The following is a 72089-nucleotide window of genomic DNA, read 5'->3' on the forward strand; positions in this document are numbered from 1 at the left end:
CACAACTAGTGAGCCCGCATGCCACAACTACCGAAGCCCGCGCACCTAGAGCCCGTGCTCCGCGACAAGAGAAGCCACCGCAGTGAGAAGCCCGCGCACGGCAACGAAGAGTAGCCCCGGCTCGCTGCAACTAGAGAAAAGCCCGCCTGCAGCAACAAGGACCCAACGCGCAGCAACGAAGACTCAGTGCAGCCATAAATAAATAAATAAAAAAAATAAGTTTACATTAAAAAAAAAAAACCCCATATTTCATACAGTGCTCCCAAACCCTACAAAAGCTAAACTCTAAACACATTTACACAAGACTCCAGGCAGACCTCGTTTTATTGTGCTTCACTTTATTGCACTTCACAGACACTGCATTTTTACAAATGGAAGGTTTGTGCCAACCCTGGGTGGAGCAAGTCTATGGGTGCCGTTTTTCCCAACAGCATTTGCTCACTTCGTGTCTCTGTGTCACACTTTGGTAATTCTTGCAATATTTCAAACCCTCCACCAGCAAAAAGATTACAACTCATGGAAAGCTCAGATGACGGTTAGCATTTTTCAGCAATAAAGTATTTTTAAATTAAGGTATGTACATTGTTGTTTTAGACAATGCTACTGCATACTTAATAGACTACAGTAGCATGTAAACATAGCTTTTATGTGTCCTGGGAAACCAAAAAAATTCATGTGATTTGCTTTATTGAGATAGTCCCTTTATTGCAGTGGTCTGGAACCCAACCCACAAAGTCTGTGAGGTATGCCTATACCTCTGTTTTCAAGGAGGAAGTATAAAGATAAATGAGTAAACTCAAGATTTCCATTTTATAAATAATGTTCATTTCTCTTTATTCTCGTCAAATAACAGAGCTCTAGAAGGGCAGTGATATTTGACTCACTACTCTCTTACAACCCTGCTGTGACCTAGGAACAAAGGACTTGTAAAATAACCAAAGACACATGCAAATTGTTCCTATAGCAAAAAGGACAGAAAATTATCAGCCAGCCAATCAACAGGGGGCACAGAGCCTTTTTTGCTCTCTCAAGTATGAAGAACCTTGAAGGGCCCATCAACACAAGGGACAGAGAGGATGAAAGCATCCGCCAGGGGATATCACAGGAAGGATGGCCTCTCTGCCCCATGACCTGATCTGTGCTTCCTTTATTGACTACAAGCACCTACCCCTGTAGATGCAACCAAACTCCAGTGCTGATTAAATTATACCCAAGGGGACACTTTGTTGGGGTTTGGTGTAACTGTCATTTTTATTCCCTCCTGTAGAAGAGGGTTTCTAAATTTAAATTACGCATAATATTTTGCATAAGTTTGGCCAAGTTAATCAAGTAATTCTCCCTTTTATCATCCTTTCCTTATCTACCATGTTGAAAAACAATGACCAATTGTAAGCTGCTCTGAAGATGCAAAAGTGCCTATGGAGGTAAGAAGACATGAATACTGCAGGCTCTTAGTGTTTTCAGGGATATGAGAATTCACATAGTTCTGAACAGCTGTGAAAGAACACCTGTGGGATATACAAGTATATTTTTCTCTGTAGTCACACGTCCCATTCAAAACCAGGAAAGATATGAAGCCATAGTTTCAGGTTTATCACTAAAATCTATAAGGAAATGTTTCTAAGGGTGTCTTTCACTTTGCTTTCTCTTTCCTGATAGCCCTGAACTCTGGGATTAAAAAACACATAAAACGAGCAGTTGGCCAAAAGCATTTAAGTAGACCACAGCTACTGCTGGAAACATATTTGCATGCTTTTTTAAACAGTTTTTTTAAAACAAAAAATCAGAATGTGATCAGAATCATAAACTAAATAAAACTGGAGTCAACAGTTCTCCAACAAACACTATACTTGAGATGACACAGATCATACTTTGTACACTGGAAAATACTAGAAATCAAAAGACCCCAGGCTCTACCCCTAACTCTGACACGCCAGCTCTTCCATCGTGCTATCTCCCTTTCTCAGCCCACCATCCCCAGCCAGCTCGGACCCTCATCAAGGCCCGGGGTAAACTACCAGTGGCTTAGGGTGGGCTGCTTCCTGCGCCCCTGACAGTCCATGCGCAGCTCTGAGCCCATCCCTCACAGGGCACAATTATCGATTGTGGCTAGTTTTTATAGCACAACCAATATTCAACTTCTGCTATTGTAAGTCAAACAGACTTTCAGAGACTGACCTGGGGATTCAGATACCATTTAAAACTTGGGAAAATATGTTTTGATTTCCAAAAAACAACCTTACACTTACATGTATATACACACACACAATTAATACAAAATATTTATTGTTTTAAGTACACGTCATAAACTTTCTGCTCTGTAACACAATATTAGGCACATATTAAGCAGTCAAAAATGCATGCTTCAAGTATGCAATGACATATGTACAAAGATTAATGCTTATTAATAAACAATAACCATTATGTGTTATAATGTAAACCTGGAAAAAATGTAAATTAACTTGAATAAGGAAGTGGTTAAATAAATTTTAGTACAGGTATACCACAAAATGTGATACGGCTGCTAGATAAAGAGGGTGAGGCTGAAGATCTTTGGTACTGACAACAAAGGATGTCTTAGCTATATTTCTGAATAAAAATAGTTATTAATTATAAATTTATATAATTAAATAGATTATATATAAATTGTAAAAAAATTTTAATTGTGTTTGTATGTGCACAGGGAAAGTTCTTCAAGGCCACATCCCAAACTTTCCCAAAGTGGAAGGACAAGGGAGAATTTTTACCTCTTACTTTACAAATTCTGTATTGTTTACATTTTTTTCATTAAAAAAATACATTATTTTGAATTTTTTTCACTTTTTTAAATTGTGGTAAAATACACAAAATACAAAATTTACCATTTTAGTCACTATTAAGAATACAGTACTGTGTCATTAAGTACATTCATATTGTTCTGGAACCATTACCACCATCCGTCTCCAGAACTTTTCATCTTCCCAAATTGAAACTCTATACCCATTAAACACTACCTCTCTATTCCCTGCTTCCCCAGCTCCTCGCAACCACCGTTCTACTTTCTGTGAACTTGACCACTCTAGGTATCTCATATAAGTGGAATAATACAATATTTGTCCTTCTGTGACTAGCTTATTTCACTTAGTATAATGTCTTCAAGGTTCATCCATGTTTACCATATGTCAGAATTTCTTTCTTTTGTAAGGCTGACTAATATTTCATTGTTTTTTTATATATATCACATTTTGTTTATCCATTCATCCGTTGATGGACACCGTGGTTGCTTCCACCTTTTAGCTACTGTAAATAATCCTATGAACATGGATGTACAAATATCTGTTCAAGTTTCCACTTTTAATTCTTTTGGATATATACCCAGAAGTGGAATCACTGGATCATATGGTAATTCTACGTTTAATTTTTTGAGAAGCCACCATACCATTTTCCACAGTGGCTGCACAATTTTACATTCGCAACAGTAATGCACGGGGTTCCGATTTCTCCACATCATCACCAACACTTGTTATTTTCTGGTTTTCTTTTAATAACACTTTGAAATTTTAAAACAACTTTAAAAAATTCTCTATTGCTTATCTGATTTACTACAAGAGTCTCAAGAGGTCATGAAATTCTCAGTACTTTCAGATTTCTTTGCCCTGGAAAGCAGCAGGGGCATAGCACAGAGGAGTTGGAGCCTTACAAAAACCTTGTGTATTTATGTTCAGATACTGAGAGTTAAATGAAGGTATGTTCTCAAAGATCTCAGTATATAAGTTGAAATAAATAAATTAATACTACCTCAAAGAATCATTACAGATATGGGGGTTTGTCCAGTTAGGCCTGAGAGAGAAGTAATGTGCATGTGACAAGTAAAAGTACTATTTTTGGGCTTCCCTGGTGGCGCAGTGGTTGAGAGTCCGCCTGCCGATGCAGGGGACACGGGTTCATGCCCCGGTTCGGGAAGATCCCACATGCCGCGGAGCAGCTGGGCCCGTGAGCCATGGCCGCTGAGCCTGCGCGTCCAGAGCCTGTGCTCCGCAACGGGAGAGGCCACAGCAGTGAGAGGCCGGCGTACCGCAAAAAAAAAAAAAAAAAGTACTATTTTTGCAAATCAATATTGTAGAAGAAAGAAGATGCTGAGGCATTTCGGCATGGACTATGTAGATTAAACAAAAGCTGACTGAACTTGCTAAGTCCACCTAAAGCACAAGCCACCTGCCAGCTAAGGATCCTTAGTGAACTTTAAAGGGAGAGAGGACATGAAAGATAACCACAAGGCCATGACTGCGAAACAACTGGACGGGTTACAGAGTTTAGACTCAGAAAGAGGAAACCCGGGAGAAGATGATCACAAGTCGAGGGCTGGAGCAGTCTGCCTGCTATAAAATGAGGTGGAGTGTGGATGTTAGAAATGATCATTCTAAACATGTATGTTTTTAAGAAAACAAAAAAATATACACCACAGAGAGGAGTTAAATTCTGAAATGACAGAGCAAGGACCTTCAAAAATTGGCTCCCGCGTGAAAGCAACAAGAACACTGGCACAAATTGTCAGAATCAACATTTTTGTAACTCTAGAAATTAACTAAAAGCTTGCAACAATCTAAGGAGCATATATAAGAAAAAAAATGACTGAACTCAGTAAGACCAGTGAGCTTTGTGGTGTTATAACTTAGGCTAATTTCATCCCTCTCTCCCCAGCTCTGTGATGGCCTTGAAAACCAACAGGCTCTCAACAATGGTAGTCGTGAAAACCAGTAGGTTAACAGCCAACGAAGAGGAGGCAAAATGAGTTTGAAGCTCCCGCAAAATCCTATCCCCAGAGAAGCGCCAATGTTTGGCCTGTCTGACAGCTCCCTGAAAATCCCCATCCTCAGGGCCTGTCTTTATTTGATCTGACTCAGAGCTTACACTCTGCCCTATTCCTGAGACATCTGTCAAAAAAAAAAAAAAAAAAGTCAGCTGCAACTGTCATTTAGAATTGCCTGTGCATGGTGATAATAAAATTTCACTGAAGATTAGTTAATTTTATTATTATATTTAAATTCCCTATAGACAAAAATACAAGGTTTTTGTAAGGCACAGACTCCACTATGTTATGTCCCTGCTGCTTCCTAGGGCCCTGCATCCCAGAGTGAGAGTGTTGTTCCCAGCACTCAGCCCCTCATATAGCATTGTTCTGTCCAGAATTCTGAATTGACCTCTTGTCTTAGTCTTAATTTCTGGATGGAAAGGCATCCTCTATGATCTAGATAAACCATTTTGTTCTATGGTTTCTCTAACTTATAGTTAAGTTGGTGAAGTTAATATAGTTGATCATAGAATGCTTTCTGAGGCTGGCAAAAACAGTCATTTCAGAGATATACAAATAACTCTGAGTAGCACTGCGCATCTGAAAAGCTACCAAACACAGCGATAAAACTCCAAACTTAAAGCTGAAAGATAAATGTGCTGCAACCAGCCTGTCACACTGCTTCAGAGTATATTCTAAAACTTCTTAGATACTAAATTATCTATAAACTTTAAATTCACATTTCACAGGAACAAAGTAACTTCAGTCCAATTATCAATTAGGGAAAAGGGGATCCCAAATTTTCCTGCTAACTTGTGGCAACATGTCAATAAGACAAGAATCTGCAAGAAAGGTAAACTGCAGAAGCATCAAGTGATGGTAACATATTCCAACAAACTCTCATTCACCAAAGTCTCTCTGTGCTCTGGTGACCCCATCACTGAAGTACCATGAGGGACATCTATCAAGGAACAAAAACTGGTAGAACCAGTAGATCATTTCTAGGGAAGAAAAGGATGTGGGCACACATGGGCAAGATAAATATCCAATACTATGGAGTATGAAATGTGATAAGAACACTGAACTACCACAAAAAGGATTATTACTTTTTTAATCTGAGCTATTTTACAGACTTGTAAGATTACTTGTCAATTTAAAAGATGGGGGAAGTGCCCCACAATGTAATGATGGCTATAATTAGGTTAATTATAAAGTGGATATATAATAAAAGACATCATGAACTTCAAAAGACTCCAAAATAGAGTCAAAAAAACATCCACAGAAAAGAGGTACTCACCCTTAAGCAGCAGCTCATAGAACTGGGGCTCTAATGCTCCAACAGCCATGAACCCCCTGTCCGCCGTCCTGTAGGTTGTGTAGAAAGGCGCTCCACCATCTAACATGTTCTGTCCACGAGGCTGTCCCCACAGTCCTGTTTGTTGGGTTTTCCACAGAAAAGAACCTAGATATGCTGTTCCTTCCACCTTTGAAGAAACAGAATACAGTAGGAATCCAGACAATTCAACTATAAAAAGCATGATCGATTTCTACTTGAGTTTTTGAAAAATATTTGTATAAAAATGTTTATCTTAGAATATAGGAAGATTATATCTAATTATACAACTTCTTTGATATTCCAAGAAAGTGAGTTAGAGCAGGCTTATGATAGAGTGAGTTTCTGCACTATTCAGATCAGGGAATACTGTTCAGAAAAGACTTAAAGGAACTACTTTTGTTCTTCCTTTCAAATAAGATTGGCAGAATGTTGATAATTTTTGAAGCTAAGTGAGGGTACATGGAAGTTCATTATACATTCTCTTTACTTTTATATATGTTAACAACTGTCAGGATAAAAAAGTTGAAAACAAAGCAAAAAGGTTTCTTTAAAAATCTATCATCTGATCTCAATACCTACAAACACATGCACACAGATATACGAAGCATATCACATTTTAAAGGTAAATCACATGACAGTTAAATTTAGTTTGTTCTAGTTTGACTCCAAGCCCAAGAAAACAAATTTGAGTATTTAATATATCTTAACTTTAATAATCACTAGAAAGTTACAAAATAAACATAACAGTATGGGTGGCAGGTATATGGGTTTTCAGAGTACAGACAAACTAGTTTGGCAATGCCAACTTCCCACTAGTCCTGAAGTAACGGGAATGGATTCACAAACTCAGGTAGGATTATCACAAGGCTGGATGCACCGGGCTATCTAAAGAAGACTACTTCCTTATCCTTATGGCTTTATGATCCTAATGACTCTGGCACCACAGGGAGAAGGCCATCAAAGCATCCTTGTCTCTGAGGTTACCAACGGAGGGGCCCCATTCCAACTGTGAGCATGGGACTTCTCACAGATTCTGGCTGTAAAACAAACACAAAATATATCTTTAGATACATCCCAGTTTTCCCGTTTAACTTGAGGAAGCTCATGCACACTTCAATTCATGGATCCGACATTTGTTGTCACCAAGTAGTGGAGTTTGTATAAGTGGCCTGTGGTGGTGCTTTTTTTTGAAATGGGGTTACAGAGATCTTAGAGTGTCCCCACATTTAGACATACACACACAAACACACATATAGACACACACACACATATATATACACATACATATATGATCTCTTTTACACACTGGATGTAGTGATGAGTCTATTGAAAAAAGATGTCCTAACAGTGTTATGGGTCTGGTTTGGCTCACTCAGGATACAAACAGGCTCTGATTTAATTCCACCTTTACTTGGTGTCATGGGAGGATATAGGACAAGAGACACAGCAGTTATAATCCTCATCTCATCACGAGGCTGCCCAGCACACACTTCTCTTCTCCCCTCACGCACATGTAGCGTGCGCTGCCACGGACCAGAGCCTTTGACACAGGGAAACCGCAGCCTCAATTTCCCAACCTTTTATATTGTTCTCATCACGTAGGCCAATGGCCTGCATGCCAACACACAGCCCCCCAGGTCAGATGAGCACCCCCGGATCAGGAGCAAACACAGTAAAACTGACTGCACGTTAACTTAACTAGAGTTACGTTACCTTAACTCTAGTTTCTAAGGCAACAGTCTGATGAAGAGACAACTCCAGGTCATCATAGGCAGGCCTGGATCAAGGATTCTGCTGCTAAAGTCATTTGGAAACTACTGGCCCAAAAGAATAAGGTATCTGGGGACTTCCCTGGTGGTCCAGTGGTTAAGACTCCATGCTTCCAATGCAAGGGGCGAGGGTTCGATCCCTGATCGGAGATCTAAGATCCCACATGCTGTGCGGCACAGCCAAGAAAATGAAAAAAAAAAAAAAAAAAATTAAAGAATAAGGTATCTATTTCCCCCAATCAGCCTCTTGCTTCAGCAATCCTCCCCAGGGTGACAGGGCCACCATCCACCGGGTCTTCCGAGCCAGAGATGGGGGAGCCATTCTTGATTCCTCCCTCTCCCTTCATTGCCAATATCTCATCAAATCCCAGCAATTTTACATCTCAAATGTAAATCCTTAAATCCAGACCCATTCTACCATTAACCATTTTAGTACTCGCCTTTCTCTCTCAGCGTCGTCTCCATCCAATCCATTCTCCACCCTACCGCCAAAGATCTGTCCAAACGCAAAGGTATAGTGACACTGGACTGGGCTCTCATCAACTAGCTGTGAGAACTCGGGCAAATTTCTGTGCTTTAGTTTCCTCTTCATTAAAATAACAATGTATTCCAAGTGAAATTGTTGTTTGGGGGAATTGGGAGAAATCACACAGGAAAAGTGCCTAGGATAACACGAGGCAAGTGTATGAGGGTAAAAACACCGAAGCATCATGACACTCGAGTCTCCCCTACACGATGCAGCAGGAAGGTCTAGACTGGTCCATTCTACTTGAGCATCATTAAGAATCTTCTCTACCTGCTAAGGGAGACTTCCTGAGCCCAGTTTTGAATGAAGATTTCTTGAAAACCATACTCTAAGCACAAGAGACAGCACGGGGAAAATTGTTGAAACACAACATAGAAATCAGGTGAGTCATGAAAAGTTTAGAAGATTGACTCCACAGAGGATCAAAATATGACATTCTGACACATGTTCAAGATATGAAGCTATTTTAAAGAAAAGGCCATCCTTGGTAACTTGGATTCCAATTTCAAATCTCAATTATCTCGTCTTGTTCAGAAGAGGATTTGAGGCAGCCATGTATCGACCTCAGGAACAACTAGCAGGCTTATCGTTTCCCCCAGTCACCACTTACCATGTTTGCATCAATGACCTGACCTTTGCCAGAGCGCGTGCGTTCAAATAGCGCCATCAGGATGCCCAGGGTGCACATGAGGCCACCACCACCAAAATCAGCCAGGAGATTCAGCGGGGCATACGGAGCCTCACCACTTCGGCCAATCCTTGATAGAACACCTATACCATTAAAAAAAATTGGGGAACACTAACTGTAAATTTAATGCCTCTTTTAAATAAATACATGAACATCTTAGGGGGGAAACCAATCTCTCTAGTTACTGTTGTAAGTGAAAACTAATACCTAACGCTTTTCTAAACCTAAACCTGTTCAGCATATTTATAAGAAGGCTTTCCCTCTAACAAGGTTCCTTGTTTGATTTTTTTGTTTTCTCTAAAACTTTATTCCAACTAACATTTTCAGAATTCTGTTGCTAAGTTTTTATTCACTGGGTTTTGGGGGGGAAATGGTTGCTATCCACTTAGCACTTTATGGCTTAACAACAGTATAACGCACTTCCATTCTTATTAGAAAGAGATGCAAGAAAATAAACACAAGAAAAAGAAAAGGAATTAAATTTTTAAGTAGATGAGAAAAGCCAACTCTACACTCACTCTTTTCCTCAACCTTTAAATGTGTACCCACAGAAAATCTGAGACTTCCTTGACTCAGCAATGCAGTTCTTAAAAATCTAGAATTAGGCCATTCTAAGATATGTTCCTTTTTTTTTTTTTTAATTTATTTTTGGCTGAGTTGGATCTTCGTTGCTGCATGTGGGCTTTCTCTAGTTGCAGTGAGCGGGGGCTACTCTTCGTTGCGGTGCAGGGGCTCTATGCGTGCGGGCTTCAGTAGTTGTGGCATGTGGGCTCAGTAGTTGTGGCACGTGGGCTCAGTAGTTGTGGCTCGTGGGCTCTAGAGCGCAGGCTCAGTAGTTGTGGTGCACGGGCTTAGTTGCTCTGCAGCACGTGGGATCTTCCCGGACCAGGGATCGAACCCTTGTCCCCTGCATTGGTAGGCGGATTCTTAACCACGGCGCCACCAGGGAAGCCCTAAGATATGTTCTTACAGGCAAAAACTCTAGTAAAGTTATATTATGACCTGAAAACCACGGGCTTTTTCTAGTATTCATAGAATTTCTAAAATCATGTCTCAGTCAATGATTGTCAATAAAGTGAGGGAGGAGGGGTATCAAAATCAAACTGTATCTTTGCAAAATATAGAGCAACCATTTCTACTACCAACAAGTCTCTTAATTCCTAGCAGGGGCTTGCTGGAGAATTAACTTCACAAATGTAGTCAGTAAATGTTATTAGTGAGCACATTACCCCTCCAATGTGTTAAGGCAGGGGAAGGCTGAGAATGACTGTTCCAAGACAAACCAACCCTTTTTAAACAACCACATGCTCTTTATTGATTCCAGTAAATATTTAAATCTTCACTTAAAAAAATTCTTTTTAATAAGTGTAACTGTAGATCTTGACTGGGAACAAAATAAAAAGTGTAGAGAAATTACTTTTTTCAACATACCTGACAAAGCCAAGTAGTTGATGTCATGTCCTGCTACCCTAGAGAATCTTCCTGATTGGCCGAATCCACTCAACCTGGCGTAGATAAGCTTTGGATTCTCCCTCTGCAGAATCTCTGGGCTGAGCTGGAGTTTTTCCATCACACCTTGAGAAAAGTTACAATTGTTTTTTTTAAGAGAGCGTGAATTGAGGATGGGTATAATCCCTTCTTTGCGGCAAACATAAAGCAGCACTTTTGCAAGGAAAACTAGTCACATTTGTTGCGGGTTTACAGGGTATTGCCAGTAATGAAGGACCCAGAGAGTGAAGCCCCCATTTCTGGAATGTGCGGCTTCCCCCAAACCCCCAGAATGCCATTTCCCTCCAGCACTGCCCTGCATCCCTTCAGGCATACCCAAGCATCTTCAATCCCCAGAGTGGACATTTCATACCTTTATTCAGGCCCTTTATAGTTCCCCAAATTCTCTCCTTAGTAATTTATTAGAAATGGTCTGTTCTTTTGGAAGTTACTCTGGGTCTTTGACCAAAAATTCACTTTTGGAAGCTGCTATTACTTTCAGGACCTTTTCTATGTCTACATCCGCATCAGTGCCTGCTATACTTATTTATGTATGTATATATTCCATCTTCCCTATCAGCTCAGAAGCTCCTCTGGCAGGATTCATGCCTCATCTCTTTCCACAGGCTTATAACGTGCCTCTCCCTCCATAAAGCTATGATAAGTTACAAAAGAACTCTATTCCTAGAGTGGTGGTTGCCATGGGGTAGGGGGTTGGGAGAGGGACGGATTGGGAGTTTCGGATTAGCAGATGCAAACTGGTATATACAGAATGGATAAACAACAAGGTCCTACGTATAGCACAGGCAACTATATTCAATACCCTGTGATAAACCTTAATGGAAAAGAATATGAAAAAGAATGTATAAATATGTATAACTGAGTCACTATGCTGTACAGCAGCAATTAACATTGTAAATCAAGTATACTTCAATAAAAAATTTTAAAAAATGAAAAGAACTTTATTCCTCTACCTAGATAAACATCAGCCACAATCCCCTCCCCTGGCAGCTATGTCTGTATTCAGAGCTCTACCCTTCTCCTAATTCCAAGATTGTAGACAAGTTATTTAACCATGCTGAACCTCCTTCAACTTCAAATACGGTATTATTAAATTATGACATAATCCTAATTACTAAATTATTATTGTTATAATCCTCAAATCTGAGGGTAAATGAATTGACACATTTAAATATGCCTGGTGCCCACAGACATTCAATTCATTCACCAAACATTTACTGCCTTCCTGCTATATACCAGGCAAAGCTCTGTATTTGTACTTGAGCAAGATGACGGTGGTGGCAGTTGTCTAAGAAAAGATCGGTGGCAGTCGTCTAAGAATAGATCGGAGTGGTGCTACACCCAAACATCAGCTTTAAAAAAGCTGTTAACGCTGCCAAGGAAGCTGCAGCAGGTGTGAAGAGAAAGAATCCTGAGTCACAGAAAGGAGGAAGAATGATTGGATTGGTGATAACTGAAAGCTGGTAGGGAGAAAGGAAGATTTGGAGTCCTGGTTGAAGTACAAGTTTCTGATTCAGGCAACTGGGTGGACATTGGTTCCATTCACTGAAATAAAACACAAAGAGGAGATGCCACTTTAGTAGGGAAGATGATGAGCTCAGTTTGGAAGACGTGGAAGCTGCAGTGCCCGGGGGAAGGCCAAGTAGAAATGGACAGGAGCTGGGTATTCTGGAAGTCTGTGGCTCTAAAAGGGGGTACAGTTATAGATTTGGCCAACATCTGCCTGTAAAAAGTAAAAATAATAGGAAATGTTTAAGGTGGCTCCAAGAAGCAGAGCATAAAGGAAATTGAGCAGAAGCTGGAACTTGGGAACACCAGCATTTAAGGCAGGGAGTTGTCCTGGTCCGTGGATGGCCTTATGAGGAACACCAAGTTCCAAACGGTAGCAAAATGACTATGTACCTATATGCAGCTTTCCGGGGAGAGAATCTATGGCTTTCTATCGTTTCTCATAGGGCTCACGCTCCTCGAGTAATTAAGAATGGCAACTATAATAGGGTGACTCAAAAAAAGAGAAACTGGGAAGGAGTCAGAGAGAGGTATGAGAAGAGTAAAGGCAACAGCAGTATCTCGCAGTCCAAGCAGGGAAGATCGTCTCAGGGGGCGATCGATCAGCAACAATAACAAATGCAACAAAAAGGTCTAGACCGACAGGGACGGAAAGGGTTCGGGTGGCAACAGGGCAAAGGTGTGCCGGGCCAACCCCAAATGTCCGGCGGCCTCCCTTCTTCGGGGACCATCCCTCGTCCGGTCTCGCGTCGCGTCGGGATCTGGGGCTCACCAGGGCGGAAGGACTCCAGCATCACATCCGCCCGGGCGCACAGCGACCGCAACACCGCCGCTCCCCGCGGCTGCTTCAGGTCCACGGCCAGCGAGCGTTTGCCCCTGGCCATCCGGCTCAGGTCGCCGCGGGCGCCCGGCCGGTCCACACGCACCACCTGCGCCCCGAAGTCCGCCAGGACCATACCGCAGAACGGGCCCGGGGCCAGGCCTGCCAGTTCCACGACCAAGATGCCCTGCAAAGCCATGGGCACCCGCATCTCCTTCCGAAGGCGTAAAAGACTAAGCTGCCCCAACCTCAGCCACTCGGGCCTGCGGCCCTCCTCTGTCGCACGCTCCCTCCCTCCCTCGTGGCCCCGCCCTCGTGGGCTCTCCCTTGTGCGCCTGCGTGCGGCCGCGGAGTCTGCGCATTGGTGCGTTTCCTGGACCCGCCTCCCCGGGTCCGGGGCCGCTAGTGGGCCGGCGGAGGGTTCGCTTTTTGTAACTCTGCGGAGTACTAAATCGTGAACAGACTTGACCTGGGGAGCCCGTGGCTGGTCACCGACTTCTCAGAACGCTTTTAGACTCGCTGTTGCGATCCCAGCTGTTGTGCGCTTTGGGTTCGTAAACCTCTCCGGCCCTGGAGAAATTAAAAGTACATAAATATTTTAGAACAATGCTAAAGTATTTTTTTCGGTGGGCTGCAGACTGTCTTCTTCACCGTCCTTACTTCTTTCTTAGCCACCCGATGATTCACCCACAGATGGCTTGCGTATAGTGGAATATCAAAAGAACATCTGAGCGGGCGGTGCTAATCAGAGCCAAATCAGAGAGGTTTAAAAATATTTTTTAATTTGTCACCTGCCATTTCTACAGACAATTACGGCTTGGAGTTTTAGATTTTAATGCACATTTTTTTAAGTAAAATAAAATAATTCTAAATAGGCCTACTCCTTTCAGTTAGGGGTGCTCCAGGAACTAAGGAGGGACTTTTGTAGAGTAAAGGCAAGGCAAGGAAATTATTCATTGGCTATACGTTAAAGCCTAGTTGGCTGTTTGGGTTTGGTTCTTACCTTTGATTGCCGAAATTTGAGGCATTTACAGGGTTAGATTCGGCCTGCTTACAGAGGCTGCCCAGGTCATTAGAGCCACATCAGTCTAATGATTTCCTCGTTTAATTAACACCTTTTTGTCCCCCTCTATCCCATGTTCCTACCTTTGCTCAAGCATAAGTTTCCTTATCCCCATCCTCTTGTTTTATTTTTATTTTGAGAAATTTAAAGAGAAAATTACAAAAAATGCTATAGCAGACATCAAGATGCAGGCACTAATATTTTTTCACAGTGGCTCCCAGTCTGTTTTTCTAAAAAAATAAACAGTACAGATACAGCTGGTGCTAACACCCAGGGTCAGATTCACATGAATCAGATATCTTACCAGCATCAAGCTTTACTAATAAGGTCAAAGATGCAGATCATGGAGATGATAAATGGAATATCTCCTGCCTTACCGGTAGACAAAGGATGTCACAGTCGTCAATGATTACAGCCACTGCCAGACCTGGTGGCCCTGAGGGAACTCGGGAAGAATACCTGCCATCTAGCAGCCATCAGGCTGCAGCCACTCTCTATGGTGAGCCCCAAGGAAACTCAGGGTGTAAAAAACACAGGATACTGGCCCCAGATAGCTGAGGTGCATTATCAAAGGAATGATTTCAGTGAGCCCAGACTCTTGCATCTTCCTATACATAGAAAAGCGCTAAATTCCTTAATTCTTAACTCCGGATATCTGGTTTTCTTTAATTAACAGTAAACTTTTGATGTTCCGACTACCTGCCCCTTGTTGCAAAACTCCTATATATCCTAGCTCTCCCCTCACCTCCTCAGAACTCCTGAGCAGTTCTCTCAGGGTTACTTGAGATGCTGCCTCCCAGGCTTGAAGTCCTAAAACTTCCTGCCAAATGAAACATAACTCTCAACTTTTAGGTTGTGAATACTTTTTTAGTCAGCAGAGACATGATCAGACAAAGCAGAGGTCTGGGAAATCTCACTTGACGCTACAGGCCCTTCCTTCCTTCATTGGACACATACCCCCTGTAACAAGCTGAATTGTGTCCCTTTAACAGTCATATATTCAAGTCCTAATCCCAGTACTCAGAATGTGACTGTGTTTGTGTTGCAGCAAAAATAGAAATGAAGTTTTCCTTTTCCTGAGAGCAAGGAAAACAAAGGGAACAGTGAACAAGCTAGAGAAGAAATGTAACCTGGCCTGAAAGTGTTAATCACTCGTAGTTTTATTTCAACTCACTCCTCTGTAGTATCTGTAACTAGATTTGTACTTCACAAAATTCACCTCACTCCCTGACACTATGTAAATTACATTCTGCACCCCTAACTCTGCATGAGTTACATCCTGTGCCTATCACTCCCTAACCTTATTACATCCAAGGGCTTACGTACCTTATGCCCCCTCGTAACAAATCACCCCCTGTAGCTTTTGCACTTCAGAGAGAAGGTTGCTGGCCAATAAACCAGAGACAAATGAACCCAATTACCAGAATGCCGGACCCCAATTACTGGGCTGCCTGACGTCAGCTATGACTGTTTTGAAATAATGCAAAGGAAAAAGAATGCAAGACCTTCACTACTTCGATCCTTATCACATACCCCCGGACCACGAGCCCCACGTATAAATAGCCAGGAGATGGAAGCAACCTAAGTGTCCATCATCGGATGAATGGATAAAGAAGATGTGGCACATATATACAATGGAATATTACTCAGCCATAAAAAGAAACGAAATTGAGTTATATGTAGTGAGGTGGATGGACCTAGAGTCTGTCATACGGAGTGAAGTAAGTCAGAAAGAGAAAGACAAATATCGTATGCTAACACATATATATGGAATCTAAGAAAAAAAATAAAAGGTCATGAAGAACCTAGGGGTAAGATGGGAATAAAGACACAGACCTACTAGAGAATGGACTTGAGGACACGGGGAGTGGGAAGGGTAAGCTGGGATGAGGTGAGAGAGTGGCATGGACATATGTATATGTATAACTGATTCACTTTGTTATAAAGCAGAAACTAACACACCATTGTAAAGTAATTATACTCCAATAAAGATGTTAAAAAGAAAAATCTCCGATTCCCCAAGGAGGGGGGGAACAGTTCTTGAGGCACTAGCCTGCTGTGTCTTCCCTTCTGCCTGACAGAAAAATAAAGCTATGTCTCTCATCCTTCAAAATCTCTGTCTCTGTATTTCTGTTTGGCATCGGTGCACAGAGAAGCCGAGATTTCGGCAACATTTGGAGATAGGGCCCGTAGAGGTAATTAAGATAAAATGAGGTCATATGGGTGGGTCCTAATCCAGTATGACTGGTGTCCTTATAAGAAAAGATTAGGACATGGAAAACACAGACCAAGGGACCATCTTGTGAGGACAGAGCAGAAGACAGCCATCTGCAAGCCAAAAAGAGAAGCTGCAAAAGAAACCACACCTGTTGACCCTATGATCTGGGACTTCCAGCCTCCAGAACTGTGAGAAAATCAATTTCTGTTGTTTAAACCATCCAGTCTGTGGTATTTTGTTATGGCAGCCCTAGCAAACTAATACACCCTCTGACCCATGATTATATATGAGGTCCCTAAAGAGGTTCTCAGGTCACCAAACAGACTATTTTATATCCCAGAGAGTTACTTAGCTATGGAACCATGCTTCCTAAATTCTCGATTTATTTAGCATAATTAATCCTGTGGCCAGGGATGATGCCGAAAGTTCAGCTTCTCTGTACACTAGTGCCAAATCAAATCTCAGAGACAGAGTTTTGGGTGAAGTAGAAAAGGATAGCTTTATTACTTTGCCAGGCAAAGGGGGACACAGTGGGCTCCTGCCCCGAAAAATTATGTGTCCCAACCCAGGAGGATTTGATGAGGAGTTTTATGACAATACTTCCCAAGGGTGGGGTTGCTGACAAGATTAGGGTGTGTGCAGGGTCTCAGGGTCTCCTAATCTTGAGGAGCTTGCCTCAGGTGGTTTCCTGGCTACTCCTCCCTTGATTAGCAACTGTTTGAATCTGCCCTGTGGAACTCAGGGAAGGTCATGGAGGCTGGAGTCTTTCCTACAAGAAATGGGGCACAAAAGGGCCTCCGTGCTCGGGAGCCCCACAGGGCCCCTCTCGGTTTCACTCCCCCCTTTTCTTTGATACTCCTCAATCTTGAGGAGAACAGATGTTGGATGAGAAAAGGGAACAATTGTTTTGGATAGAGATGTTAATCATAAACTCAGCAGAGGAACTCAGTTTTAGGGGGACTCAGTTTTAATCCCCACTTCGGTTTTATCTTTCCCCAAATCTTTCAGGGAATTGGGCTACCAGTGCTGTGACTTTTATTACTTTGCCAGGCAAAGGGGGACACAGTGGGCTCCTGCCCCGAAAAATTATGTGTCCCAACCCAGGAGGATTTGATGAGGAGTTTTATGACAATACTTCCCAAGGGTGGGGTTGCTGACAAGATTAGGGTGTGTGCAGGGTCTCAGGGTCTCCTAATCTTGAGGAGCTTGCCTCAGGTGGTTTCCTGGCTACTCCTCCCTTGATTAGCAACTGTTTGAATCTGCCCTGTGGAACTCAGGGAAGGTCATGGAGGCTGGAGTCTTTCCTACAAGAAATGGGGCACAAAAGGGCCTCCGTGCTCGGGAGCCCCACAGGGCCCCTCTCGGTTTCACTCCCCCCTTTTCTTTGATACTCCTCAATCTTGAGGAGAACAGATGTTGGATGAGAAAAGGGAACAATTGTTTCGGATAGAGATGTTAATCATAAACTCAGCAGAGGAACTCAGTTTTAGGGGGACTCAGTTTTAATCCCCACTTCGGTTTTATCTTTCCCCAAATCTTTCAGGGAATTGGGCTACCAGTGCTGTGACTACTTCCTGCTGAGATGGGGCGTAGTCCTGAAATAGGAGGGAAGGGGGCAGGACACAACCTTGGAAAGAATGACATAGCCCAAGGACATGACATAAACTAATTAGAACCAAATGGGTCCAAGATGGCAGACAAGTCGACTTCCACTGGACCTTGAGCCTCAGTATATGCTCACTGTAACACATCAGCAAGCTAAATAACACACCCACAGGCACCATGACAGTTCCAAGGCTGACCTTAAGGATCAAAAATTGGGTGGTGGCCCAATTCCTGGAAATGCCTGCCCCTCCCCCTCCCCTCCCAAATAGCTGGAATACTCCTCCCACTCATTAGCCTATGAAATGACCCACCCCTATAAAAACTGATAACCCCATACCCTGGTGCCTTTCTCACCTTCTGAGATGGCTCACACTCTGTGGAGTGTGTTTCTCTCTAAATAAATCCACTTCTTACCTATCACTTTGTCTCTCACTGAATTTTTTCTGCAGTGAGACATCAAGAGGCTGAGCTTCATTAAGTCCTGAAACCAGATGTGTGATCTCAGTTGGAAGACTGCAGGTTTTGGCTGGGTTCTAGACCCAGCTGCATGGGTTCAGATCCCAATCAGGGTTTTTGGCTAGGCCATGCCATGCGAGGAGATGTTTTGCAAGATAAATGGCCTTTTTACTTTACACCCTCACCTCCTCCCCCTTTCTGTTCTATAAAAGAAACTGGCATCCACACCCTGATAAGATGGTTTTTCCAGGACCCTAGTCTGCCATCTTCTTGGTCTGTTGGCTTTCCAAATAAAGTCTCTATTCCCTGCCTCAACACCTCATCTCTGATTTATTGGCCTGTCGTGTGGCGAGCAGAGAGCTTGGTAACACTGCCATTTTGGTGCAACAGACACAGTTAGAGGTAAGAGGAGTGACATCCAGAACTTTAGTAGACAGAATAGATCTCATTTCCTTAGGAAATCAGAGAATAAGTCTGAAGCCAGTTGTTTCCAAACCATTCCCTGTATGGGGAAAACCCTTCAAGGCAATCCCAAAGACCTGGACATAGGAAGCTGACCACATAGCTAGCAGTTAGAATTATCGAAAGGACCAGCATATGAATCTATAGGTAGAAGGTATGAGAAACGATAAGAAAACAGAATTTTCATTCAGTTTGTCAGAACAAATACTTAAAGTTTCCCAAAGGGTGAGATGTTGGGAGTCTGCTCACTGGCTCTAGGCAGGCTTGGCTGGTCAGGCTCTGGTAATCTTCTTGCTCTGGTGTGATGTACCCATGGTTTTGAACTTACTGTTTAATTTTTACCTCCTGTGTTAGAAATGTTTCTCTTTCTTCACTCTTAGGAGCTAAGAGTGAAACCGAGCGGGGCCCTATGGGGCTCCCAGGCATGGAGGCCTTTTTGTCCCACATTTCTTGTAGGCAAGACTCCAGCCTCCATGACCTTCCCTGAGTGCCAAAGGGCAGATTCGAACAGTTGCTAATCAAGGGAGGAGCAGCCAGGAAACCACCTGAGGCAAGAGTAAAGGGAGTAGAAAAGCTAATCTAGATTAGGAGACCCACCACCTGAGACCCTGCACACACCCTAATCTTGTCAGCAACCCCACCCTTTTGAAACTCTGCAGAAGAAAGAAGAATGCAAGACTGTTACTGTGTTGATCCTTATCACATACCCCTGACCAGGAGCCTGACTGTAAGACCTCTCCCTATTCCCAAGGGGGTGGGGCACAGATCTTGAGGCACTAGCCTACTGTGTTCCCTCTTTGTCTGGCAAAGAAACAAAGCCACTCTTTCTTTCTCCTCCATAACTCTGTCTCCATATTTCTGTTCGACATCGTTGCACAGAGAGCCAAGATTTGGGCATCAGGAGTAGTCCCCTGTATATAATTCCATAAGGGCTCAATCCTAGCCCGCTTCTAGGGGCCACCAGCATACAGAGAGCAATTGGCAAGACCTTGTCCCATTTTGATGTGTTTTCTGGCATAGCTTTTTTAGGGGAACCACTAACAAAGCTAACCGCCTGCCCTGGCCAGGCAAGATAGTAGCCACTTGCATGAGTTATCTTACAAAAGGAGGTCCTGGTAAGGAATGTGGAACTAATAAGCTACCACCAACCAGAAGAATTTGGGAAAGTTCAAAAGGAGAGAGGAGTCGCCAGTCCATATGTCCTACCAACCTCCCAGAATCCTTCTTGCTGGAATCCATCTTGGCCGAGTGATGTATGCGCCACCAGAAAGGACCCTGAATCAGAATGATTGGTCAGAGACAACCTGGAAACTAATCCCATCACCATAAAACCCGAGACAGAGAGCCATGTGGCAGAGCAGTTCTCCTGGGTTCCCGTACCCTGCTACTCTCTGCCCTTCCCAATAAAGTCTCTTGCTTTGTCAGCACATGTCTCCTCGGACAATTCATTTCTAAGTGTTAGACAAGAGCCCACTCCCGGGTCCTGGAAGGGGTCCCCCTTCCTGCAAAAAATGGCCACTCTGGCAGGATCTCTTCTTCTCTACGACTGACATACTGACCTCTCGGAGTACTCAGGGACCAGTTTGCCTGCTGACGGACCAGACTCAGAGGCCGCAACCAAGACCGTTTTATCCTTGGTCTCCTCCTGACTCAGACGACTGGCCAGAGAGCCCCGACAAGGAACTCTGGGTAAGGAACTTTATTGACCTCTTTCCCCTTCCCTCTCCCTTTCCTCTTTTCAACCCCTCCTATCCTACCCTTTTTTTCTTCTGTCCTGGTCCTGGACGCAGGAGTCTGGTTGAAGGGCCTCAGCCTGACCTGAGGGATGGAGCCTGATCACCTCTGGTGGGCAGAGAACTCGAATTCTGGTCTGGTATCTGGGTTCTAGTTTCTGATAGGGCTGAGTTCCCATCCTCCCTTCCTAGAAGACTGGGGAAAAGTCCTGTAACACCTGGGCATCTGCAGGTGACAGGTGCCCTTGATGTGCACCTTAGCTGTCTAGGGACAGGATCCTGTTTTTCTCCATCCTGAGTTCCCTCACAGCTGCAGTAGCTGATAGCCTGATGGCTGCAATATTCTTTGTTTACTGATGTGGCAAGTGATATTCTGATATTCTTCATCCACACATCCATGCACTTTCCCCTTTTTACTTATCTTCCTTCACTGAGTTGAAAACTCATGGAAGGTAAGACTTGTACTTTAAATGCTGAGTCACTCCTGGAATACCACAGTACCTTTGCACAGAGTAGATGTTTATCAATTCCAGCCAGGCCCTTTGTAGTTTACATTTGATCATTCTATCCTCTGTTTGAATATTATTGACTTTGGCTTTTACTCACAATATGCTCAATAAAATTCCTTCAGTATAAGTTATTCGTTGTCCAAGGTTCAAATGTAGCCTTTTCTACACTGGAGAATCACCCAACCTAATCATTATGTGAAGCTATTCTATCCTGTACTGCATTTCTGCAGCAAGCAGACACCCATGTGTTTCATTTGTAGAGTTAGCCTTCATTTGGGGTTTAGAATTTTAAAGTTGGTTGCTTAGATGATATATTTAAATTTCCCATGACACCTACCTACTATCTCCTTTTCAGAGCCTCAGTTTTAGGAAGACTCGTAGAATCAGTCTTCCAGATATAACTCTGGTCGTCGGTGAAATTATGAAACTACGAGAATTACCTTGGCCTTCTCCCACCATCCATACTACCCACTCCTCTTCACACCTGGGACTTATTTGCCAGCCCAAAGTGCTTTCTACCTGCCTGCAACCAGATCTTGGGTGTCTCTACCAAGGTGAAAACTGGAATTTAGGCATCAACATAGAAAGACTTCAAGTGTGTGATGAGGGTCTCTTCGCCTCAGGGATACTGATTTCATCACAGGACCCTCTAAACATCGGAGTCTTAAAGACCCAGAGGGGTGAAGTTAGAACAATAGAATAACTGAAAAGTAGAGTTTTTTGTAGATAGTGACCCTGCTCTGTGCCCACACCATCGATTGTATGGTTGTTTACATCATCTGCATGAAAATATTGTAACTTTGTGTTAACAAACCATAGTGACTTATAATTGTATGACTATTCAACTTTATTAAAAACATTCTAAAACAGTACATTTAACAAAAGTGGGTTTATTTCCATATAATGCTTATTACAGTTTTCTTGCTTCAGTTTTCTCTAAAGCCAGGCCAATATCTTACTCTAAGTCACTTTATTAGTAATGCATGCTCTTTAGATATGAAGTCCTTTTGGGCAACAAGCAATATTCAGTTATCTATTGGCAATGCACTTCTAGGAAAGTTATGACATTTGGTAAGAGTAAACTTCAACCCCATGACCCTATACCGAGGTGGGGTGGGGGAGGGAGAATATACACAAAACCACAAAAACATTACCAGTCAAGCACATTATAGCTAACATCCATTCACTTTAAAATAGCATTGCATATGGATTCAGGAAGAGTTTCAAAATATTTGTAGATCAAAAGGAAAGGGTCAAAGACTGGCATGAATGTGGAACACATTATTAGCTAAAAGGGCAGCTCTAATTCATTATCTCTGCTTCTAGCTATAAGGGGTAATCTATACAAGATACAAGTAAACTCATAGTTAAAAAGCCTTTGTAGAAATTCAAATTGTAACAGAAAATAAATTAAGGGCTCATTACTTCTAAGGGAATTCATTATGTAATATTTGTTAGATGGACATCTCTGTAGTGCATTTTAAATATGATTCAACATCAAGGTAAATGCATATTCCAATGATTCTTTGCTTAAAGTAAACCAATTTGGGGTACTGTCATCAGAACTTATGGCACATTCTCATGAGTATCTTTTTGGTGGCAAATTTAATCCTTTGAGAATTGATTTTTGGGGAGGCATAGGCAAAAGTCAAGTGGCACAGCTGCTCTGTGAATATTGATTAAATATGGTAATCAAAGAAGTCACATATTTTTTTTAATATACAGATTTTTTAATTTTTTGGCTGCACTATGCAGCTTGCGGGATCTTAGTTCCGTGACCAGGGATTGAATCTGGGCCATGGCAATGAAAGCACCGAGTCCTAACCACTGGACCACCAGGCAATTCCCATATAATTTTTTATTTTTAAAAACGATTAAGCAATTTTATTACATGTCTCCTAAGTGAAATACCTTTATATTTTGTATACACTAGTTTGGCTGTATATGTTTGGGTTTACAGCTCCTTAAGCATGCCATGTCAGTGTGTGTGAAGTATATTAGGGTAATTTCTAAGCTGATAGAAAAGTGGGTGATTATATCCATACTGTATGGACCTACACTCACCGCAGGCCAAAGTCAACAAAGCTCTGCTGTAATGTAAGAGATGCAAAGAAAAGAGTCAATCTGATAATCCAGATCTGGTAAGCCCAATTCTGGATCACAGGAAAATTCTATTTCCAAAAATATAAGCCATTAGAAGTCGAGATTTAATTGTAGCACTATCCTTATAAAAAAAGGAGGAGTCAATTATTTTTGAGCATTGTGAATACTTCTGCTATCTTAAAGCTATCTGGAATTACTAAAAAATATCTATACTTTATCCACGAATATTGACCCACTGGATCAAAGTGTTACTTCCCAGTCTAGACTTTACAAATATTTCTGGTACCTTGATCCAGGCAAGTGCCCCCTATTCTTTCCTTGGCCCCATCATAATCACTGCATCCTGTTCTCTGAAACGTTGTAAAGAATGAGGAACCCAGACCCTCAGGGGTTCCTGAATGTTGCTATTAGAGCCACCAATACTCTTTGCAAATGACTTCTCTGATGGGAACAATTATTTCCAACCTGTATCAAGAAGGGAACTCTCTTTTAGGTGCCTAGGAAAGAGTGATAAAGGTTGCTGGGTATATTAGTCAAGGTCACTTGGGAAGACTGTTTTGTGGTTTATTCTTCTGAGCTCCTGAGTCATCCCGCATTACTGATGTACTTTTAGTATGAGTAGCAATGTAACCAGTAAAAAATTTTTTTAATACAACATGTAGGACCATCAAATCTAAAGTCCCTCAGATCATGACAATACCAGCTCAGCTATAAGTCTTCACCAAAGTGGAGCTGGTCAATTCATACTTTTACTTAGTTTCAAAGAGCAGGAAGCCTGCAAAGGTGGAGAAGCGCTGGTGGTCCCCGTGAAGAGCGCCATTTCCCATTCTCAGCCAAACCTCATCCCCTTTGGCCAGCTTCAGCACTGCTTGGTTGCTGGATGTATCTGATTTCCCCTTTGTTTCATAACTAGAAAGAAAAGAAAGGCACCAACTACTTAGTCTTTGCAGTAAACAGCCAGCTCTTTACCAAAATCTGTCCTCCCTTCTCTTCCGGAGTCTCATACAATTACGTATAGTCCTGGGATTAAATTCTCTAAATGACATGTGCCACTTATATATAGGATTCACCAATACAGCTCTCACAAACAGCCCCCCTGCTCCTTCCTCATTATGACTGTGTGGAATGCTAATGACAATGACCAGCCTGACCTTGGAAGCCATCTGTTGAAGCCCGAGTGTTTGAAGACTGTGCCATGAGAAGAAAAGGAATTTCTATCATGTTCAAGCCCTTGGACCAATGTTACAGCAGTTCAGTCCACCTTAACTAATTTAGAATTTGGTTGTAAAGAAGGGTGCTGCCATAACGCAAACTAAAACATGTTGCATCGGCTCATGGTCAGGCAGAGAGCAGTGAGGAAACAGATATTGTGGGCTTGAAAGTTGGAGATCCCTGTCATGCTAGAGCAAAACATTTAGTTAAACGTGATGACTTGGAATAGAATGCCTGATGCATAAAAATGTCCACAAGCTTGTTGTTCTTTCCTCCTTCTGACTGTGGCAATGACAATGATGTGAGAATTTGGGAGTCAGTTTTATAGATGGCAGAAATGCTTTCACCAGCCCACATCCCTCAAAAACCTGGTGGAGGAACCCTCCTTCCAAACTCCACACAATTCCCTCCTCCACCCTTTCCACCCCATCCTTCCCCAACCTGAAACCGGCCAAGAAAAATTGAGTTCTAGTGTGTTCGAGCCACAATATTCTGGATCACTTTGTTGCAGCATTTCACCTACCTAACTCATCTTTATCTCTTTTGGCTTTTCAAAGCCTCTTACTAGAGGCCAGGGTCCAAAAGAAAAAAATATGGCAATCCCCACAAGTCATCAAAAATAACCGAGAAAAGATAACAACCCCGAAGTTTTTCACAGAGTTTCACAATACCCATTTATTTAATTACGGGAAAGGTGTTGGCCTCTCTTTCCTACATCTTAAGCTTATATCAGAGCAAATTGCAATATTTCTTTTTGAAATGAACTTTTTTCCAAGGTGCCTAAGGGCCAGGTTGCTAAAGTAAACATCAGAGCCACAGCACAGCCTAAAGAAGGAAACCATCTCCCAACTCTTAAACTGCCAGCTCCAGGGATGATAGAGAAGGCCATCAAAAGGGCTAAACTCTAGGCAAAGGGAGCGGAGAGTAGGAAAGGAGAAGAAAAGACTGAGAGGGAAGGAAAGAAAGAATGAGCTGAGAAAAGAATACAAATGATTAGTTATGGGGAGTGTTGCTAGTAATTAGTTCAAGACCTCTTATCAACCTGCTTATGCTCAAGTTTACCAGATTCACTGCTTCCCAAACAGTCATGATAATCTGGCTATATATTGTACATGGGAGCTCTCAACGACAACAAGGTTTATGCTAGTCTCTGTTGATTCCTATATACCTCTTCGCATTGGCCATCCTTTGAGTGAACAATAGCAGCATGGATACCTATGACAGAAAAGACCACTCACCTGTACATGCTGAAGACCGTGTTGCCATTGTGCATGAGGTACACATACACTTCCTCAACGTCCTCATGCTTCATCATGCTGAAGGTGAAGAAATACACACCTGAAAGAGGCCGATATTTATCCACATTTATATTAACTATTGTACTTTGAGGACTGGGAGATAGCAGGGAGATATGTCGCATGACTTCATACTTCTTTTGCTGCTATTCTACGTGGTATGTAGGTTCTTCTCGGCCTTTATTTCTATGAGTGTCCCTTTATCTGCTCTCGCCTTCAAACTGCTTTAAATTTTTTTGAGACTTTCTCAGTGTGTACACCATGTTTCCCTAACAAGAATACAAAGTCTTTAAAGGCAGGATTTGGCTGTATCTCTTGGCCTCTCCTTGCCCCTAACAAAGTGCAAAGTATATAAACCCATCCCTAGATTTAGATTAACCATCATTCACACCTTCCTCAGGACACATATGGACAAAGTAGAGAGCCCTGCCTGGAGGCACCCACGGTCTTCTGTGGCCTAACAAAATGACCCAAGTGCGACATTGTCATTAGCCAAAGATAAGAAAGTACTATAGCACAGTGAAATGTTCATCAGTTCTAATAGCTCCAGCAATTTCTCGTGTTATTCATTGTAACTAGGTGAAATTATGTACACTAAATAGAAAGATTCAACTTTGACTCAGCAGCATGATCTTGCTACTAAAAATATGAATCCTTTTCATTAAAATAAGACCAACATATTTTAAAATTTGTTAGTTTTCTTGTAAGAGTCTAGGGCTCCTAATTGAAAGTAACTTAATATACCTGATACACTTTAAATGCCAGTGTAGAAAATACCTTCACTGAAAGATTAAGAAGAATCCAATAGTAGAGAGATGAGCGAAAAGGAAAATCTTCCTAACTCTAAACGATCTTGGTTTGAAAGTGCATTTTGGAAAGATGAATGAATATAAATCATCAAACTCTTATTGATTTCCATGCTACATTTTTAAACTAATGGCCTTGTCTTAATCCATTTGAGCTGCTACCACAAAATACAACAGACTACGTAGCTCGTAAATAACAAAAATTTATTTCTCACAGCTCTGGAGACTGGAATTCCAAGAGCAGGTGAGGGCCCTCTTCCAGGTCACAGACTTCTGGTTGTGTCCTCACATGGCAGAATGGGCTAGGGAGCTCTGTGGGACCGCTTCCATGAAGGCACTAATCCCATTCATGGGAGTTCATGTGATCTAATCACGTAATTCTATCACCTTGGGCATCAGGTTTTCAACATGTGAGTTTTAGGGGGATACAGTCAGACCATAGTAGACTTTGTAAAAGAAAAACCCAGAAACATCTAAAACAAACAAACAAACAAAAAGCACTGCATAGTTCTATGCTGTTTTCCAAAGGTGCAATCAAGTAAAATAGAAGCTCTAAGGCTACCATGTTGATCCATCTGTCTCTGAGTCAAGTTGAACCAAATAAAGATGTATGATTATTCTTAATTTAGTGCCAGGCTTGCATATTCAATGTGCTGAGAATAAAAGATACGATATAAAAATAAGTCATGTCCATTCATATGCCTAAAGATTGGTCCACAGATGAAAAGTAAAGGCAGATAGAAATTAGAGACTCAAAGAAAGTAATTTATATGTGTGCAGTTTTTCACATTTTACAAAACTTCTTATTACATGCACACACAACAATTTTCAATGCCTCAAGAAGATAAAGTGGGAATCAAAATGGCAGAAAAAGGGACTTCCCTGGTGGCGCAGAGGTGAAGAATCAGCCTGCCAATGTAGGGGACACAGGTTCGAGCCCTGGTCTGGGAAGATGCCACATGCCACAGAGCAACTAAGCCACAACTACTGAAGCCCTCCCGCCTAGAGCCCGTGGTCCACAACAAGAGAAGCCACCGCAATGAGAAGCCCACATGCCGCAACTAGAGAAAGGCTGTGTACAGCAACGAAGACCCAATGCAGCCAAAAATAAAATATAATAATAATAATAACAAAATGACAGAAAAAGATATTACTTTTCCTGGAAAAAATGATGACTATTATAAAAAATAGATGCAGAAGCATTTTAGAAAGACTAAGAAACCAAATGGTGAATAAATGAAATGGCTATAGAGTTGGAAATATAATACAAAAGTGAATCTATATTATATCCACACATGGCTTTCCTCTGCAAGGGAAGGTACTAAAACCAGAGACAATACATTTGAACTCTGGTTTTCAGGTCTTTGTGCTACATAATTGTAAAATTCAACCTTCTCCGTCCCATCACTCCCAGAGTTAAAAAGTATGAAAAGGTCATTTTATAATCTATTGGATGAGGTTTAAACAGTAAAGTGGGAGTCAAATGATGGTTGTTATTGTCTGAATTATGTCTAGCCCAAGAGAATTCTAAAAAACAACTAAATCCTTGAGCTTCAATTATAAAGCCATTGAAATAAATGGAAGCATTCATTGGGCATATCTATGCACCTATGTAATTTGTGGCACAGTGTTTAACAAAATAGTTATAGGAAAATTATAACATAAGCCTTCAGAGCAGAAAATCACATAATAAGATTTAAAGCTGATTGAAGCATGATGAAAGATTGCTTCTATCACTTCATATGTCAGTTCATTTCTGACTTCAGATGGGTAGAAAAATAAATCAAGGCACACATTAAAAGCATTTGTGACAGGACTTCCCTGGTGGCACAGTGGTTAAGAATCTGCCTGCCAATGCAGGGGACACGGATTTGAGCCCTGGTCCAGGAAGATCCCACATGACGCGGAGCAACTAAGCCCGTGTGCCACAACTACTGAGCCTGCACTCTAGAGCCCACGAGCCACAACTACTGAGCCCACGTGCCACAGCCGCTGAAACCTGCACACCTAGAGCCTGTGATCTGCAACAAAGAGAAGCCACCGCAATGAGAAGCCCGTGCACTGCAATGAAGAGTAGCCCCCGCTCGCCGCAACTAGAGAAAGCCCGCACGCAGCAACAAAGACCCAACACAACCAATAAATTTGAAAAAAAAAAAAAGCATTTGTGACAAATCTAACATGGCCACTGCACCCATCAGAATTTTCTTTTTTTTCCTTCTCAATACCACATACAGAGACAAGGAAAATTGACAACAAACACCAAAAAAGCGTCTATTCTCTGCAAAACTAGGAAACTGAAAAAAAAATCAATAAACTTTAAATATCAGTTAAGTGCTGTCACATGTCACTGACAGCAGGCAGAGTCACGGGGAGTCAACATGGAGGGCAAGGAGTTTTGAGGAAGCCAAGGGGCAGCAGATCGCAAACAGTGCCCAGAAAAATGCACTCCCTGATGCAGAAGGGCCACTCTGAAATATAGATGCTGAAAAGAAGCTCCTGTGAGCAGGGCTGAGATAAAGCAAAAGTGATGTTTGGGGAGAGGGTTGCTAGATAAAGTACAGAAAGTGTGGAAAGCCATCCTGCAGTGGCGGATCTCAGAATCTGCCAGCAAATATAAGGCTCCTAAAGGCAAAGGAACTGGCAAGTGCAAGGCTGGTTTCAGAAGTTTTCCTAGACCCAGTGCAGTCTGGGGAGACAGCAAAGTGTGGCCACACAGAGAAAACACACAGAGCGGCTGTAGTTAAAAGAAGTGGCGGGGCTTCCCTGGCGGTCCAGTGGTTAGGACTCTGTGCTTCCACTGCAGGAGCGCAGGTTCGATCCCTGGTAGGGGAAGTAAGATCTGGCAAGCCCAGTGGGGCAGTCAAAAAAGAAGTATAGAGTGCGCGCTTTGGCAGCACATATACTAAAATTGTAACGATACAGAGATTAGCATGGCCCGTGTGCAAGGATGACATGCAAATTTGTGAAGCATTCCATATTTTTAAAAAAAGAAAAGAAAGAAAGAAAACAAAGAAATGGGGAGTCCCCTGGCAGCAAGGAAGGAACCACCAAGCCACCAAGCCTGCAAGTGTGCTGGGGTCCCTCCCCTTCCCCAAGAAACTACTGCATAGAGCTGATCTAGGAAAATTCTTCAACCATCAGTTAATTTTAGAAAGTAGAAAAGAACAAAAATTACTCACCAAGAAGAAATATTATCATGTGGTAGATGAAAAATGTAAGCAAAGATTCCATCATGGGTTTGAAATATATTAATGAAGCAAATCCCTCTATGAAAGAACATTGTAAAACAGAATGCAGAAACCCATGGTAGAAACTGACCAGACAAGAGGAGGAACTGAAAACCAGGACATCATGACTAACATAAAACACAGAAAACATAAAAAAAAAAAAAAAAAGTATCACAGAAACAAGACAGAAGAAATTGGAAGAAGCAAAAAGGAGAATTAACCCCTAGAAGATGCAATTTTTTTTTTTTTTTTTTTTTTTTTTGTGGTATGCGGGCCTCTCTCTGAGATGCAATTTTAAGCATATGCAGGATAGAAACAGAAAAAGCATACAACATGAAATGGAAGTAAAGAGCACCAAAAGATTAGAGAAAATAATACATACAGAAGACAGACTAAGAAAAGTTAAAAACAAAACAAAAAAAGTGTACTTGGAGTTCTTAAAAAAATTAACCAGTGGCGTACTAAGGTGCAAGGGGAGGGGGTAAGGGGGATGCTTGTGAGTGGTCCATCCCACAGGGGAGGAGTATTTTATCTCTGACATGTTTAGAACTGCTGGTCTATGATGCTAATAAAAAAATCTAGCTAACTTTAATTGGCTTTATTACAGTTTTTAAATATTCTATAGACAATATATCCTGTTTGCCTAATTTCCTAACACAAGTCAGACTGCCCCTAATACCACCTCACCTTAGTACAACAAGAAGAAAAAACTTTATGTTTTAAAATATAATTCAAAGAAGTTTCCCAGACAAAAAGAAGGCTTACACACACATATTGAAAGGACACAGCAGGAAAATTTGACCCAGAATGGTTAACACTTCTAGAAAACTCACTGGACTTTGAAGATAGAGAAAGAACTCTTTGGGAAGTCAAGCAGAAAGATTGTTACTTATAAGACGAAAAAACTCAGACTTATGTCAGAGTTCTCCAGACCAAATGCCAGGAAACAGGACCAAAAAAAAAAAAAAAAAAAGTAAGTCTAGGTTTTTATTTGCAGCCAAGGTTATAACAGTTTAGAGCATGTAAAGTCTCAGGGAATACTGATGGCATAAGCTTTCTTGAGAAAATTAAATGATAAAGTTTAGCTAATAAAGAGATGTCTGGGAGACTTTGGCAAAATGACTAGTGGTGAGCAATGAATATATTTAACTGCAAGATAAGTCCAAATCATAGGAGGGGATAATGTTGACAAACTAAAATGTAATTGTTTTATACCTTGACAGTGTATAAATGATTCAACCACCAAAAGTTAAAAATTAAGAAAGAGAGAAGGTGGGAGACAGAATAAGCTCATTGATTGGCTTATTTGTAATATTTGGGAGATATATATATATACAGAACACTATCCAAAAGAAAGCTGGGGAAGCTATAATATATTAAACATAGGAGACTTCAGAAATATTATCAAGGATAAAGAGAAACATTATATAATGATAAAGGGTCAATTCACCAATAGTCTAAATGTCTTTTAACTCATGAGTGGATAAACAAACTGATACATCCATTCAACGGAGTACTACATAGCAAGAAAAAGGAAAACACTATTGATTCATACATAGACATGGATAAACGTTAAATGAATTTTGCTAAGAGACATATTGTATATATTGTACAATTCCATTTATATGACCTTTTGGAATTCTAAGGATGGAAAACCGATCAGTCATTGTCAGGGGTTGGAGTACACAGGGGTTGACTACCAAGGTATATAGCACAAGGGAATTTGGGGGATGAAAGAACTGTTCCATTTGATACTATGGTGGTGGAGATATATCTCCATGCACTCGTCAAAACCCATAGAACTGTACACCACAAAGAATAAATTTTGCTCCTTGCAGAGTTTTAAAAACTCAACTAGAACATGAGAAGCTCAAGATGAGATTATGACAAATGAATCTAACTGTATTACAAATGAATGAAGTAACAGAACTGAAGGGCATGGGGGAAAAAGATAATCTAAGGGCTTTTAAAGACAGTGTTTTGACTGGGTGGTAAAAATAAAAACATTTGTTTCTCATGGCACACGGGTTTGCAATTTTTTAACTACTTTATTTGTATACTAAGGTTCAACAAATAAGTAAATATATTATAGATTAAGAGAGCCAGGGTTCACATTGTCAAAGAAAGAAGTTACAAATAAATAAAGAGGATGCTAGGATGAACTCAGTGGTGCTGGATTTGAGTCAGATGTATCAGAATGAACTCAAGTTTTTTTGTTTGTTTTTTAACACACAACATAGATAGATAGATAGATAGTAGGAAAATAAATACAGATATGTATGCATGCATGATTAGTATACATGTGTATTTCCTAACTCTGTCCATTGACAGGACGCAGAAGCAGTGACCTCCTAATAGCGATGAGTAAATTTAGCACCCAAGTCTTGGTTTCTAAATACTACTCTCCAATAAAAGGAACCAGGACTCCTTGGGAAAATGGGTATTTCCAGAGCTAGGACAGGGGAAAATGCAATATGAGCTTGAAGCAGCTTGTGGCACTAGAAAGTAAGAAAGTTGTTGGGGACTGAATAATGGCCCCCGTGTATGCTCATGTCCTAAAATTCCCAAGATCTGTGACTGTTACCTTATATGGCAAAAGAGATTTTGCAGGTGTGAGTAAATTCAAGGTTTTGAGATGGGGAGATTCTCCTGGATTATCCAGGTGGGCCCAGGGTAATCACTCTGTCCCTATAAAAGAGCCAAGGAGGTCAGAATCTCAGAAGACAAAGTGATGCGACAGTGGAAGCAGAGATTGAGGTGATGTGGCCAATAGGCAGGGAATAGTGACAGCCTCTAAAAGTTGGAAGAGGCAAGGCCCTAGAGCTCTCCAGAGGAACCAGCGCTGCCCAGACCTGGACTTTAGCCCGGTTGGACTGATTTTGAAGTACTGACCTCCAGAACTGTTACAGAATAATTTTGTGTTGTTTTAAGCTTAGTTTGTAGTAATTTGTTACAGCAGCAATAGGAAATGAATACAGAAGTACTCAAAAAAAAATTTTTTTTTTAATGCTTTTAAAAAAGGATACGGGTCTTCCCTGGTGGCACAGTGGTTGAGAGTCCGCCTGCCGATGCAGGAGACACGGGTTCGTGCCCCGGTCGGGGAAGATCCCACATGCTGCGGAGCGGCTGGGCCCATGAGCCATGGCCGCTGAGCCTGTGCATCCGGAGCCTGTGCTCCGCAATGGGAGAGGCCACAACAGTGAGAGGCCCGCGTACCGCAAAAAAACAAAAATAAAAACAAAAACAAAAAAAAAAGGATACGGCCTTCCTTGGGGTCGTGGCAAAGGAGAGGGGATGAACTCAGTTATGACACATTTAAACTGTGAGAATAAGGGCTTTTCAAGGCAGAGGTATATATATGTTTTAACCAGAATCACAAAGAACTCTTAATTCCCTTAGGGTCTTTCTTTCTTTGTTCCCTCCCCCTTCCTTCCCTCCCTCCCTCCCTCCCCCACTTCCTTCCTTCTTTCTCTTGGTTGCTTAATTGATTAAGCCAGTCATTTATTTTTACCTCTCACCTGATACTGGGGCCCCAAATCTACCGGTCATGACATCGAAGAAATTTCCGATGTTGGTTTCGACACTGCTGAAGATAATCCCACTGTTCTGATTGCTGAAGTGAGTTGCCAGAGAAGCCATGAATGCAATCTAAGCAAAGAGTTGGTGGTTAATTAAAAGGCAATTTATCTTAGAGAAATAAGGTTTTGATACAAGTAAGTTTATTTCACCATTATTTGTAACAGCAAGATTGGAAATCATTTAAACATTAATCTCTAGAGAAAAATTAAATAAGTCATGGTGATTTCTAACATTTTTATGCTATGCATCATTAAAAGTATATATCAACAGTTCTGAGCATGTGTTTCAATGAACATTAGACTTTAAAGTGCTTTCTGAGATATTAAAATTCTATTATCAAATAATACTGGAAAATTTGGATGAAATCTTCTACTTATAGCTATTAAGCCATTAGCATATACTAAAGGATCCGAAAAGTCCTGCAGCCGACTTTTTAACTTTGTTTGCCCTGTGTTATTTTTTTCCATAAAAGACACCTGTGATATTATGCTTTATAATAAATATATATTTAGTATTCGCCCCCAGTTCTGGCAGAGAACTCCTAAAATCCTCAGAATCTCCTAAGTGTTGAGGGCAGTCAATGTGTCTTTTGTTATGTTAATGAGGTAACTTTGGAAAAGCCCCTCAGGAGGCTCTGGTTGCCTGTGGAGCCAACCACGTGATTAGAGCGCTTTGAACTCTCAGTCCTGCCCCATCTCCCCCTTCCCAGCCCCTGCCCCCAAACCTCCGCAGAGGAGAGATAGGGGCTGGACAGAGAATCAGTCACCAATGGCTAGTGATTTAATTACTCTTGCCTAAGTAATGAAGCCTCCATAAAAACCCAAAGGACAAGTTTTGGAGTTTCCCAGTTGGTGAATGCATGGAGGTTTGGGGAGAGTGGCCCTCTCAGATAGGGAGTGGCAGCTCAGTCCCCTTTCCCCATACCTTGCCCTATGCATCTCTTCTTCAGTTACATCCTTTTATAATAAATTGGTGAGCAAGTAAGGAAAATGTTTCTCTGAGTGCTTCTGTGAGCCGTTTTAGTAAGTTACTCAAACCCAAGGAGGGGGTCATTGGAAGACAGAAGCACAGGTGATAACCTGGACTTGGATTTGGCGCCTAAAGTGGGGGAAGCGTGGGGCAGTCTCGAAGGACTGAGCTCCTAAGTGTCAGAAGTGAGCTGAGATGTAGGACATCCAGCTGGTATCTGAGAATTGCTTGGTGGTACGGGAATAGCCCACACTCGGAAATTGTACCACCATTGGAGAGTCACATTTGAAAGTCAATGCCAGTCCCCTGTCCAAATGAGTCATTGAAACTGAGCGCGAATTAGATCAATAAATTCTTTAACTTGCTGGGATTATCCATCTTGAATGAATGGAAGTTTTAAGGGAGAGGGGTGAGAGGGGAGAGAGCAAATAATTTGAAGTTCTGGAAGACTTGGGGTGTGGGCAGGGAGGCAGGCCTGGGAGAATCAACACAGAAAGGATTGGGGCAGTCCGAAGGACTGTGTGAGGGCACTGGACACAGAAGGATGAAGAAGGGGTGACACCGGAGGAAGAGATTTAGAAACGGAGATGAAGGGGCCGGAAGTCACCCTCCGTTACAATCTGCCCGGGACCAATCTTGTCTCCACTTTAATGCCTCCTTCAAAACATGTGAAAGTAGTTCTCCCTAATGACCGTAATGTGGTTTTAGGGTTAAAAAGCTGATGGAGCAAATGTAATAATTGCCCAGGTGTTCTCCATTAAACTGGCTACTACAAGGCCCCTTAACTAGGATATAACCATTCACAGATTTGGGTTAGTTTCTAGCTTTGAGAACCATCCATCTTATTAGGTACCTATAACCTGGGCGATGGCATCTGTTTCCTTTTCTTTGTAAATTTATACTGGCACACAGACCGCAGGTTGCTAAAATTATTAAACAGCAGTCATTAAAAAGTTACGAAAAAAAGGACGTTACGAAACCACAAAAGCAGGTTGAGTAACACACAGGATCTCTTAGTTTACCCTTAAAATAACTTGATTCCCCCCAAAATGATGGAATTTATCCAAGTCAAACAACTACCACATGTGCCCAAATAAAGGGTAAAGTTTTTCCCCACTGATATTTCAGATAGAGTTGCTGTACCTTATAGTTCTTTAAAAGTTTCTTGTGTTATAGTATTGTCCATGAAAATATTAATCAATAATCAAAGACAGAAATTGGAAAATTTTATTAGAGCCAACCTGAGGATTATAACCCAGCGGACAGTCTTTCAGAAATCTCTAAGGACTGTTCCGAAGAGGTATGGGGTTAGGGGGAGAAACCAGTATATATGTGATTTTGGTGAAGGGCTACAAGCAATCAAGCACACAGCTTGGTAGAAGGCTACTGCTATTCACAAGGAACAGATATCTTAGTTAATGGTTTCAGTGCTTTTCTAAGCAATGGTAAGATGCAAGAAACTGGGTTCATAAATTTCTCTCCTGAAAAAGTTTAACTGTCTGAGGGCCAGTTCTGTCAGTTTTCCCAGACCACACAATGCCTCATCTTGATCTTTGCCCTGAATTCTTTTCACAGTGTATTATATGTCAGTGACTGCAGTAGCGAATGACTTGGTTCTTATAGAACTGGATGGTGGACAACATTCTTTATTTTACAATCCTCTCCCTTTTGTTCTTAATTTCAACCAAGGTTTGGGAGGCAGCTTGTGACCAGTTGTCCCACTGCACTAGGAATGCTCATTCCCAGGTCAGGCGAGGTTTTCCTTGATAGGACACTCCATGTGCTATTACTGGACCAGACCCAGTTAACAGTAGCCAAAAGCCTCTGGACCACCTGTGTTACTAATCTGTTACGATTCAGGAAATGGCTCCCTCTCGTTGCTTCGTCCTATATCTAGAGTTACACTATTAGAATCATTGATCTTACAGAACTATATATATTTGGTCAATTGTTTCAAGTCCCCTAGTCAACATTATTTTTATTGGAAGCTCAGTCACACACTGGTAATGAAAGCAAAAATAATCTTATAAAATAGGCAGAATACAAGTAATATAGCTAGTAGCATTAATAAGGTTGTAAGTAAGCAATGTTATATTCTAAGGAGTTACATGTCTGGCGTCAAAAGAAGAGAAATTGATCTTTATGGTTGAACAGTTATTTCTGCCATTGGGGAGGTCTGGTTAATGCATAATGCAGATGCACAATGCACACTAGAGGGGAGGGAGGAGGCCCAAATGGGCAGAGAAAAAATTATGTTTAAATTTTTCTTGTCTTGCCTTAAAATATGAATTTTATTCCATCAGTATGTTCTCTCAGTTACTTAATTTTAATCACTAGTTACTGTTTCAGGAACACATACCAGCCAGAAACAAGCAATAAAAAATGCCAGTTTTCAATGTCGATAGGAGTCCCTTGGAAGAATCCATCTTCAAAATATTAGCCAAATAAATAAATAAATAACCCAGACTTAGTAATTTTCTTGGTGTGACCTAACCTCACATCTCACATTTGCAAGTTTTAGGTGTTACCAACAGACAACAAGAATTTTGAAGATCACTTAAAAGAGAAATAAAGAACAGATAAATGGGGGACTTCCCTGGTGGCTCAGTGGTTAAGAATCTGCATGCCAGTGCAGGGGACACAGCTTCAATCCCTGGTCCGGGAAGATCCCACATGCCACAGAGCAACTAAGCCCGTGCGCCACAACTACTGAGTCTGTGCTCTAGAGCTTGAGAGCCACGACTACTGAAGCCTGCACGCCTGGAGCCTGCGCTCCACAACAAGAGAAGCCCGCGCAGCGCAGCAAAGAGCAGCCCCCGCTCTCTGCAACTAGAGAAAGCCCATGCACAGCAATGAAGACCTAACACAGCCAAAAATAAATAAATAAATTTATATATTAAAAAAAAGAACAGATAAATGGGTGGTGGCCTTGAGATAAAATGTCCAATGATAGCCTCATAAATGAATTTAAAAAACTTTAAGCTGAAATGAATATGGTCTCATGACTCAAAATAAAATGCCTCCAGTAATAAAGAAGATACTGATGAGAAAAGCTTTAATAAAAATTAATGCCACGAAATCTGATTTGATAGAATTACTTGTATATTAATATCCATATATGTAATTTAAATATGCAAATGTAACAAAATTGATAAATAAAAGGAATGGTCAAATATCTACTTAATAATATTTTATGCATCTAAAAGTTTACATATTCGAGTCGCCCAAAACCTTTTTACTGAACATATCTCCTCATTTGGAAAATGGAGATTAGCTGATATTCAGGGTTGCATTGTATTTGGTCTAATGAGGGTGTTGAATTTCACCCTTCGTACATTCTCCCTAAGAATGATTTCAAAGCACTTTGACAGCATAGGTCTTCTGCAAACACCCTGTGGTGGAGATGAACAAACTGAGACAGGTTTACTCAACACTGAGGATGAAGAAGCACTCAAGCCTTCTGATTCCTGGACCCTGAGTGAGGGTCATCTGGAGACGTGCCCAGACGATTTACCTGCAGCTCTGGTGGGATCCCCGGGTGGCCCTTCTCTCCTTTGGGGCCATGCTGCCCACGCTCCCCTCGTGGCCCCAGATCACCTTTGTCTCCTTTCTCTCCTTTGGCCCCTTCGTGGCCAGTGGCTCCATTATTGCCATTGTTTCCATGGTTTCCTTAAACAACCAGACATCATCACATGAGAAAGCCCAGTCACCCACACTCACCATCTATTTTTATACAAATGCAGCTCCTTTCTTCAAAAATGCACAAACTTAATTGTAAAAGGGGACCATTTGAAACAAGCTCAAACACAGCCATGGTGACATCATTGCATGGGATCGCTTTTAAATGGGACACTGAAAACAGCCTTAGATACTCTTAAGGCTCCAGGCTCCAAAGCCTGTTTTTCCTCCAAAGCAAGACTTGGATGAAAAATTGCATATGGGGCTTCCCTGGTGGCGCAGTGGTTGAGAGTCCGCCTGCCGATGCAGGGGACACGGGTTCGTGCCCCGGTCCGGGAAGATCCCACGTGCCGCGGAGCGGCTGGGCCCGTGAGCCATGGCCGCTGAGCCTGCGCGTCCGGAGCCTGTGCTCCGCAACGAGAGAGGCCACAACAGTGAGAGGCCCGCGTACCGCAAAAAAAAAAAAAAAAAATTGCATAGAGACATTATAAAGCATCCTTTATAATAGCAAAGATTTGAAACCACCTAAATGTCCATCAATACTGAAAGGGCTAAATTAAAAAATGGTACATCCCAGTAAATGATGTTATATAGTCACAAAAAAAGGAATGCTGAAGAAAAATATTTAACAGCATGATATTTTTAGAAAAAAAAGGTTATGAATCAATCAATAGTGATAGCATGATACTAGGTATATGTGTATATATATATATATATATAATATAATATAAAATATGTACATGTCTTATCCAAAGGGGAAAAAGACTAGAACAAATTACATAAAAATATTTTGCAGTGGTTTATTTTTTTCTAAGTGGATGAAGCACAAATGATTTTTGTGTCATTCTATACACTTTTCTGCATTTTTGAAATTTTCTACAAAGAACAAGAACTTTTATAACTGGAGGAAAAGTAAAATCATTGATAAAAATTATAACAGTAATCTTGAAAGCAAGACTTGGATAATGATTTCAGCTCTTCACTTTACTTTGCTAAGAGATAATTTCTACACCTCTCCCTTTATTTTTATATTTGTTGAATTCCAGGCCCTTTTGTTGTTTATTTTGTGTGCCACCTTTGGTCAGGTTTCATACCCAGCTTGCAATTCTTCCAGATTAATGAACTTTGACTGGGTTTACAAGTTAACGTGCTAATGACAAAACTGTTTCTGATGGGAAGTACGTAGCCAAGGCCAGCCTGTCCTGTGACCTCAGAAGAGTTTAGACCTAAGATTTTAGAGGGATCTGAAAGTCCCCTACCCATAATCACTGTACCTGCTGCCTGCTGCCCTTGATGTTCAGTGACATAGATTCCAAGCTACTGATCCTAAAGCCTAACAGAGCACTTTCTCATTCTAAATTTGGTTTCATTTGACAAGCCACTCAAAAGGATTAAGAAAAATTAAACCTTATTTGTTAAATATTAACATCAATGGGAGTAAGTCAGAGAAGAGCAAAGCAGACATTTGCCAAACCCTGAGAAAAAGTTCTATCCCCAGGAATTGACCTGGAGACAAGAAAGTCAGTTAAACCCCCAGATAGATTTGGAGGTCCTGGGACAGAGGGCACCTGGGCTGCCCTTTCCTTGGCTGACCCAGGAGACTAGCAAGTTCCCCAAATGATCCATGTCTGGGGTGCCACTCAGTAGTAGAGATGGCTGAACAGTGGGTCTAGAGGGACCCAGTGTAGCTCTACAGCATGGCCCGTGCCACCATATGGTGCTGGAGCCCAAAAATGTCCCCATGAGTCCAAGAGAGGCATGAAGGTCAACTGAGAGACAGCTGAGCATGGAAGGACCTGGGGGTTAAGGGAAGAAAAACTCAGCTAGACCTAGAATCGGACAGAAAGATGTGTAGCTCAGTAAAAGAGACTGTGAAGATGACTCTAACCCAGAGCAGCAAGCTCTCCTCCCCACTCTCACTTCCCAAATCCCCTGAAGCCTAGATCTAGTGCGCTGTATGGAGCACACGGTGACAGAAACACTGAAACAAGAGTATAAACCTGTAAAGCCCCAGTGGTTCCAGACTCCACGCTGGGGAAGGGCCTCCTGGCCTGTAAGCTGGGGCCCCAGCATGCCTAATGCCTATGGGATTCTGCAAGCAGTATGGATAATAAATAGTATAGTTTATACAGTTCCACCTCATTAACTCAATAAGCCCAGTTCCCCACCCAACTCTCTTTTGGATTTTCCATGCATAAGCTTTGGATCACACACAAATGACCCCAACTCACTGAGCTTCACCCCTGGCTCCTGTTTTGGCACAGTGTGCAATTAGACTGGAAACAACGCATCTCTCTCATCCTTACCTGGAATGCCAGGGAGACCAGGAGGTCCAGGGGGGCCTTGGTAGCCTCGAAAGCTGTAGTCTCCATGACAACACTTGCTGCAGTCTGGGGGCAGTCCTCCAGTTTGTGGAGACTTTGAAAAAATACAAAGAGAAGCTTCAGAGAAAGGTACATATGAGTGATTAGAACTTTTGAGCTTCCTCTGGCCACAGCCCCTAGGTAAGCTTAATTCCAAACAGCCTATGACAACATCAGAAAAGAAAGTGTGGGGTGACTTATGTCATCTGATATCAATGGCAGAGGAGTCAGGGAGTAGCTAAGGTGAGGTGATCAGAAGGCAAAGGAAACAGGAGAGTCACTAGAAGAACAGGCTCTTTGGAAAGTGGGAGTGGGAGTGGAGGATTGGGGCTGTGTTTCTGGCAAGTATGTTCCTGCTGCTACAGGGAAAGAGAAAGCTCCTTCAGAAAGAGAAAGCTCCCTTTCTTTTCCAACTGCCAGTAGTCTCAGATGTAGCTAGATTGAGTAGATGACCCTCAAATGATAAAAATTACCAACCTCAAATATAGTTATTAAGTCTATCTATATTCATGATACTGGGTAAAGAGTTCTTAGAAATTCTGAATTGCATCACAACACACATAAATTGCCTTAGAAAATTAAAGAAAGTATTCATTAGTCCAATAAATTCTTATTAATTACCTACATCGTGGAACAACTTTAACTCCCTTTTATTAAACTTCCACCTTTAACGTGCTGTTCTGTTTCATATTCCACTTGAAAATTTAAAGTGATTAACGCATTATTTGAACCGAGATTTCATGAGTACTTAATGGGTATTAAATGTATTCAAATATGACACTGAGTTCAACACTTCTTTATTCAATGATAAATTTCTAAAACACTTGTGCTTACTGTCAAGGAGCTAGAGATTTGGCAGAAGTTGAATGGAAGAGTTAGAGTTGCTCATAAAATTTGGAGTCTCTTCTAAATTGGCAACTTTTTAAAAAAATTAATTAATTTATTTATTTACTTTTGGCTGTGTTGGGTCTTCGTTGCTGCACATGGACTTTCTCTAGTTGCGGCGAGGGGCTGCTCTTCGTTGTGGCGCACGGCCTTCTCATTGCGGTGGTTTCTCTTGTTGTGGAGCACGGGCTCTAGGCGTGCGGGCTTCAGTAGTTGTGGCTCATGGGCTTAGTTGCTCCGTAGCATGTGGGATCTTCCCGGACCAGGGATCGAACCCGTGTCCCCTGCATTGGCAGGTGGATTCTTAACCACTGCGCCACCAGGGAAGTCTCTTAAACTGGCAACTTTAAATGATAGCTTACAAAAGACTCGTGGAAACTTTCCTCGACACCAATTATAATTCAAAAGTTTTTTGAAAATAGCATACTGTTGCTAAGGGATTCATTTTTTAAAAGGAAAGGATGGGGTGAGAGAGGAAGGACAAGAGAGAGAGAGAAAGAGAGAAAGGGAGGGAGGCAGAAGTCATTCAAAATTGAAGCTTTCTCTATCATTAGAAATCCAAGCAGAACAATGGATCAAGGCTTCACGCTGCTCTAGACTTTTATAGCACAGGAAACTCTACTCAACACTCGGTCATGGCCATGGAAAGGAATCTAAAAAAGAGTGGATATATGTATATGTACAACTGATTCCCTTTGCTGTACAGCAGAAACTAACACAACATTGTAAATCAACTATACTCCAATAAAAATTATTTAAACAATTAAATTAAATTAAAACAAACAAACAAAAAAATAAGCTTGGGCTTTTTTCCTTACTCTCATTCCTTTTTCCTACAGGTTCCCGCCTAGCTATTAAGAAAAAAATGCAGAACAGCTTCTGTAGTCCAAGCAATTGCCTGCAATGGCTCAGAGCTCAATCTCAAGTTTTCAGTAGCTAGGATTTAGAGCAATCTCCTAGTCTAGTCTTCTGTCCCCCAGACCCAACCTTGGACAGGTATGGGAGTCTATGAAAACCTTTTATAAAACTGGCAGAGGAAAAGAAAAGCAGCGAAAGCAATTGGTCTGAGACAAGGGATTTCAGACACTTGGAAAGTCAGACCCCACAGCACCACCCCATCTTCTGATCCAAAGATGCAATCTGAGAAGTAGGTATTCTGTAATTTCCTGGTATGATTTTGCTAATATGAAATACAGCCGTTTAAGCTCCAAGAAATCCTAAGCTCTGCCAATAACAAATTTTAGGGAAGGAGAAGGGTGGGGAGGGAGGGAAAGTACTGAAGTGGAACCGTTTGTTTAAAAATAGAATTGAAAAAGTGAGATCTAAGAATGTCAGAAAAAGAAGTAGACTGGAACCAGAACTCCTATCATCGGTCTGTGTGACTTTTGTGAAGTCACTTTCCCCCAGACATCATTTTTCTTGTCCACTAAATTAGAGGATAGGGTAAAGATGGTCATGACTTTTCTTTCCAGCTCTATAATGCAAACAAGGATACTGAAGTCTTTTCCAAAGCCTCAAATGGTGACTTAGAAAGACGTTGTTTTGAAATCTAGTGTCTGGGTATGAGGCCTTAGTGCCATGAGATGGGGTGCATACCCAACCATTTTGAGAGCATAGCGCTGCTGCCAAAACAGGGAGAGACTTCTGGTCATTAAGTGGGCCCCTTCCTGAGAACTGTCCTGTGACATTTCACAACGTGGTCCTCCCTCTGGCCTGGTCTTTCAGAGTTCAGTCACATGGAACCATGTTCATGAGCCTTAGAACAAGTTGGACAGGATGTGTTCATTGAGAAGTTTTCTCCCAGGTAAGGGAAAATGACATTCTAGGTAGTTCTCTATATCACCCTCTTAAGTTTATCAACTCCTTTCCCCAAATTAGGTCAAATGTGAACACCAAGTTCATGCAAATGGACAACATGGGAGGAAGAAAATCCCTAAGACAAGTTCCATCCATTTTGTAGATGGAGGCCTAGGGGCAGCTACTGAGAATGAAGCTCTACTATTGGGAAATGACTTCAGGAAAGACAGTCCACAGCTCCTTCCTTAACTTAAGGAAGAGGGAAGAGAAAGAAGGTGAAGGGAAGTCGAAGAGGGAGAGATAGGTGTCCAGGAAGGGGAGGGGAGCTGGATAAAGGTGAACAATGAAGAGCTACAGAGAAGAAAATGCCAGGAAAAGAGAGTGCAGGTCTGCTCAGCCCACCTCTACACATCTCTGAACAAACGCTATGGACAGAGTCATCTTTCTAGAACACACACTTGATCACCTCACTGCCCTGCTATGCACAAACAAACAAACAAAATTTTGCTGGCAAAATAGGGTCTAAGCTTCTTCACCGGCCAACGGAATCCATTGGGTGGCACTAAAATCACTGGTGTCTTCCTCCTATAGCCCAGCTCTCCAGCTACACCCACTCCTCAAGCCTCTCTCAAGGCTCTTGCTGTGGCGCATATTTGTTTATTTTATTTTTTCCGGGGATGCCCACTCTTTCGTCTCATCTTTTGAGATCTGACTCAGCGGCCGCCACCATTCTGACCCTTTTCCCCCAACAGTCTTTTGTGCCTTTACTATGTTTATCACATGGTACTTAATTACCTGTTGACTTATCCCCACTAGAGCCCTTCAGCATTGTTCAGAGAGAGAAGCTTGAGTGTATTTATCCCCATCCTAAAACATGACTCGTAGTAGAAGCGCACGAAATAATTGGTAAATGGATGAATGAGGGAAAAGGAGGATTAAAAGAAAAGAAGCAGTGTGGGAAGTGAGGAAAGAACACAGAACAATCCTAAATTCAATGTGGGTCTCCATATCCACCGGCAGAGAGTTGTACTGAAACCTCTAGAGTATCAGTGGCTAAATCTCCTCACTATCTCCTGTTGGGGGCTGGTTTGGAAATACTTCAGGAACCCAAGGGAGTTGGAAAGCCCCCCGGCTTAAAAAAAAGAAAACCCAGAAAGTGGCTTCTTTTCCCCCTCATCTGATTTCAACATGCTAGATGCCCAGAGGCTCTGGAAGGTGGGGTGGAATAGAAATGTAATTTGGATTTCAGTGGCCTGTCAAGAGCTGATGACCAAAAAAAAAAAAAAAGAACTGATGACCGATGACAGCCTACATCTGTCTTCTGCTGCCTCTGGGGGCTCACATGCCGTGACCAGGAAGGATCCAGCAAAGAGCCCATCTTTTGAAGTAGAAAGTCCAGATCAAGGCTTGGACAACAGCACAAATATCTTTACCACTGAGAAAAACACAAATGAATATTACTCACTCTTCAGCCAAAAGACTGTCAGATGAAAGAACAATCTCTAAAAGCAGCTTTCAAAAAGCAGGATTGGATTTAGAGGTTATCATTTCTTCCACGGCTCTGCAAAGGAGCAACTTTTTCTTGACCAGGCCCCACAGAATAGTTCGGACAACTGCATCTGTGGTCAAGTTAGAAGTCCCAGGTCTGTCCCGGATCTACAGCTGCTTCTGCCTGTGGTCTTGGTCTGATCACGCTACCAGTCTCAGCGCAAACTTTCAATCTGTCGTCAGAGGGGTTTAGGTTTCAGCTGCATGGACTCTGTCAAGGCCTATTCAACGCATAGAAGCAGTCAATTCTTGCAGTAAAACTTATTTGTTCAAAGATCATATAATTCAGGGGGCTTCCCTGGTGGCGCAGTGGTTAAGAATCCTCCTGCTGGGCTTCCCTGGTGGCGCAGTGGTTGAGAATCCGCCTGCCGATGCAGGGGACACGGGTTCGTGCCCCGGTCCGGGAAGATCCCACTTGCTGTGGAGCCTGCGCGTCTGGAGCCTGTGCTCCACAACGGGAGAGGCCACAACAGTGAGAGGCCCGCGTAACGCAAAAAAAAAAAAAAAAAAAAAAAAAAAAATTACCAATGGCATTTTTCACAGAACTAGAACAAAAAAATTTTCGGAGCAGCTGGGCCCGTGAGCCATGGCCACTGAACCTGTGCGTCCGGAGCCTGTGCTCCACGATGGGAGAGGCCACAATTGTGAGAGGCCCGCGTACCACAAAAAAAAGAAAAAAAAAAAGAAAAAAAAGAGAATCCTCCTGCCAATGCAGGGGACACGGGTTCGAGCCCTGGTCCGGGAAGATTCCACATGCCACAGAGCAGCTAAGCCTGTGTGCCACAACTACGGAGCCTGCACTCTAGAGCCCAAGAGCGACAACTACTGAGTCCGCGCGCCTAGAGCTGGTGCTCTGCGGCAAGAGAAGCCATCGCAATGAGAAGCCTGTGCACCACAACAAAGAGTAGCCCCCGCTCGCCGTTAACTAGAGAAAGCCCGCGCGCAGCAATGAAGACCCAATGCAGACAAAAATAAATAAAATAAATTTTTAAAAATGTTTAATAAAAGAAAAGATCATATAATTCAAAATAACTCTCCTTGCCCCTCATCTGATTTCAGCATGCTTGATACCTAGAAGGCAGATCAAAATCTGCTTCTTCTTTATGTTGTACACTTGAAGCTAACATAATGTTATATGTCAATTATACCTCCATTAAAATTTTTTTAATTAAAAAAATAATAAAGACATAGTTGAAAACCTGTTTCCTCCTGTTCTTAATGTTTTCGATTAAAATGAGTTGCATCAATTTGCCATTCACTACACTGAAAACTTAACTCACTCCCGTACTACCCTGAAAGAGTTAAAGAGGTTTCCTTAGATGCTGTGCTTATACTCAGCATCTTACACAAGTCCTCTGTGATTATCAGGCATTAAATCATACAACAGAATCAAGTCTGCATTTTAAACACAGTGTGTTTTTGTTTTAACTCTTTGGTCCTTTTTTAAACGGAGTGAATGTAGAGACTTAGCAACCTAGAGTGCTATAAATCAAATAACCATGCCTGGCACGACATGACACCGTAAACTCGCAAATCAAATGAAAAACTCAAAGCGCAGCTTCTCTCTGCTGGGAAGAATTAACGAAGTCCAACTTACGATCTGCAGATGATTATCTCTAATGATCTAACTGCAAAGGTCAGATTTGCAAAGGTCAGCTCTCCTCCTTTCCGCATCAACAGAGCAAGAAAGAAACCAAATCACAGCAGAGCAGGGCTGGCTGTCCCTGTTCCCCTTTCTGATGGGGCAGCTGTGGCCTCTCTTTATCTCAGTCCATCAGTGCTACCTCTGCCGATTTTCTAACACAGAACAGCCTTGTCCCTAGTATCCCACAGCAACCCAGAGAGAGACCCACAAGCAGCTCAGCCAACTTCTGGAAAACATCGATCCTAAGAATCATAGCTGAAAAAAGAGCAAAAACAACAAACTCATTAAGCTTTGACAGTAATCCTTAAAAGAGAATTCCGAGTACCTGGCCCCAGAATGGGGTGATCTGGGCTAGGTCATCTACCTCGGGGTGCGGTAGCTCATCTGGTCTCAGGGGTTTTAGGTCTGTAGAAGTGTTATTATCCACAGTCCCAGTTTTAGGATGGCTCCGCTCTCTCACTTTCTCCCTCTTGGAGCCGCTACGGCCAGTCTGCTGATGGCTTTGCACTATTCTCGCCACCACTTTATTAGCTCTTCCGCTCACCTCCATGTATTCATCTTGACACAGGCAAAAAGGGAGGAAAAGCAAAGCCAGCAGGTGCCAACAGACGAGCTGCCTTCCGAGCATGATTCTCAACAGAGCCACAGAGCCTCCCAGAGAAGACGGCTAGGGCTCCGGCTGCCGTGGTCTCTTCGGGCAAGTGCCAGGGCTGCAGATGAGACTTGCAGCCGGCCAGGCGGTTTTATACTTCGGTATGTAATAAATAAGGCTGCAGGCCAGAGGGAGAGCAGTCCTCCTCTGCGGGCGGAACGGCCCCCATTCATTACTTTCCCACATCACAGGCAAAACGATTTGTGTGACAGCTCCCAGTTGGTGGGGTTCATAAATGTCACACCTTGGCGTGATTTTCATTAAAGTGTGAAGAAAACATGCACAACCAGCTGGAAACAGGCAGCATGTGTCCAGTGGTTTGCTTTTGCTATTAGACATGGAAAGGCTGTGCCTTTGCGGTCTAAGATGCCTTTTGGAAAAACCTCCTCCCGGGCTTGCCAGGAAATTCGGGCTTAACTGCATCAATTCCGTCTGAAATGGCAGTGGGAACGTGTTCAGGGCCATCAAGAGAGCTCTGCACTCTCATCGTACAGTTAATATTTCCCCACTGTAGCCGCCACTTAAAGGAACTTGTTTCTGCCTCTGGCACTGGTAACAGAAGGCAGTGGGTGACTCCAGAACACTGAGCTGGATTCAGGTGCAGAGTCTCTGGGTTTAGCAAAAGCATTTCCCCATCCTAGGTTTCATTTCCTTTTCCCTGGAGTTCCCAAAAGCCAAAGTTAGATCAAAGTGGACCAAATCACTTTATTGCCAGATGAAGATACGACATCCTGCTTCATATTAAAAGAAGGTTGTCTGTCTCTGGCTCCTCTTCCTTCTGACATATTCTTGATTAAATTGAAGAAATCGAGGGACTTCCCTGGTGGCACAGTGGTTAAGAATCCTCCTGCCAACGCAGGGGACACGGGTTCGAGCCCTGACCCGGGAAGATCCCACATGCTGCGGAGCAGCTAAGCCCGTGCGCCACGACTACTGAGCCTGCGCTCTAGAGCCCGCGAGCCACAACTACTGAAGCCCACATGCCACAACTACTGAAGCCCCTGTGCCTAGAGCCCCTGCTCTGCAACAAGAGAAGCCACCGAAGTGAGAAGACAGTGCACTGCAACAGAGCAGCCCCCGCTCCCCGCAGCTAGAGAAAGCCCATTGCACAGCAATGAAGACCCAATGCAGCCAAAAATAAATAAATAAATTTATATATATAAAAAGATGAATCAGATTTTTAAAAAAATAAATGAAAAATAAACAAAATTGAAGAATTGGAAAGCATCAAACCAAACAACCTCCCCCAAGTACATCAGGATGGAGAGAACTATCATTTCCTTTAGGATACTTGGTACATTTTTAAGAATTCAGCCAAAGAGAAAATGGACATTCCTAACCTCTTAGTGATAATAAAGAGAACTTATATAGCTTTGCCGTTAAAAATTGCTTCTATTTCCATATCATTGTATTTAATATTACTCATTCACTCACATAACAACAAGTCACTGCCCTCCTCCATGAGGACTGAAGACACCCTGGGACTTAAAAGGCAGTGAGTGGCCACTATGTGCTGCTTAGAGGACAAGGGTGGCAGTGTAAGAAGCCGAAGCTGGGGAAGCCAGGCCTGATGATGAGGCGACAGAGCAGCTGGAGAGAGGAAAGTGGCGAGAGGGCTGCTCACAGCTGCCCTCCTCACTCAGCAAAGGGGCCTGGGAACCAAAAGCCAACTCTCGATGCAAGATTCATCACTCCTGCCACTGCCAGAACAGCTGCTTCTAGACCTCACATTTATACATAAAAGGATTTGGTGTGGAGGATGGAGTGAGAGCGTGATTCAGTGAAATAAAAGCTCTTCAGTTCACAAATGCAGGGACCTTGGGAGTCGTGCTTCTTCTAAGCAGGCAGCTCCCACCTAGCGGGGTGTAAGGAACTCTGCCATCCCCATTTCATAAGTCTCCCCTTAGGTGTCCAGGATTTCCCCACTGGAGGATTTTTTGAGTTCTGTGACGAGCACTCTTGGGCAGATATCCCTGAGGAAGGTAGCACATCAAGCAGTTATCTGGCGTCAATTCTTCCTGAGGATTTTTGTGCAGACCTGGAGCAGGAGGCTGGGGAAGGACAGCTCTTAGGTATCCTTGGACAAGCAAATGGATGGGATATTGCTGTGGGAGAAAAGGCCCAGGGCTCCATCATCAGGGAAGCCTGGAAAAAACTTTACAGGGAGACCACAAAGCAAGAAACGTCTCTGAAATCTAGGTCACCTCATTCACGAGTTTCCTAAGAGCTGTTTCTGGCTGCTCCCACCACCTGGGCCATATGGATAAGTAACTCCAAGTCAACCTCTTCTGACTTTCAACTGTATTGGGAATTTCCATTGGTGTTTTCCACCCTTTCACTTATTCTAGTGGTTCTCAATCCTGTCCGCATAATAAAACAAACCAGGGAGCTTCTAAAGATATCAGTGCCTGGATCCCATCCGACACCAATTGGTTCAGAATCGCTAGTGGGGCCTGGGCGCTAAGAGTTTTTGAAACAGTCCCTGAGATGATTCTAATGTGCAGTCAGGGTTAGGAATCACTGACCCATCCTTTCCTTGACTCAGTAGGAATAAATAACAATAATATCTCTCATTTGTTGAGCACTTAGCATACGTCAGCCAAGTACTTCTTTGCTTTAGCTCACTGACTTCTCTCAGTAAACCTATTGCTCTCGTCTTGTAGAGGAGGAAACAGAGGCTCAGAGACGTAAAGTAACTTGGCTGGTATTGCACCGTTGGAAAGGGGTTATTAGGATATGACTCCATCTGTCTTCCTCCCTCTACAGCAAAGCAGAAGCCCAATGTCAGGCTAACTGCAGAGAGGAGGCCAGCTCCATAGCGGCCAGGACAAGAATCTGGAGTCCGAGTGTTAAGCGTTGAATTGTAGCACCCAAAAAGGCATTGCGGTCCTAACCTCCAGTACCTATGGGTATGACGTTATTTGGAAATAGTCTTTTCAGACAATCAAGTTAAGATGAGGTCATTAGGGAAGACCTTACCCAGATATGACTCTGTCCTTATAAAGGGGAAAAAACTAGACATAGAAACAGACACGGACACAGGGAGAACACCATGTAAAGACGAAAGCAGAGGTGGCGTGATGCATTTAAAAATCAAGGAACGCCAAAGATTGCCAGCCAACAACCAGAAGCTAGAAGAAGGGCATGGAAGAGATTCTCCCACACAGCCCTCAGAAGGAACCAACCCAGCTGACACCTCCATCTCAGACTTCTGGCCTCGAGACAATAAATTATGAGACAATCAATTCCTTTGCTTAAGCCACCCAGTTTGTGGTAGTTTGTTGTGGCAGCCCCAGCAAACCAATACAGAAAGCATGTAAGGAATCCTTAAAAAACTCCAGACCTCATCATCTTACAGACAGGGAGATGGCAGTCTAAAAAGATTTAGCCAATTGCTCAAGTTCATGGACAGAGAATAGCAAACCTGGCCCAGAGAAGAGTCCCTAGCCCCTTAGTTGGTGTTCTCTGGCACCTTCCCATGAAATGCATTTTAAACCTTGGCTTATTACTAAATCTTACTTGGGGTTATCATTTCATAATGCTCTGGCAATGTCCCTTGCTCAAAGATGTGAATAAGCTCTGGGGAGACCTAAATGGGAAGGAAATCCAAAAAAGAGGGGATATATGAATAAGTATAGCTGATTCACTTTGCTGTACAGCAGAAATTAACACAACATTGTAAAGCAACTACATTCCAATAAAAATTAATTTTTAAAAAAAAGATTCTCTCTCGAACTTTTGAAAAAAAAAAGATATGAATCAGAGTTGGGCATAATTTCTTTTCTTTTTTTGGTGGGGGGGAAAGGTGGGCATAATTTCTTAATTGTGGGCTGAGGGTTGAGAACATCTACACCCAGCAAACTCATGGAAGTTGCCAGAGCCCCAGTTCTGCACAGCTGTCTCTGGCTATGAAAGCCCACAGCAAATGCCTGGGGACATCTGGCTGCTATGATGTACCGGGACTGCCACTGAATCTTGCTTGCTTGATTGGCTCCTAGGCTCCAGCCAGGACGTTGGCACAGATACCACCATGAACCACAGAGGTGCAGACACTGCGAATACGTCTGAAAAGTCAGCTCCATAGATCTGCTCTGCAAGCCAGAGGCAAATATTTGTTTAGCTTCACAGAGGAGGCTGTTATGTGATGTGTAGGTGCCCTGTGGCCTCCCCCAGGGCGCTCCACTGTGCCCTTGGTCAAAAGGAGATCAGCTCTGGTGTGGCAAGGGACAGTCAAGAACTGTGTGCGATAGAATGTGTCTTTATATCAGTGCCAACCGAAAGGGTAGCTGAGGAAGGCATGTGTTTGCATCATTTCCAGAAAGGAGCATCTGGAGTGTGACCCACCTCTCTCCTACCCCTTCCCACGGAAAAATTCTCCCGACCCTCAGCTCAGGGAATTCTGAGATTCTAAACTCAAGGCTTGATCCCTTTGATTGGAACCAATTAGAGGTGAATTAAAATGCAAATAAAATTAAAATACTTCCTGAGATGAGATAGTTTAGCTATACTGGTCATTTATATCTTGATGTTGAAGACCTTGTCAGATTATTTCCAGAGAAGTTTTGTCTGAGAAGAATTTACAAAAAGGAATATAGTGTGTTCAGAAAGGGCCCATTGTCTCTCAATATTAGCTGGTGCTGGGACTTCCCTGGTGGTCCAGTGGTTGAGAATCCACCTTCCAATGCAGGGGACGCAGGTTTGATCCCTGGTCGGGGAACTAGGATCCCACATGCCACAGGGCAACTAAGCCTGTGTGCTCTAGAGTCCACACACCACAACTAGAGAGCCCTTGAGCTGCAACTACTGAGCCCACACTCTCTGGAGCCTGCGCACCACAGCTAGAGAGAGGCCCACAGGCCACAAAGAGGAGCCTGCGCACCGCAACGAAAGATCCTGCATGCTGCAACTAAGACCGGATGCAGCCAAAATATATAGATAGATAGATAGATAGATACACAGATAGATAGATATTCGCTGGCGCCATTTTAAGAAAAATAGGTTTGTGCTTGGCACCAACATGAGGCAAAGTCAGGGGAGGAATTGGTCGGCTAATCAGGGTGTCATCACCTTGGCGGAATTACACATTTTAGGGTCTGATCCTCATTAGGCAAGTGCAGGAGACCCATTGCCAGTGTCCCAGGAATGGATGTGTCTTGATGGCCAAAGGAAGGCTGTCAGAGACTGATGTTTTTTTTGTTTTGTTTTGTTTTGTTTTTTGGCCACACTGCGTGACTTGCAGGATCTTAGTTCCCCAACCAGGGATTGAACCCTGGTCCTCAGCAGTGAAAGCACTGAGTCCTAACCACTGGACCACCAGGGAATTCCCCAGAGACTAATGTTTAAAAACCAGCATTCAAAGATTCTCACTTATAATGAAGAATATAACTCTCAAATGGACTATACATGTTGTACATGTTTGCTGGACAATAAATGTTCACTGTAGGAAATCTACAAAAGAAGCCAAATTCTAATCTGAGAGGTGTGTGATAAGCATGAAATTGTGTGTGTGTGTGTGTGTGTGTGTGAAATGAAATTTGTTATTTAATATTAATGGCTGGTATCATCATGCATTTGTGTCAGCAGTTAGGGTCCAAACAGAAAGTCAGAAACCATGCCAGATATTTAAACAGAGAGAATTTAATACAAGGAATGGGTTAAACACAGAGATAGTAATGACAGGAAGCAGCCATCTCTTAAGGCTGGGAGAACAAAGGGAAGAGGGTGATGGTACCAGAATTCAGAAGCTAGAGGAAAGGGCCCTGCAGAACTGGAACTCAGAGGCCTGAGGAGGGGTCACTGCCCAGCTAAAACTGGTACCTTTATCAGGGTGCAATGAGGTTCATTCTGGGAATACAGAAAGATGCTGGACTGGAGCCAACTATAGCTACCAGGGTGAAGGGCCATTGCTCAGATGACACAAAAACAGCAAGCAAAAGGAAAGAGTAAATGTCTTCTGGGATACTCCTCCTTCCAGCCCCTTCTTCCAGCACCTCCTACTGGTTGACAAAGGAGAAGAGTAATCTGCAGAGTCACAGTCCCAGCATCACAGGACAGATTATTTGAAGCTGGGTTGGAGCCAAGAGACAGCTGCATGGCTTTAACAGAGGAGCTGCACCAGCCCCGTCTCTAAGAATGGTCCTGCTACAGGAGCAGAAGTCAAGTTACTGATGCAGCACTTGAGACCCATCACTCAGGTGGATCTGATTCTCCTTTTGTGAATTTTATTCAGACCATCTCATTTTCCCTAATAATTTCTTTCTGCAGGCAGAGACAATCAAAAGCTTTCTTATTTCCCCTGGAGGCTGCACCCAGAACACCTGGATTGGATTAGGGTATTCATAAATGACCTTTGGAGTCTTTCTCTTTCAGGGAATAGTGGACACTGATATAATGACCTCCCCCAGGACTGGTCACCCCAAAGTCATTTTCCTCATTCAGAAACTGGGGTTTCACTTCTGCCGATGGAGGCCAAATGAGCTTGATCCAGATGCTGAAGAAGCCTGAGGCAGAAGCAGCTGACACTCAGGAACTCCATTTCCCAGCAAGGGCCATGCCATGCCATCCTCTTGGTAATTTGAGGCAAAGTACGGTCACATAATCAAGGTGAGACAAGTGTTGTTTTCTCAGAGATCTTGCTGGGCTAAAGCAAGATCCTAACAAATGGAATATATATATATACATACACACATACATATGGAGAGAGAGAAAGAGATTTGGATGCATATACACATAAAGAGAGATTTACTTTAAGGAATTGCCTCATGCAACTGCGGAGGCTGACAAGTCTGAGACCTACAAGACAAACCAGCAGTCTGGAAATTCTAGCAAGAGTCCATGCTGTAGTCTTGAGTCCAGAGGCGGTGTGGAGGCAGGATTCTTTCCTTCCTGTGGACCTCAGTCCTTTCTCTTGAGGCCTTCAGCTGATTGGATGAGGCCCACCTGCATTATGGAGGGCAATCTGCTTTACTCAAAGTCTATGGATTTCAGTGTCAATCACATCTTTAAAAACACCCTCACAGCAACAACTAGACTGGTATCTGACCAAACACCTGGGCACCAGAACCTAGCCAAGTTGACGTGTAAAGTTAAGCATCATAGGTGTCATTGTAGAAAGTGAATAGATATCTCAGGAGAGCTGAGTATATTTGGTAACCACAAAGAAAAATCCAATAATACTTGAAACTTTTTGCCAGTGATTATCTGGGATGTTGACTTTGACATAATCCAGTGGGAAAGGAATCTGCTAGAGTACTTAGGGAAAGGACTCAAGACTCCCCACTCTTAAAAAGGGACATGCAAGATGGAAATGTACTTTTTCTGTCTCTTCTTCCACTTAATCTTGTCATGTTTACAGATGGAGTGGAACACTACAGACAGCCCCGAGGACGAGGACGGCAGAAGGGAAAGATATAAAGAATCTGATCCCTGAGGGCATCCATGAGCCATTGATTCTAATCTCCAAGCCACTCAACTGTCTTGCTCCGTGAGAGAATACATTATGTATTGTTTATGCCTTTGATAAACGATACTGTCATTATTGTGTTATTACTTAATCATCTCTGCACATTTGCCTTTTTTCAACTAGATTGAAGATCCTTGAGGAAAATAATAATACCATGTTTATTATTGTACAGAATCTTATTCTGCAGCTTTCACATAGTAAACACTCCATAAATGCCTTTCATTGATAGAATAAATAAATGGAAAATATAACCCAAATTAATAGATTACGTATGGGTTGATTAGTTAAAGCTCCCCTGAGCTCAAAAAAGAAGCCAAAGGATTTAGAGGCTGGAGAATTCTGCCCCCATTTGTGTGTCCCTCAGTACTTCCTGAGGAGGCAGTGTACCCCCTCCTCACGTCAGTCCCTTTTTTCCTCACCAAAGCCTTTTATGACTTTTCACAGCAGAAACGGTGCCCTGTATTGCCATTTCATTGTTCTCTTCCTAGACATTTCCCAGGTTCCTTTACAGTTCAACTGGGACCAGGTGACTGGATTCTGGTCAGTGGACATGGGTGAGGTGAACCACTTCTGAACTTGGCCTTGAAAGCCTTCAGTGAGATTATCCTACTTTTCTTCTCCCACACTGACCTTGGAGGCCATGTGTTCCAGATGGGGGCTGTGATGGCAGAGCCTCTGTCAGCCTGGGTCCCTGAATGACTGGGTGGGGGAGAACCCTGCTGACCCTTATAAATCATATACTCCAAGTAAGTGATGCACTTCGTTGTGTTAAACCACTGTGCTTTGAGGATGAATTTGTTTTACAGGCAGTCTATATCCTACCTCACCTAATAGGCATCCTTAACTAGATCAGTTCCTTCTCTCTTATGTTCTTGGAGCACTAAAATCTCTTCTTTGCAGTACTTTCCCAGTTAATATTTGTGTTTGTTTGTTGTATTCTTTTTTTTATTGAACTATAGTTGATTTATAATGTTGTGTTAGTTTCGGGTATACAGCAAAACGATATGTACATATATACCATATCTTCTTTATCCATTCGTCTGTCGTTAGACATCTAGGTTGCTTTCATGGCTATTGTAAATAGTGCTGCCATGAAATGAACACTGGTGTGCATGTATATTTTCGAATTAGAGTTTTTGTCTTCCAGATATATGCCCAGGAGTGGGATTGCTGGATCATATGGTAACTCTATTTTTAGTTTTTTAAGGAACCTCCATACTGTTCTCCATAGTGGCTGCACCAATTTACATTCCCACCAACAGTGTAGGAGCGTTCCATTTTCTCCACACCCTCTCCAGCATTTCTTTGTAGACTTTTTGATGATGTTGTATTCTTTTATTAATGTTGTTCTCTTCACCAGACTGTGTATTCCATGTGAGATCATTTGTTTTCTATTATATTTTTAGTATCTAACATTGTGCCAGGAATATAAGTGCCAATAAATATTTGCTAATGAAGGACAGATGGATGAGTGAATGGATGGATGATCGACGGATGGATGGGTGGGTGGGCGAGTGAATGGGTAGATGGCGGATGGATGACAGATGGATAGATGGGTGAGCGGTTGTATGAATGAAAGGATGGACAGATGGATATTTGTTTTGGCTTCAGAGTCAACTTGAGTTGGATTCCCAGCTCCCAACTTTCTAGCTGTGTTTCCTTAGCCATTCTAAGTCTCAGGTTCCCAATTAGTAAAATGAGACTAATGATATTTGTCTCTCATGGTGGTGGTGAAGATTAAAAGAGACGGTTCTGTAGTGAGGCACAGTGCCTGGCACCCACTGTCATTGTAGCTCAAAAATAGAAAAAAAAAGGGGTGGAGCTGGAGGCAATGATTAGAAAGAAAACATTTGGTCAATATAAACTTTTATTATACTTCCTGCTAGTGAGTAAGCAATTAAAAAGAGCATTTGAGTCATTAAACCTATTAAGAGATTTCAGATCAATAAAAACGATTTGTTTCTTTTGTGTCTTTTTTTAAGTGCTGGGAGAAATTTTTCCTCCATTGAATTCAGCTTGTTGGTGTCCAAGAAATAGTTTGGGAGCCCCGTGTAATTTTAAAAGATATTTCATTAACTTCTTTTATTTCTCAAAGATGCATTTGAGAAAATAAGGATAGACTTCTTTTCCATGCAGAAAGAGAGACAAACCTCCAGAAGGAATAAAGCTCTACAGATATATGAATACCTCATAGAAAACTTTTAAACCACCTTGAAAATTAATCATTTGGTTCAGCGAGTAATAAGGCTGCCCTGTCTTGCCTGCTTTCGTGGTTTGCCACAGTTCGTTCCAGGATCTTCTGGAGGTATTAAAGAGCAAAGTGTTTCCACATGAGTCATGCTGATTCCAGACACTCCACCCCAACCACAGAGGGGAATAGATCTGGGGTTGGCGTCCCAGATACATTTCTCTATTCCAAGCCTTAAAGTAGGCCATACAGGAAAGGCATTCTTGGATTCTCAACCAAGAGTCTACCCAGCCGTGTCCGCTAATGAGTTTCCTCATCCCATTGGTTCCTGTCTGCTGGTGTGAGGTGGTACTCTCATCTTGCAGAGCCATTTGTCCCTCTAGGCTGCCGGACTTCCAATGAAGCCAATTGAATGCTCATGTCCTATGACTGCATCCTTGGCTGGCCCCACTGAGAATGAATTTGGGTGCAAGATCATCCAGTTTTTATGCACCTAGCTGGGATGTGCATCCATGGAGAGGTCACGTGTTTTGTGAGCAACAAGAGCATCCCGGCCAAGGATCTTAAGAAGAGCAGAGCCAGCTACAGCTCATTTCATCTAATTCCCCCACCCTGTTATGTCCGAGCAGATAATGGCCTGGGAAAGGAGAAGCAACGTGCCCAAGGTAACGGAGCTAGTTAGTGGCAGTGTTAGAACAAAAACATGGGTCTGCTGACTTCTAGACTGGTGACTTTCGGGCTTCATCGTGAATGGTGTGGTATGTTTCTAGCACAGTGAAATTCTGCTCTTCAGCATTTAGGTACTGAAGGAAGATTAAATAAGGTCTTTGCTTGGCTGGATCTCACTCAGGCTTCTGAGGGAGACTCAACACCCACCACCTCCTTTCAGGCCTCCCTGATGAGATAGAATGGCAGCGGAGAGAGTGCTCGGCCAGGTATAGGAAGACTTGGCTTTGGGTCTATTCTCCGTTACTAACCAGCCTGTGGTCTTCAGCACTTGGCCTCCCCATGTTGCCTCCAGAAGCGGCCTTGGAGTCCCCAGAGCAGGGCCCCTGGGGAGGGACGACATAGAGCTGCTTCCATCTTCTCTCCCTGTTTTGTTCCTGTCCTCTAACAACACAGATCCCAGGCCACTGAAGTAGTGCAGGCCCATTGGGTTAACCTTCAATGTGGGGAAAGTTTAGCTGGGAAGGTTGGACATCTAGGTAAGGAGTGAAAAATAAGAGGAAAATATATTTCTGTATTTCATTTCCCAGAGATTCAGATGTTCCGTTCTAGGGGTCAGCAATCTTTACTGTGAAGGGCCGTGTAGTAAATATTTTAGGGTTTGCTGGCTGTTACAATCTCTTTCTCAATGACTCAGCTCTGCCATTGCAGCTTGAAAGCAGCCAGAGACAATACAGGAATGAATCAGCATGGCTGTGTTCTGGTAAAGCTATTTACAAAAACAGATGGAGGCCCTCAGGTCACAGATCCATGGTCTATTCTAAGCCTGATCTCTCCAGGGTCTTCTTGACTGAATTAAGGAACAGATTGCTCTGTAAATTACAAGGAATATTATCAATACATGGAAAGATACAGTAAAAAAAAAAAAGACAACAAATGATGCTTCTATAAAAGAGCTGTGGGAATCTCAATTTTTCACCTGCTTCATAACCTTCCTATTTGTCTTCTTTTTTTTTTCCTATTTGTCTTCTTTTTGTCTTCATCTATATCTTCATGATATTTTTATCATCTCCTCTTCCTCCTCTTTCTCTTCCTCCTCCTTTTTGATCACCACTGTCACCGTTCCCCACCATTCAGAGACCAAAAAGCATGTGTATCAATCAGGGATGTGGATGGAAGCAATGGAAACCATCACAGGATGTCTTAGGCAGAAAAGGCTCACATTGGAAAGTTGTGAGATGCTCATACAACTGACTGGCAGCTAGAGGACCAGACCTGGAAAACATGTTAGAAAGGCAGTATAGAGGGTCCTATACAGGAAGTTAATTGATTATCTTGCAGGAAGAAACATAAGGCTGTAGTGGCACTGTCCTGGGGTCCGATACTGTGTACTCCTCCTGAATACCCATGAAGCCACTATGATTAAATATTAACTGACCCTTTGTTCTTTGTCACTTACTCCAAATCTGAGTCCTGCCTGATTCTAAACAACACACATACCAACTCCGTGGCTAGCAGAGGGTATGTAGGAGAGGAAATCTCTATACTTCAAGGGTTACAGTGGACAGTAGAGCATTCAGCCCCACCAGCACTACACACAGTGAGGACTTCTTCCCATATGGACAGGGTAGAGACATGGGATAGCCAATACAATGACAAAAGTCAATTGGCACAAATGAGGAATTCAAAGCCAAAGTTAACCCCTGGGTGAAATACCCATTTCACATCAGTGGACTGACATACGAGGGGTGGATTCTAAACTGACCAGAGTATTGTTCCATGATGTTCTCCCTGTGGGCTCAGAGGCACGAGGGGGAGGTGTGGATTGTCAACATAATCAGACTCACATTCCCCTGCTGTAGAAGGATTTTCAGTTCATGGCAGGAAGCTTAAGGCTGCAGATTAATCACTGACATGGATTTATACCCCTGTTCTTGCTGGGTGGTCCGCATCTGTTTTCTAAGTCCACAGGGCCTTTACCAATAAATCGAAGCTCCAGAGACAGACACAATGCTCCAGCAGTTATGCCCATGAAAATCTCATATTTTCCAATGTGCAGTGGGAAATCTGCATACTTGCATCTGTCTTTAACGCTGAAACACACAGCAGCTGGGAGACAGCTGCTCAGCCTTGGGGTAATAGATTTCATTGCCCCCTGACAGCCGCTCCACATAATCTCGTCAAATGGTCCTGGTTCTAGGTAATAAGCTACTCTGGGGATGTATCACCTAACCTGGTCATTGTCACTAGAATTTCCGGGACCGCTCTTCTCCAATTTAGGGGCAGCTTTCATGAATTTTACCCTGAAATGCATGATTTAACACTTGTTCCAAAAAAATTTCATTAGTTTACCAGAAAAGATTCTCTGCTTTGATTGAAAATTACGCAAGGCTTTGATGAGTTCCAATCCATTACCCTGTGGTTTCACAATAGACACCACACCAGAAAGGTAGAGAAAATGGGGACTGAATGAATGCAGAATCAACAAAGTACAATTTGTAGGTATTCATCATGTTACAGTCTCTTTGCCCTTCTCTTAGAGCGGCTTGTGCATATTTATCACACTCATGGTTTTACCTGTCCTGGAACACACACATTTATATCCAATCTTTACACAGAAGTCCTAGTTTACCTTTTTACAACTTTTGACTTTATTCTAGATTGTAGAATTTTGCTTATTAGTTTTTATCATGACTTTTATATTCTAGTGAACCAGTCCAGGTAATTGATGCATTTTTATGAATTGGGATATAATATAGATAAAAAAGAAACAATGAAAAAAATGCAAATTTGGGACTTCCCTGGTGGTCCAGTGGTAAAGAATCTGTCTTACAATGCAGGGGATGCGGGTTTGATACCTGGTCATGGAATTAAGATCCCACATGCCCCAGGGCAGCTAAGCCCGAGTGCCACAACTACTGAGCTCGTGAGCCTCAACAAGAGAGCCCGTATGCTGCAAACTACAGAGACCACATGCCCTGGACCTCACGCCCCACAACTAGAGAGAAGCCTGTGCACCGCAAGGAAGACCTCACATGTCACAGCTAAGACCCAACGCAGCCAAAAGTTAATAAAATAAATAAAATAATAAATCTTTTAAAAATGCAAGTTTAACAAGCACTAGCAACAACCTACTAATGCCATCAGCAGACTCCAGCCTCATCTTTAACTGAAACTGAGCAGACCAAGATCAACCTTGGGTTCCCTTACAAAGTATAACACTTATTAACAATGCTGTGGTATTTCTGGGCTAATACTCCATCTTACATTTCAAAATCTGTGAAATTTTTGTACACCAACTTATTTTTTTCTGAAACTGTCACACCACCTGCTAACCACGTGATGGAGATGTGACAAGCAGTGGTCCAAAGACCACACTTTGGAAAGTACTTGGCCTTCTTGTTGATGAAATAAAATTTATATTTGAAGGCAGGAGAAGAAAAAATTAAACATAAAATTCTCTCTGAGCTTGTTTGGGCCTCCTCCCTTCATCCCTAATGTGCAGTATTCATCTGCAGTACATTAACCAGAGCTCCTCATAGATGGTAGTGCCTGCTTGACCATAAAGATCAATTTTTATTTTCTTCTGATGTTAGCAATGTGACTTCTTAAAAGAATAGTCCTTTCCCAGCTCTGTATGGGGGTCATGGTGACTTGCTGCTAGCTTGTTCCGTGCTTACCTGGACTATGCATCCTTGGTGAACTTTATGTAAAACATCAGTATGTCATTTTAATTATGATCATTCATCTCAAAAATGTATATGCCTGGGCCTCTGACTTCTAACAGGTGGAACAGTTCCCAGAGCTTTCTGAGAGTCTGTTTCCCAGGTCATAATCCTCAATTTGGCTTGAAGAAAATTCCCTCTCTGTCTTCTTAATTTGATAGTTAATTGAACTTTCATCAACAATGTCAGGTGGTAAGTAGAACAGGTGGCACAGAAATATTTAGAGCCTAAAATCACTTGGTTGAAATTTGGGTTGAAAGGAAATATAGGACTCATTCACAGCACTGATGAAGGTCAAGGGCCATGTGAATGGCTAATTTTATGTATCAACTTGCCTGTACCACGGTGCCCAGATACTTGGCCCAACATTATTCTGGAGTGTGCTTTTAAATCAGATTAACATTTAAATCAGCAGACTTTGAGTAAAGCATGTGGTTCTCTATAATGTGAGTGGGCCTTGTGCAATCAGTTGAAGGCCTTGAAAGAACAAAGAAAGACCCCCCAATCCCCCACAAGCAAGAAGGAATTCTGGCAACAGATGGTCCCTGGACTTGAACCACATTGACTCTTCCCTAGGTCTCTAGCCTGACAACCTACTGTACAGATTTTGGTCATGTCAATTTTCATAATTGCACAGCCAATTCCTTAAAATAAATCTCTGTTTCTCTCTCCATCTATCGGTCCTGTTTCTCTGGACAGCCCTAACACAACCACTAAGGATGAATGTGTGAAACTGAATCAAGCAGAGGAGAAAGGTGACAATGAACTCGTAATAATAAGAGTTTTAGGTGTGGCTGGACTTCTTCAGGAAATACTTTGCAGGGGGACAGATGATGTACAGAACATTTATCTTCATGCTACATGTCACGAGGACAAAAACGTGCAGCCGTCTCCTAAGCCATTTATTCCCAGCTTACTTTTGCCAGTTGACGGATCTTCCCTATAATCCTTTCTCATAATCCATTCTTTGGGAAGAGGCACCCTTCAACAATTCTAGAATACATATAAATGTGCTTTCTAAATCCTTTGCTAAATGCCTTTTTTTTTTTTTTGATGACTAGGGAGAGTTTCTCTGGGTCCAGGAAACTTGTCTTTATAGCAATGAGGAGGGCTAGGAGCCTGAGGCATATGCTTCATGCTAACCAGTTTTATTCAAGGATAATGAGGCATCCCTGTCTGTGAAGTAAGCTGGGAGATACCTTGAGTTCCTAGAATCCACGGTTCCTCCAACAGAGCCAGGTAAACATTTTTCTTCCCATTGTAAACATGCCAGTGGATACTTTCAGTAAATGGCCTTTGGATGAAGCCCTAAGCTGTTTTTCTGGGCAGGAGGCAGGCCTCCCTTCGCTCCTCAGATGCCTGAGCTCCAACCTGGACCATCCTTGATGAGAAGGAAGCAGATTGCCTCTGGCTTATCTGCTAAGACGGCTCAGTCTACTGAACAGACAGAGCATGTCTTCGAGTTTCCAGACACTCTTACAGAACAAAGAACAATGTCAGTGACAGGGAACTTCCTCTGGAAAGTTTCAACCTGATTTATCTTCCCATCATATTTATTTCCCCTCTATGGATGTCATATGAGGCTTCTCTTCACTTCAGACCTAATTCCCCCACCCCTTTACCCTTGCCCATCTTCTCTGAAGTTGCCGTAAAGACCATGAGCTCTTCTTGAATTCTGATTCTGTTGTCATCAATTGAAAGTTGCTGATTTGGGGTGGAGGGTGTGAGTAGAGCAAAGTGCTGGTGGGGGTGGAGAGAGAGAGAAGCAAGGAGTAAGGCGGAGAACAGTTTAACTACTTTCCTACTAGAGTTCCTGCCAAAGTCTATATACTTACCCATACTTTGTTTCCATGGCTCATTGAGCAGCTACTCTGTACACATCCAAACATCCCAGGGGGCTCAGCAAAATGTCATTCTCATCAAAATATGATACCTTCAACCCAGGCAAAAGCCTAAGTCAGACAAATGATGGGCTGGCAAGGGAGACTTGGCCGGCTGTCAGTGCATACCAGAGCACGGAGAAGATGGAAATGTCACCAGCAAGCTAGCTCTGCGTTTCCCCCTTTCTCTAGCAGTTGGTCTAGTTCAAAGCCTTAGACAATGTTTTAAGTTGCAGAAAGTAGACTTTCAAAGCCCACTGTTGGAATCACAAATGTCCTAACATGCTGTCTGACATGAGACACAGTCAACTGCCTTGTCTATTTCAACCAGTACATCTAAAAGAAGACGCTTAAGGCACACATAGGAGCCCCCTCTTGCTCTCTTAGGGGTGGAAGATGGGCAAAATTTGCTCTCCTTCCTTAATGGTCCCAGCAGTTTTTTCTGTTCGTAACAGCATAGTCACATTGCATTGCAGCATATATATTTACTATTCTGAACTCCTAAGTTCATTTAGGTAGGGAAATCCACACTACCTATTTTGTTTCCCTAGAATCTACCCTACCACTCTAATTTAGGTTACAATAGTGACTGTTCATTACTCTTTAAATGAACAAATAATTATTGGCACAAAGTAGGCTTTCCATAAATATACTTTGAATAACTGAAAAATTAATAAATGATCACATCTTCAGCAGTGACAGCCGCAAAGGTCCCCAATGAGACTTCCCCCAAATCTTCACAATGGAATCAAAGTGCTAGGCGTTGACCAAAATATAGTCCCTCCTCTCCAGGGACTCACAGTCAGAGGAGGAGACCATCAGGAGACCAAAGAATTACAGCCACATAAAAAGTTACGGTGAAGGTTTGAACTGGGCGCAGGAAAGCAGAGGGGAAGCTGGAGATGCCAGTTAGTTCCCTGCCTCTTAACAGCCCTATTGGTCTGCTTGAGCCATCACAACAAGGTACCAAAGGCTGGGCAGCTTAAACAACAGAAATTTATTTTCTCACAATTCTGGAGGCTGGAAGTCTGAGATCAAGGAGCCAGCAGGTTTGGTTATCCCTGAGGCCTCTCTCCTTGGCTTGCAATGGCCACCTTCTTGATGTGTCCTGACATGGTCATCTGTGTGCATCCAAATGTCCTCTTCTTATAAGGACACCAGTCAGGCTGGATTAGGACCCACAGTAAAGGCCTCATTTTAATTCAATTACCTCTTCAAAGGCCCTTTCTCCATATATAGTCACATTCTGAGTTACTGGGAGCTAGAGCTTCAACATGTGAACTTTGGGGGAACACAGTTCAGCTCATAATAAGAATGATGACCCACAAGGAGCCTGGACCACACCTCAGACACCAGCATTCCCGCCTCCAAAATGTGACAAGTCCACCACAACCACCACAGGCCCTGGGCTCTGTCCTCTGTCTCCCCCAGGGCCTCTGAGGGTATTATTACATGATGGGGAGTAGCCGCCTTCCTCAGTGCCTGATGGAACGGTTAGTCATGTCCTTAAGTGATACCCTTCTAAAGATGCAATCAGCCTATAGAATGTGACTATTTATACCAGCTTGGCCACAGAGGCCTTTCATGCAACTATTTCCTCTTTTATTTATTTATTTATTTTTAACATCTTTATTGGAGTATAATTGCTTTACAATGTTGTGTTAGTTTCGGCTGTATAACATAGTGAATCAGCTATAGGTATACATATATCCCCATAACTCCTCCCTCTTGCGTCTCCCCCCCTCCCACCCTCCCTATCCCACCCCTCTAGGTGGTCACAAAGCACCGAGCTGATCTCCCTGTGCTATGCGGCTGCTTCCCACTAGCTATCTATTTTACATTGGGTAGTGTATATATATCCATGCTACTCTCTCACTTTGTCCCAGTTTACCCTTCCCCCTTCCCTTGTCCTCAAGTCCATTCTCTATGTCTGCGTCTTTATTCCTGTCCTGCCCCCTAGGATCCTCAGAACGATTTTTCCTTTTTTTTTTTTTGATTCCATATATATGTGTTAGCATACAGTATTTGTTTTTCTCTTTCTGACTTACTTCACTCTGTATGACAGACTCTAGGTCCATCCATCTCACTACAAATAACTCAATTTCGTTTCTTTTTATGGCAGAGTAATATTCCATTGTATATATGTGCCACATCTTCTTTATCCATTCATCTGTCGATGGAAAATTAGGTTGCTTCCATGTCCTGGCTATCGTAAATAGAGCTGCAATGAACATTGTGGTATATGTCACACCCTCTTCAGCATTTATTGTTTGTAGATTTTTTGATGATGGCCATTCTGACTGGTGTGAGGTGATACATCATTGTAGTTTTGAATTGCATTTCTCTAATGATTAGTGGTGTTGAGCAGCCTTTCATGTGTTTGTTGGCAATCTGTATATATTCTTTGGAGAAATGTCTATTTAGGTATTCCACCCATGTTTTGATTGGGTTGTTTGTTTTTTTGATATTGAGCTGCATGAGCTGCTTGTATATTTTGGAGATTAATCCTTTGTCAGTTGCTTTGTTTGCAAATATTTTCTCCCATTCTGAGGGTTGTCTTTTTTTATCTCTGGGCTTTCTATAATGTTCCATTGATCTATATTTCTGTTTTTGTGCCAGTACCATACTGTCTTGATTACTGTAGCTTTGTAGTATAGTCTGAAGTCAGGGAGCCTAATTCCTCCAGCTCCATTTTTCTTTCTCAAGATTGTTTTAGCTATTCGGGGTCTTTTGTATTTCCATACAAATTGTGAAATTTTTTCTTCTAGTTCTGTGGAAAATGCCATTGGTAGTTTGATAGGGATTGCATTGACTCTGTAGATTGCTTTGGGTAGTATAGTCATTTTCACAATGTTGATTCTTCCAATCCAAGAACATGGTATATCTCTCCATCTGTTTGTATCATCCTTAATTTCTTTCATCGTCTTATAGTTTCCTGCATACAGGTCTTTTGTCTCCTTACGTAGGTTTATTCCTAGGTACTTTATTCTTTTTGTTGCACTGGTAAATGGGAGTGTTTCCTTAATTTCTGTTTCAGATTTTTCATCATTAGTGTATAGGAATGCAAGAGGTTTCTGTGCATTAATTTTGCATCCTGCTACTTTACAAAATTCATTGATTGGCCCTAGTAGTTTTCTGGTAGCATCTTGGGGATTCTCTATGTATAGTATCATGTCATCTGCAAACAGTGACAGCTTTGCTTCTTCTTTTCTGGTTTGGATTCCTTTTATTTCTTTTTCTCCTCTGATTGCTATGGCTAAAACTTCCAAAACTATGTTGAATAATAGTGGCGAGGGGGCTTCCCTGGTGGCGCAGTGGGTGGGAATCTGCCTGCCAATGCAGGGGACACGGGTTCGAACCCTGGCCTGGGAAGATTCCCACATGCCGCGGAGCAACTAAGCCCGTGTGCCACAATTACTGAGCCTGCGCTCTAGAGCCCATGCTCTGCAACAAGAGAAGACACGACAATGAGAAGCCCACACAGGTGCACAGAACAAAGACCCAACACAACCAAAAATAAAAACAAATAAATAAATTAATTAAAAAAATAATGGCGAGAGTGGACAACCTTGTCTTGTTCCTGATTTTAGAGGAAATGGTTTCAGATTTTCACCATTGAGAACAATGTTAGTTGTGGGTTTGTCATATATGGCCTTTATTATGTTGAGGAAAGTTCCCTCTATGCCCACTTTCTGGAGAGTTTTTATCATAAATGGGTGTTGAATTTTGTCGAAAGCTTTTTCTGCGTCTATTGAGATTATCATATGGTTTTTACCCTTCAGTTTTTTAATATAGTGTATCACATTGATTGATTTGTGCATATTGAAGAATCCTTGCATTCCTGGGATAAACCCCATTTGATCACTGTATATGTTCCTTTTAATGTGCTGTTGGATTCTGTTTGCTAGTATTTTGTTGAGGATTTTTGCATCTATGTTCATCAGTGATATTGGTCTGTAGTTTTCTTTTTTATTTGTGACATCTTTGTCTGCTTTTGGTATCAAGGTGATGGTGGCCTCATAGAATGAGTTTGGGAGTGTTCCTCCCTCTGCTATATTTTGGAAGAGTTTGAGAAGGATATGTGTTAACTCTTCTCTAAATGTTTGATAGAATTCGCCTGTGAAGGCATCTGGTCCTGGGCTACTGTTTGTTGGAAGATTTTTAATCACAGTTTCAGTTTCAGTGCTTGTGATTGGTCTGTGTATGTTTTCTATTTCTTCCTGGTTCAGTCTCAGAAATTTGTGCTTTTCTAAGAATTTGTCCATTTCTTCCAGGTTGTCCATTTTATTGGCATAGAGTTGCTGGTAGCAATCCCTCATGATCCTTCGTATTTCTGCCATGTCAGTTGTTATTTCTCCTTTTTCATTTCTAATTCTGTTGATTTGAGTCTTCTCACTTTTTTGCTTGATGAGTCTGACTAGTAGTTTATCAACTTTGTTTACCATCTCAAGGAACCAACTTTTAGTTTTATTTGTCTATGCTATTGTTTCCTTCATTTATTTTTCATTTATTTCTGATCTGATCTTTATGATTTCTTTCCTTCTGCTAACTTTGGGGTTTTTTTGTTCTTTCTCTGATTGCTCTAGGTATAAGGTTAGGTTGTTTATTTGAGATGTTTCTTGTTTCTTGAGGTAGGATTGTATTGCTATAATCTTCCCTCTTAGAACTGTTTTTGCTCCATCCCATAGGTTTTGGGTCATCGTGTTTTCATTGTTACTTGTTTCTAGGTATTTTTTGATTTCCTCTTTGATTTCTTCAGTGATATCCTGGTTATTTAGTAGCGTATTGTTTAGCATCTATGTGTTTGTATTTTTTACAGTTTTCTTCCTGTGATTGATATCTAGTCTTATAGTATTGTGTTTGGAACAGATACTTGATAAGATTTCAATTTTCTTAAATTTACCAGTGCTTGATTTGTGACCCAAGATATGAGCTATCCTGGAGAATGCTCCATGAGCACTTGAGAAGAAATTGAATTCTGTTGTTTTTGGATGGAATGTCCTATAAATATCAATTAAGTCCATCTTGTTTAATGTATCATTTAAAACTTGTGTTTCCTTATTTATTTTGGATGATGTGTCCATTAGTGAATGTGGGGTGTTAAAGTCCCCTACTATGATCGTGTTACTGTCAATTTCCCCTTTTATGGCTGTTAGCATTTGCCTTATGTATTGAGGTGCTCCAATGTTGGGTACATAAATATTGACAATTGTTATATCTTCTTCTTGCATTGATCCCTTGATCATTGAGAAGTTCCTTTAGCATTTGTTGTTAAGCTGGTTTGGTGGTGCTGAATTCTCTTAACTTTTCCTTGCCTCTAAAGGTTTTAATTTCTCCATCGAATCTGAATGTGATCCTTGCTGTGTAGAGTAATCTTGGTTGTAGGTTTTTCCCTTTCATCACTTTAAATATTCCTGCCACTCCCTTCTGGGTTGCAGAGTTTCTGATGAAAGATCAGCTGTTAACCTTATGGGATTCCCTTGTATGTTATTTGTTGCATTTCCTTTACTGCTTTTAATACTTTTTCTTTGTATTTAATATTTGATAGTTTGATTAATATGTGTCTTGGTGTGTTTCTCCTTGGATTTATCCTGTATGGGACTCTCTGGGCTTCCTGGACTTGATTGACTATTTTCTTTCCCATGTTAGGGAAGTTTTCAACTATAATCTCTTCAAATATCTTATCAGTCCCTTTCTTTTTCTCTTCTTCTGGGACCCTTATAATTCGAAAGTTGGTGCATTTACTGTTGTTCCAGAGTTCTCTGAGACTGTTCTCAATTCTTTTCATTCTTTTTTCTTCATTCTGCTCTGCGGTAGTTATTTCCAATATTTTATCTTCCAGGTCACTTATATGTTCTTCTGCCTCACTTATTCTGCTATTGATTCCTTCTAGAGAATTTTTAATTTCATTTATCGTGTTGTTCATCATTTTTTGTTTGCTCTTTAGTTCTTCTATGTCCTTGTTAAACGTTTTTTTGTATTTTCTCCATTCTATTTCCAAGATTTTGGATCATCTTTACTATCATTACTCTGAATTCTTTTTCATGTAGACTGCCTATTTCCTCTTCATTTGTTTGGTCTGGTGGGTTTTTACCTTGCTCCTTCATTTGCTGCATATTTCTCTGTTTTCCCATTTTGCTTAACTTACTGTGTTTGGGGTCTCCTTTTTGGAGGCTGCAGGTTTGTAGTTCCTGTTGTTTTGGTGTCTGCTCCCAGTGGGTAAGGTTGGTTCAGTGGGTTGTGTAGGCTTCCTGGTGGAGGTGCCTGTGTTCTGGTAGGTGGGCCTGGATCTTGTCTTTCTGGTGGGAAGAGCCATGTCCAGTGGTATGTTTTGGGGTGTCTGTGAACTTTGTATGATTTTAGGCAGCCTCTCTGCTTATGGGTGGGGTTGTGTTCCTGTCTTGCTAATTGATTGGCATGAGGCATGCAGCACTTGAACTTGCTGGCTGTAGTGTGGAGCTGGGTCTTAGAGTTGAGATGGAGAACTCTGGGAGAGCTCTCACTGATTGATATTACATGGGGCCAGGATGTCTCTGGTGGTTCAATGTCCTGAACTCGACTCTCCCACCTCTGAGGCTCAGGACTGACACCAAGCCAGAACACCAAGACCCAGTCAGCTACATGGTGCAGAAGAAAAGGGAGAAAAAAAGAAAGTTTTTTAATAAATAAAATAAAATAATAAAAGTAAAAAATTATTCAAATAAAAAAGTAATTAAAAAATAGCAACCAAACCAATAAACAAATCCACCAATGATAACAAGCACTAAAAATTATACTAAGCTAAACATAAAAATCAGAAACAAGTCAGTTGCAGACAGCAAACCCCAAGTCTACAGTTGCTCCCAAAGTCCACTGCCTCAATTTTGGGTTGATTTGCTGTCTCTTCAGGTACTCCACAGATGCAGGGTACCTCAAGTTGATTGTGGGGATTTAATCCGATGCTCCTGAGGCTACACAGAGAAATTTCCTTTTCTCTTCCTTGTTCGCATGGCTCCTGGGGTTCAGCTTTGGTTTTGGCCCTGCCTCTATGTGTAGGTCACCTGAGGGCATCTGTTCTTCGCTCACACAGGATGGGGTTAAAGGTGCAGCTGATTCGGGGGCTCTGGCTCACTCAGGGTGGGGGAGGGAGGGGTACGGAATGTGGGGTGAGCCTGCAGTGACAGATGCCAGCATGACGTTGCTACAACCTGGAGCATGCTGTGTGTTCTCCCAGGGAAGTTGTCCCTGGATCACAGGATCCTGGCAGTGGTGGGCTGCACAGACTCCTGGGAGGGGAGGTGTGGAGAGTGACCTGTGCTTGCACACAGGCTTCTTGGTGGTGGCAGCAGCAGGCTTAGCGTCTCATGACCATCTTTGGGGTCTGCGCTGGTGGCCGCAGCTCGCACCTGTCTCTGGAGCGCGTTTAGGCAGCGCTCTGAATCCCCTCTCCTTGCACACCCTGAAACAATGGTCTCTTGTCTCTTAGGCAGCTCCAGACTTTCTCCCAGACTCCCTCCCTGCTAGCTGTTGCTCACTAGCCCCCTTCAGGCTGTGTTCATGCATCCAACCCCAATCCTCTCCCTGTGATCTGACGTCCGAAGCCCGAGCCTCAGCTCCCATCCCCCGCCCGCCCCGGCAGGTGAGCAGACAAGCCTCTCGGGCTGGTGAGTGCTGGTCGGCACTGATCCTCCATGCGGGAATCTCTCCACTTTGCCCTCCGCACTCCTGTTGCTGCACTCTCCTCCGAGGCCCCGAAGCTTCCCCGCTCCGCCACCTGCAGTCTCTGCCCGGGAAGGGCCTTCCTAGTGTGTGGAAACCCTTCCTCCTTCACAGCTCCCTCGCACTGGTGCAGGTCCCGTCCCTATTCTTTTGTCTCTGTTTATTCTTTTTTCTTTCGCCCTGCCCAGGTACGTGGGGAGTTTCTTGCCTTTTGGGAGGTCTGAGGTCTTCTGCCAGCGTTCAGTAGGTGTTCTGTAGGAGTTGTTCCACATGTAGATGTATTTTTGATGTATCTCTGGGGAGGAAGGTGACCTCCATGTCTTACTCCTCCGCCATCTTGAAGGTCCCCCCTACTTCCTCATTTAAATGACATCACTGTCTGGCTCTGTGGGGCTGGGCTTGAGCAACTTCATAGAGCCGATAACGTGCTTCTCCACATTTGCCTCAGCCTTCAGAGGACCCTTCTTCTTCCCTATTCTCCAGAAAGTTCTGGTGTTTCCACACAGCCCCTTTCTCTATCTGAGAGAAGAGGCCCACCATGTTCGCTGATAACCCAGGCACTGAGGTGTTAACCTTCCCACAATGGTTACGTTTTTCAAAAGGAAAAGGCAGGGCGATTTTTAACTCAAAAGAATACATGACTGTGATGCTTTTCACGAATTTCACCAAGGGCTTTTCCTAAACCTTAAATATTCAAATAACTCCTTTTTGAAATGCCTCAAGAGTCTTTCCTTCTTCAGTTGCTAATTATTCTCTCTCATCGGAGGTGCTCATTTGTCATTGGTTTTGCTGGGATACAAGAGGTTCCCTAATAGCAGTTCATGGACTTCATGAAACCCTGGACCTTTTATAGTATTTGCAACGTTACTTTGAGATCAACTTGCCTGGCATTTGCCTTCTGTCACATTAGCTAAAACTCTGGGAGAGGCTGAAAGACAGAGTTGTGAGGAAATTGGCAGTGACAGAGGCTAGCGTCAAGTGAGGAGGGAGTAACAAGTGGGGGTGAGGTTTCCATATGGTTAGTTCATTAGTGACCTTTAGGTCCTTGTTTGGGGGCTTAAATAATGAACATTTGGATAGTAACGCCTCTCTGCATTTCTTTCATTCCTTCCTGGGCATATATGCAGCTTACTAGAGATCACTTTCCTCACCCTGAAGGTAGGAGGACTCAGAAGGAAAAGTGAAAATAATTTTAGATTTAGATCTATGGCTGGTTTCACTACAGTATCTGTTCTTCCCTACTTCCTTAGTAATAAGAACATGTACAGGGCATAATGGCCACTTAGAATAGAGATTACATTTCCCAGGTTCCCTTGGGGTTAGGCGTAGCCATACGAGCAACATTTGGCCAGTGAGATATAAGAGGTCTTACGTGTGATATCTCCATCTTTCCTCTTTCCTGCTGATGGGAATGTGGATGTAATAGCTGGAACTCAAGCAGCTATTTTGTACCATGAGGTGGAAGCCATATGGGGAAAGTGCCTCAGTTAACTAAAAAGAACCTTGGCCGGAGACTATTGTGGAGCTAATGTACCAGCTCTTGGGTACTTAATTCTGGACTTCATTGATATGAGAGAAATGAACTTCAGTCTTGTTTAAATCCCTTTACCTCTTTAAAGATTAAATTTTCTGTCACCTGGAGTTGAACCTAATTCTAACCGATACAAGATTTTTCCAGGTACATTATTCCCCTCAATCCTCAATTCTATGTTCTTGTGCACAGGGAGAACTAAGTGC

The 72089-nt window shown here is 42.4% G+C and overlaps 2 protein-coding genes and 1 pseudogene across 5 annotated transcripts in view; 1 reads left to right on the top strand and 2 right to left on the bottom strand.

Moving 5' to 3' along the window:
* AMACR (alpha-methylacyl-CoA racemase) overlaps positions 1 to 13216 on the bottom strand; it is a 14494-nt gene extending 1278 nt beyond the window's left edge. Inside the window, exons 1-4 of one of the 2 annotated variants that reach the window (XM_028492838.2) lie at positions 12803 to 13216; positions 10522 to 10665; positions 9013 to 9173; positions 6069 to 6255 (exon numbers count right to left, since the gene is read on the bottom strand). In XM_028492838.2, coding sequence (XP_028348639.1) covers positions 6069 to 6255; positions 9013 to 9173; positions 10522 to 10665; positions 12803 to 13139 — 829 coding nt within the window. In that variant the 5' untranslated portion in view covers positions 13140 to 13216. The remainder of the gene's footprint in view (positions 1 to 6068; positions 6256 to 9012; positions 9174 to 10521; positions 10666 to 12802) is intronic. The other variant, XM_007115751.4, reaches the window with a different exon arrangement.
* An 8713-nt stretch (positions 13217 to 21929) lies between these two features.
* On the bottom strand, positions 21930 to 46871 carry C1QTNF3 (C1q and TNF related 3). Of its 3 annotated transcripts, none has more exons than XM_007115748.4 (6): positions 46407 to 46871; positions 40150 to 40261; positions 37680 to 37834; positions 33136 to 33265; positions 25528 to 25627; positions 21930 to 23986 (listed from the first exon to the last, which is right to left on the bottom strand). In XM_007115748.4, the coding sequence occupies exons 1-6, from the start codon at positions 46707 to 46709 to the stop codon at positions 23827 to 23829; spliced, it is 960 nt and encodes a 319-aa protein (XP_007115810.1). In that variant the 5' UTR covers positions 46710 to 46871; the 3' UTR covers positions 21930 to 23826. The 3 variants fall into 3 exon arrangements, with proteins under 3 accessions (XP_007115810.1, XP_007115811.1, XP_007115812.1); XM_007115749.4 differs by having other exon boundaries at positions 46446 to 46867; XM_007115750.3 differs by having other exon boundaries at positions 46626 to 46855.
* Positions 29273 to 29372, top strand: LOC112065525 (uncharacterized; annotated as a pseudogene).
* Positions 46872 to 72089: the final 25218 nt, after the last annotated feature.

The sequence above is a fragment of the Physeter macrocephalus genome, chromosome 8 (genome assembly GCF_002837175.3).
Source record: "Physeter macrocephalus isolate SW-GA chromosome 8, ASM283717v5, whole genome shotgun sequence".
In the NCBI taxonomy this organism is placed as follows: Eukaryota; Metazoa; Chordata; class Mammalia; order Artiodactyla; family Physeteridae; genus Physeter; species Physeter macrocephalus.

Coding starts and splice junctions, on each gene's coding strand:
- C1QTNF3 (XM_007115748.4), bottom strand. CDS start 46,709: ATGCTCGGAAGGCAGCTCGTCTGTTGGCACCTGCTGGCTTTGCTTTTC. Junction 33,266..37,679: donor GGATCCCACCAGAGCTGCAG/GTAAATCGTCTG, acceptor CTCTTTGCTTAG/ATTGCATTCATGGCTTCTCT. Junction 23,987..25,527: donor ACGGTCTTCAGCATGTACAG/GTGAGTGGTCTT, acceptor TTTTCTTTCTAG/TTATGAAACAAAGGGGAAAT.